Here is a 71705-nt window from a genome sequence, read left to right on the forward strand (position 1 = left end):
GACAACGATAGAGGCCCGACGAGGACGGCAGAACGACAGTACTGCAGAGGGGTGGCAGTGCTCACTGAGTGAGCGAGGGCTGGGAGAGAGAGAATGAGAGGCAGGGGCGATCAGCTGGGGGCACGGGGTCTTCATCTAGGCGCTCGGGCGACGTGGGCGGGTCATGGGGGGTGTGGGAACAGTTTGATCGTGTGTGGGGCACACGCCATGGGTGCAGCGGTTGCGAGGGAAGGGGACGGGTCTGACAGGCAGGGCCCACGAGCCTTCGAGAGCGGGTGCGCGTGAGTGCACAATGGCACTGACAGGACGGTCCCACTGGGCAGGTAGAGAGAGAGGAGGCAAGAGAGCGAGCGGGATGCGGTGCCGACATGTGGGGTCCACCTGTCAGCGGACGCGCGCGCGCGTGGGGGGGTTAGTTGGGTTGGATGGGGTGCTTGGGCCGAAATGGCTTTTCCATTTTCCTGAATTTCTAAATGCCTTTTCTTTTTTATTTTCTCTATGGAATTCAAATCAAATTCAACCATAATTCAAATTCAAATAATTCAAACATGTGTATCAAACAAAAAGGATAATCCAGCCTCAGGATGATGCAACATTTCATGACTCCCATAGGTTTTGATATAGTGAAGAAATAATTAATCTCCCACCAAATAGAAATAATTCTAATAAAAAGGAAGAGAGAAGAAAACTAGAGAGAAAGAAACAAGAGGTAACACCTGAATTTGGTAGGCATTAGAGAAGAATATACCCCAAATTCAGGGTGTTACAGGTTCTCCCCCTGCTCTCTCTAATTCGTCTATGCCTACCCTTTTCTCGCTATTCTTGACTCTTGCACTTGTCCAGTTGGCAATATCCAGGTCCTCTTAATCAATTGAGATCATAATCGACAATGTCTTCATCAAGTGCATATCAATGCTCCTATTAAGGGGGTTAGCCGCTAACCCCAATGAAGACAACGCGATCAACGTCAACCAACAAGATTGAGGTGGCGCAGCGGAAGCATGTGTGGGTCCTAACCCATAGGTCCAAGGGATCCTCAAGCCTCAAGAATTATATCACTTAGTCTCGAGCATCTGAAGGTTAAAGCAACCAATCCATAAGTTAAGCTGGCAGAGTTAAAGCTGAGTTCGAAGAAGCTATGAAAGACAAGTGAATCAATCTCATTTTCTTGCTAGACTCTTCTTGAATCTCTAGGGCGAGATTATGTTAAGGGAGTTAGATTTGTAACACCCTAAACTTGGGGGTATCAAATTTCTTTTCTAATATCCACCAAATTTAGGTGTTACTCTCTCATTTCTTTGCTTTCCTTCTCTTTTCCTAAAAATGGAGAATTATTTTGTTTTATATTGGCGTAAACCTAGTGGAATGAGCCCTAGAGGCACCTTGGTTGTTGCATTCATGTCGTTGCACGTTGTTTCTAAGTGCAAAATGTATTTGGAACATGTTAGTATATCCTATAAAAGCTCTCGGTAGATTTTTATATTTTTTGGAGTACTTTTCTATTTTCCGGAAACCAAAATCTATTTATTTAAGGTACTTAAGTATGTTTTTAGAAACTCTAAGTATGTTTTTGAGTTCATTAGGTGCCAAAACATTTCTAGGAATTTTCCTAGAATTTTTAGAAGCATCTATAATATTTTGAGCACAAAATATGGATTTCTAGCCCTTTCTGAATTTTATAAATGGTAAAATCTGAATTTGAACCGAATTTCCATCTTGTCCGAACTCTAGATATATATACAAGCCCGGCTTCTCCTTGTCGAGCACGTTTCAGAGCATGAAACTATTTTCTTAGATTCAATTCCTAGCTCCCGGAATTGTTTGCTAAAGTTCGGAAGCGGTTCCAACTCCGGTGACCAATCACTCCCAATCCGTGCGTCGTCTACGGAATCCGCAGGTACCGCTGCGTTCGTCTCGTCGGGCTTCGTCGCATTGCGTCCAATTCGTCGATCGGGCCTCCGAATCTCCATCAATCGACGGTTTCCTCCTCGGCTCCAGCGAGGGTTCCTTTTCCGATGAGCCCTCTCCTGGTTTTCAATAGCTGTTCTCCGTTTTTCTTCGATCCGGTGAGCCCTCCACCCTGCACCCCTGCCCCCGCGGCACGGCGCCCTGCCCTCAGCCCGATTGCGCACGACCCCACGCCCAGCCTCCTGTCGGCCGGCCCTGCAGCAAGTGGCGCGTTCCCTGTGCGGGTCCGAACCAGGCAGCCCCCAGGCGCGGCCCTCCCGCCCGTGGGCGCGTGTGCCTCGGCGCGGTGTAGTCGGCCTCTTGGCGGTGGCGGCCAGCTGACACCTCTGGCCGAGCCCCACTCCCTTCCTCCATAGAGGTTCCTGCGTGAGAGAGAGGTGAGGAAGAAGATGCCTAATTTGCCAAAATGCCCTGTCAGATTTCGAAACCGTACGCAAGAATTTAGTCTAGTTTAAAACAGCGATAACTTTTGCGTTTTAAACCCGATTCAATCTGTTCAAGTTGCGTTATATTCATATTAAAATTATATACATGTTAGAAGTATTTTTTCCTACTGTTGCATATTTTATTTAATTTATTTCAACATTTGTTTGACTGATGGCTACTAGAACGACGTTTCAATTTTAAAATCTAATTTAGGAATTCGATTGCGCATTTATAATTAGTCGCCAACATAATTAACATTAACTGAAATGTTTCTTATTAATAATTGTTTAGTTTAATCATGTTGTCTATTTATTATTTTCCACGTATCGTGTCGGCCCGCGCGTCGTACGCATGTCGTAGTGCTGTTTCGAGCGCGTCGTCACGTGTCGTTCGCGAGTGTCGCGTATGCTGTTCGCACGCATTGTCGCACGCCGTTCGTGTGTGTCGCGCGCCGTTCGTGCGTATCGTGTGTTATCCGCGCGCGAGATTAAATCGTTCGCTTATAATCACTTGTGACAGTTAATTAGTTATTTATTTAATCATCCACAATTAAAACTGTAAAAAGTTAGTCAAAACTAAGTAGTTTTAATTTACATTTCATAAATGTCAATTAATATAATTACGTCGAATCAAATGTTTTAACAAGTACTTGTTTAGCGTAAGCGCGATAACTTCTCGACCGTAGCTCCGACTATCGCGTTTCTTTTCGTCGTGTGACCATAGTAGCGAGCTCTATTTTTGCATGTTTTATTATGTTTTTCTTTGAATGGTGTAATATTCTTATGCATATATATATATATATGTGTGTGTGTGTGTGTTTGTTTGCTTGTGTCTGTTCGTCTTCGCTTCGCGTTGCGATTAGATCGCGATTCGTTTTTGAGCTTTGAGGAATCGACGGTCAAGCTTCGGCGACCAAGTGATCAGGCTCTGAGTCTACAAAGTTGAAGACCTTGACCATCTGTTTGGTAAAGACAAGTGTCCTCTGACCCACGCCCTTAGCTGATTAATTAAAGGAACTTGAGGTATAGTCGGCTTCGCCGTCGTGCCATCAATGGGGTCCAACACAGTACTTGTTCTACCGAGGATGGGTGCCAAGGTTCTTTCGTGTTACTTTTGTTATTCACCCTTCCTGTGGAGAGAAGTACCGTGTTTATTAAACTGGATAAACCTAACAGGTGGCTATGACCTCTGGGAAATCTTTGTAAAGGCTACATAGTGACACCCTGCCAGATCACCTAGGTAGTGATCAATGGGGAGTAGCGCTCCTCGGGCAGAAAGGGAATCACAGCTCATGGGTAAAATGTGCAACCTCTGCAGAGTGTAATGAAACTGATATATCAGTCGTGCTCACGGTTAAGAGCGGCCTTGGGATCCTCTTTGATTAGAGATACAGATGGTTTAAGATGCTATGATTCAATTTATGGTTTTGGTTCGATGATGATAATGATGCTATGATTGGTTATTGCTAAAACTTGGCTTCTACTAATAATAAATACCTGATGATCTAAAAGCAACTGCTTTGATCCTAACACCACATAAAGCTAGTCCGCCTCAGCCAAACGGGACAATTGCTGAGTACGTTAGTGTGTACTCACCCTTGCTTTCATAAAACACCAGATTGTCATTGATGCAATCTATGATCAGGTAAAGAAGAAGAAGAAAGTGTCGAGGCGGATCTCTAGGATTTCGACGAGTTCGAGAATTAGGCTAGCGACCTCCCCCAGTCAGCTGTCTATGGTGGGTTTGCTTCCGTTGCTACGTTTCTATTATGTGCACTTTGATCTATATATTATGTAAATGACTCTAGTCTGTAGTATTATTACTTACTCTTTATTAATATTCGAAGCATTGTGCCATGATGAGTCATTTATGTAATCGCTGTGTATGTGAATTTCTGATCCTATCACGTACATGGTTCGCATTCGGTTTACCTTCAAAACCGGGTGTGACACCACGTCCACGAGGCTGCGAGGAGACGACGACCACCGTGGATCAAGCAGGAACGTTCACGTGCTATCGAGTTTTTTCAGCGACTCGGGCAACATTGTCCAAAGTCAACTGCCCGTGAGTTTTGGTTTTTCTACTCGGGAAGGGATACACACGTTCAGAAAACACAAGTCAAATCCATGCACATGTAGCACATGCCACTAGAAGGGAATGCCACTGGCGGTAGGTCGGTAGCCTTGTTTCAACCTTGCTACAAGTGCATGGATTTGACTTGTGTTTTCTAAACGTGTGTATCCCTTCCCGAGTAGAAAAACCAAAACTCACGGGCAGTTGACTTTGGACAGTGTTGCCCGAGTCGCTGAAAAAAAAACTCGATAGCACATGAACGTTCCTGCCTCATCCACGGTGGTTGTTGTCTCCTCGTAGCCTCGTGGACGCGGTGTCACACCCGGTTTTGGAAGGCAAACCGAATGCGAACCATGTACGTGCCAGGATCAGAAACTCACGTACACAACGATTACATAATTGGACATCATCACACATTAATCAAAAAAGATCCCAAGGCCGCTCTTAACCGTGAGCACGACTGATATACCAGTTTCTAACACTCTGCAGAAGTCGCACACTTTACCCACAAGTCATTATTCCCATTCTGCCCCGAAAGAGCCAATCTTCGTTGACCACTACCTAGGTGGCCTGACAAGGTATCACTACGTAGCCTTTACAAAGATTTCCTAGAGGTCATAGTCGCCTGTTAGGTTTCTCCAGTTTGATAACACACAGTACCTCTCCCCAAAGGAAGGGTGACTAACAAAACCAAATCAAGAACCTCTGCAACCAGCCTCGGCAGAGCAAGTACTGTGCCCGAACCCCATTGACGGCTCTAGGGCGAAGCCAACTACTCCTTTGGTTCCTCTAATTAATCAGCTAAGGGCGTCCCATTCCACCCTCATGGCTGCACTGTTATCAGGGTTGTCACTCCCAAACAGGTCCTTATGGAGAGCACTCAGAAAAATGGCCTAAGTCCCCTAAAGTATCATAGGATCATCATCGTATCATAAATATTCACGTCATGTTCATTGATTAAAGTAAAGCAATAGCATAAAGCTAACTATGATAACCCAAAAGATAAACAAGGATAAGTAAATACAAACTAGTCAATTCTTAGGTTTCAATAATGTAATGCAGGACAGTGAATTATTAAATATGTAGGACATAATAGGTTAGAGAATACTTGCCTTCACCAGGTTGTTGCTCAGGGAGATCTTCGGAAACACACTCAGGAATCACGGGTTGCTCGTTGTCTTAATAAAGCGATCATACATTCAATACATTTGGAAAATAACAAATGAACAACACACCAAACATGTACAATCAAGTGAACACAAGTTTGACAGGATATTATGAACACAAGTGATAGACTTAAATGCTAGGGACTAATTTATTTAGAGATTAGTGATTCCCTAGACATTATAGATTACATAGTTTAGTTCTACTAATTTTAGTGAGACATAAAGTTATAGCATGGATAACTTCATACATGACATAATATTAATCTCACAAAATTAAACACCTAAGTATCATTAGGGTTTTCCCTTTTTATTTATTTTCTTAAATAAATAAATTAACACCTAAGTAATTACTTTATCTATAGTCATTTTAACTTAATTTAACTGATAACATTTAACTTAATTTATCATTTTAACTTTATTTAAATAATAAGTTGGAATATTTTAAATTTAACTTAATTTATATAATAAACTGGTAACAATTACCATATTAAATAAATTTCATTAGACTGTTATTCACTATGCTTTTATAGCATATCTATTTATTGTGGTAAATCTTTCTAATTTTTCTATAATTATAATAAAACCTGAAATCCTTTTATTCTCGAAGAAAACTGGCATGCTTTGACTTAAAAAAGAGTTACAGTGGTTTTAATTTAAATTATTTTTAGTCCAGTTAAAATTAGGTATGTGTGTCATGGCACTATAGAAAGAATGCCACTGGCGGTAGACCGGTAGACTTGTTTTAACCTCGCTGCAAGTGCATGGATTTGACTTGTGATTTCTGACTCTAAAAGAGTTACAATGGTTTCAATTTAAATTATTTTTAGTCCAGCTAAAAATAGCTATGTGTGTCACGGCAGGGGCGTATCCAGGGGTGGGGCAATGGGGGCCATGGCCCCACCTCATTTTTTATAATCTTTTATACCTATGTTTAGATATACAATAAAATAATTAAACTTTTATATAGTAAGTTGCCAAATTTAATGAAAACTAGGCTTTGATCTAATTTTTTTCGACGCTCCACTACTCAACCCACTCTCTACCTGAGCCATTCGATTCCTTCCCCTAGCGCTAGATCACTCATGGTTCGCTCGTTCCTTCGGTCATCGAATGATCAGTTGGGTGACCTAACTCGCCCGCTACCAGTGCCACCTTACCTTCTTGTCACTTGTCAACTTGTCGCCTCATGCTTTGTCTGGGTACTCTAATATTCATCCCAATCCACATGTATTGAGGAGGATTGTGGTGTATGTTAAACTAATTTACACCCCAATCCACCTCAACACATGTGGATCGGGATGAATACTAGAGTACCCAAATAAAGCCTCATCAGGATTTTGCACGCAGTGCCGCTACCTTGCCTCGTAGTCCACACCAATAGATGGGTAGCTATTAATGGAATCTTGCCTTGGCACCATGTACCACCGTATCATCGCCTACCCTTTCTAACCCTTGCCTGTTGTCACCTCACTGTCACCGTTTTGCGTTGCTCACTGACATGTGACACGCCACACTGACGCGCCGAAGCGGCCGCTTTGCCCTAGCACACCGCCACTGCTGGTCTGCCTCTTTGCCCTCTCCAACTCTCATTTAGGATGACCAAAAAGATTTTTTGATATTCATACCATTTTAGAATACTTATAGTATTATCATTTAACCACCGTAAATATTATTATTATGAAACTATTTTTATCTAATATTCTAATCTAGTGATTTGTATATTACTGTATGGCTCCACCTACAATTTTGTCCTGCGTCCGCCACTGTGTCACGACACTATAGAAAGAATGCCACTGGCGGTAGGCCGGTAGCCTTGTTTCAACCCTCGCTGCAGTTGCATGGATTTGACTTGTGATTTCTGACTTAAAAAAGAGTTACAGTAGTTTTAATTTAAACTATTTTTAGTATAGCTAAAATTAGGTATGTGTGTCACGTCACACGACACTATAGAAAGAATGCCACTCGCGGTAGGCCGGTAAGCTTGTTTCAACCTTGCTGCAAGTGCATGGATTTGACTTGTTATTTCTAAACGTGTGTATGGCGAGTAGAAAAAACCAAAACTCACGTGTAGTTGACTTTGGACGGTGTCGCCCGACGGCCCGAGTCGCTCAAAAAAAGTCGATAGCACATGAACGTACCTGCCTGATCCACGGTGGTCGTCATCTCCTCGCAGCCTCGGGGACGCGGCGAAACCATCCAGGGCACACCGAGCTGTCGTTTCGCGGACCAATCGCCCCGCTAGGGTTTCTCTCCCGGGCTCCCGAGCTCTCCCTCCCCGTCTCCTCTCGCCCTCGAGCTCTCTGTCCCCTGTCTCCTCTCGCCCTCGAGCTCTCCCACCCCGTCTCCTATCGCCCTCGAGCTCTCACTCCCCCGTCTCTTGTCGCCCTCGAGCTCTCGCACCCTCCACTCCCGTCGCTGGTGAGGATCTGGATCCTTCGGGGTGCGTCAAAAGGTATGAGGTTTGATATTCTCTTGCACTATTCCCCTTGCTACAAGATCTTGGTCTGATTTGGTTGTCCGTCTTGTGAATGTTTTCTCAGATCTGAGAATGTTGAGTAATATTTTGATAGTTGTGGTTGTGTATTTCATGGTATTGTGCCACATTTTCTCGGACTGGTGTAGCTTGATGTTGATTTTCTCAGATCTAGACTGTCCCAAGTGTTAGGTTTTCTCAAATCTAGACAGTCCCCAAGTGCCCGTCTTGTGAATGTTTGAGGATACGTGCAGTGAGTGGCTAAAGGTAGACCATGTAGCATTCAGTAGTGTACTCACCGCTTACTCACATCACACGTAGGGGAAGTTGAGCTCCAGATCAGTTGGATTAGGGCACCTTCGATTATTAAGCAGCCACAACTATAAGTATCTATACGTTGAGGTTAGCTAGCTTAGTAATGGAAAAAGATTTGGAGGAGCACCTTCTTTGTGATCTCCAAATCAGTTTTTTTCATAATCTAATGAACTATAAAAGATAACACTGCGCTTTAAGCACTATGACACAATATCAATTGGAGCACAACATAATGTCTGTTCATCTCATTTATTTTGTGCTACTTCTTTGTGGGAAGTCTCTATGCTAATACTGTACTGATTTGTGATCAGTTAAAGTAGGGCACCTCTGATTATTAAGCGGCCACAATTATAAATATCTGTATGGCGAGGTTAGCTTGCTTAGTAATAGAAGAAGATTTGGAGGAGCACCTTCTTTGTGACCTCCAAATCAGAAAGTTATAGCACTGATAACAGCTAACTGATTTGGAGATAAGTGTTCACTTCTAACTGATTTGGAGATAAGTGCTAACTTCGAACTGATTTGGAGATCACAAATTTGGTTTCTTTAAGCACTGATAACTGCTATTTTTACCATAATCTACTGAGCTATAAAAATATATCTATACTTGTTCACTTCTATGGTTACTTTTGAATATATCTATACTTGTTTATTAGTCTCTGTGCTGTCGATCAATGGTATATGATGCTTTAATGCCTCTGGGTGGCGCATCTCTTGGATGTCGCAGCCATGGCTCGTGTAAGAATCTGTTTTATATATTTGCAACTGGCACATTACTATTTACCATGCTTGATCATATATTTTCTGAGCTATAGATCAACGTTCTATGATGCTAATGTGCCTCTGAGCTACAGATCAATGTTCTATGATGCTAGTGTGCCTCTGAGCTATAGATCAATGTTCTATGAAATTCCTTTTTAGCAACTAGCACAATACATCTAAGCCAAACTTAGACCTCTAATCTCCTTTTCTATTTTATTACTCTAGCAATGGATCCTGCTATTGCACGTCGGCTGCTAATTGCAAAGGCCGTGGTCCTTGTAGCAGTTATGTCAGCCTGGCTGGATGCATGGTTGAGGCACCGACTGCATGCTAGGAGGTCTATCACTTATGGCCCAATGCACCAAAGAGACCAAGAGAGACAAAACAACCTGAGATTCATTTATGAATCCACTGATGTTGAGTGTGTTGACTTACTTAGGATGAGAAGGGCCCCTTTTATGCAGTTGTGTGACCTTCTTCGCACTAGACATCTATTGAGAGATAGTATTCATAGCTCAGTAGAGGAGCAGGTTGCCATGTTTTTACATGTGGTAGGTCATAATCAAAGGTTTAGAGTTGTACACATGACCTTTCGAAGGTCTATTGAGACCATCAACAGATACTTCAGGGAAGTATTATATGCTGTTGGTGAACTGAGAAATGAAATGATCTTGCCACCTTCAACTGCTACACCAACCAAAATTAGAGATAGCCACAGATGGTACCCCTATTTCAAGGTCAGCCATCCAAACACACCACTACTAATCCCTTTCTTTTCATGTGGATAATTATGCAGCTCAAGCTCAGGCAATAAAATATTAATCCCAATCCCTTTTTAAGACCTAATATGCACACTTACTCAAAAAAGTTAAATATCAGGAGAAGTGAAAGATAGACCAAAATAACTGTCATCAAGGCAAGTCCTTGCCCCTGTTAACTGATGATTTTTTGACATATAACATAGCTGCAGATTTAAAGGTCAACTAGATGTAAACACAAAAGTCTCTCTCCGCATGCAACTTCCAAACCGAAAATACTGTAGAAGAAGCCTGCTGCAGCTACAGAAATTGCGGCTTGAAGGTTCAAGAAAGCACTAAGCGCTGAGCGAGCGGTATGGTGGTGAAAAAGCTTAAGCGTGATTAATCGTGCTTAAGCGTTTTTGTTAAAAACAGAAAAAAGACATGATATTGGGCCACCCTGCAGCAGCTCTTAACCCCCCCTCCTCTCTTCATGAGTCTGCAGCCCACTAGGCCCACCTGCCAGGAGGCTCAACGCAAAACCCTCTCCCGTGATGACCTAGTACTCTTCTGCCTCCTTCCACGCCCGCGCCGCCGCCCTGTGCTCTCCGCCTCCCTCTCCCGAAGCCTGTCCTTCCTGGTGCCGTACGCTCTCCGGCTCCCTCTCCCGAAGCCTCTCCTCCCTCGTGCGATCTTCACCTCTACCACAAAGCCGCTCCGCCTCTCTCTCACCAATCTGCTGCCTGCAGCCATCGCAGGTCCGTCCGCTCTCTCTCTCTCTCTACATGTCTCTTGAAGTCTCTCCTCTTCTCTCTCGTCGATCCGTCGATTTGCTGCCTGCTGGATTGACGCCGGAGGTGTTCCTCCTCTTCCTCTCCCTCCTCTTCTCCCTTAAACATGTCGGATGGGCACGATTAAGCAGGGCCAGCGCTTAATTGCCCGCTTAGTAGGTAAGCGATGCGTTGACCCTCTGCTCAGCACTTAACCGCGCCTAATCGCGCTTTCTTGAACCCCGGCTTCTAACTGCAGTGAACGGTTCTTTAGTTTTCTCCCCTGCAATTGCATATAGTAAACCAAATAACACTGCAGAGAGAGATGGAGAGAGCTGTTGGCTTGCCGCACAAGGGGTAGGTTATTCCTTTTGGTGTAGGCCTTGAATTATCCGTCCGACAAAATATTATTTGATTTTAACCTAAGCTGCACACCATTTTATATTATTATTAATACCTGATGGAAACAAAACAAATAACCCAAATCGCAGCTAAACCTACCACCAAGGAAAGCAAAATCTGTTAGCAGACTAGTATATTTGTGCATATATTCAATAATATGATAAAATATGTCACCAAATCACACGAAACCAGATGCTACCAGCCTAAGGGAGTAAATCCTAGCAAATATAAGCTTGTATAGTGATTCTAAAAGCTGATTCAATTGACTAAAAGAGGAACTAAAACTCCATACGCCAGGCTCACCCATTAGGGGAGATGAGCGCACACATATACGACCGGTGGTTTTTGCAAGAAAAGCGAAGTTACAGGGCATAATACTACATGTATACGCCTGAAATTAGATCAGATCTGAACGCAAATAGACAAAACAACTTAAGTTAGGGTTCGGGTGCTCGGCCTCCTGCAACGGTAAGGAAAGAGAACGGGTGCCCATACCTGTTCGGCGCTCTTCGCCGAAGGACTCGACGAAGACCTGGGCACCTGGCGTAAGGCGGTGGCGGCGGCAGTCGCCCTATCGTCGTCGCCAGGAGAGAGCACACGCCGGGTGAATGACACAAGCAAAGGCAGGGGTGAACAGGCTGTTTGAGTAATGGACGCCTAGAAATTGCCCCGCCTGTGGATCGGAGGGTTAATATATATGTGTGTGTCGGTTGGGCTGGCAATTTGTAACTGGGCCGCAAGTTTATTTTTGGTCCAATACGAACCAGGAGAGCGTGTTGCCACTGACCGACAGCACACACACACCAAATCTAATCCTCCATGGCCTCTAGTCTGTGCGTAGTATTCAGGACGAGCGAGCGAAAGGGAAGAAACGAGCGAGCGGTGCCATTGCGTCTGATTGGTTGTCCGGTTGGGTAGAGCCTGGTTCAGACCCAGATGCAGGTTGAGAAATGATACAACATTGTGCATGATACAACAAAGTTTAAGCTCATCATGATACAACATTTCATGTCTCCCCTACGTTTTAATATTCTAAAGAAATAATACACCTCTCAACCAAAAGCAAGGATGTGGTTGTAGTACCTCTTTAGTTGGATTTAAACTTCCATGGGCCAGAGTTTATATCCCAAAGTCCAACCTAACAGAGCCATAGCACACTGCTATACCAGATTACCACATGCAGTTGAAAATTGCAGTGACGGGCAGAGGTTTTTGCCAGCAAATCAGTCTCTGATGCTGCCGCCAAGAAAATAGCAGCGCGCGTATGAGTTGTCACAGGGCAAAACTTGCATGAAACGAACACCTGACGCCTGGGCCGCATACCGGCCGGACCTGCTTGGGCATGCTGTAAGATGATCCTATATCTGAGATGCATATACTAGTAGCTGTCGCGCGCTCTACGCGCGCCACCGCTGGGTACGATATGATATATGCTATTATGTAGCTTAAATAGAAAAAATACCTTGTATCTTACCCAGAATATTTTTTTTCTTAGAAGAATTTATTAACAAACAGCATCAGCTCAAAAAATGCATATTGAAATAGAATATCCCCTTAGTATAAGAAAGTAGGATCACGACAATTTAAGAATTGAAGGAAGAGATCCTTCTTACTTGAGATTGCTACCTAAAATAGTATCTTATTTTACCCTTCTATACATACTTACTATAATATAGAAGATTAAAAAAATACATAGAAAAGATTAAAATATTTGTGATAGTAAATTAAAATAAGGGACTCGATAAAATCGAAGTGGCATACAAAAAAAATCCCTATTAAAAGTAGTCTGAAAGGGCACCAGCGTGGCTGTGGTTTTGATCCTAACGGTGAAGACATAATTCTCATGTTTTTCTTCATCTCTGAACCACTGCCTGATTCAGTTTTGGTCACTATTTCTAACGCTTCAGAATGAACACGTTTGCACAAACTGATTTGTTGTTGCTGTAGCCAAATCCCTGTTCACGGATGATGTCGTAGTCTCCTTTCTGTTTTCAGTCACTGAAGTTGCACTGATGTTTATGCCAGACTCACGCGTTGCTGCTGTGTCGCTCCCTCCATTGCCAGCGTCTACAGCTATACCAGCTGGTTGTTTCCCATATGAGGTCTAGTCCAGACTATTACTCTTCTTTACACGATATATTTTCCTAGGCACTTTTGTTTCATCTCTAGCATTAGACTGATTACTAAACGGTCGTCCCTTTTATATGCAATCTATGAAACACCAGCCTTCTAGGAGTTGTCCATCCTAAATGAAACTGCCCATAACGTATCACTGGCAAAGGCGATATTCTCTGTCCAAACCAGCCCCATGGTGCGTTTTCTCTCTTCTAACAATCTTGTTCTTTCCCTCGTTAACTCTCCAATGACCAACTTTACGATTTTTTTTGGTTTGATTGACGTTAACTCTCCAATGACCAACTTTGCGGTTTTTTGTTTTTTTTGGTTTGATTGACTGGTACCTTGTGGAGCTTCAGAAGATCTTTCTCGTTGAAAATACGCTAAGCATCAGTATTTCGCAGACATAGACACGTGGAACTCCAATTCAGTCATTAAACCATGGAGGATTTGATTTGGTGTGTGTGCTGTCGGCCAGTGGCAACACGCTCTCCTGGTTCGTATTGGCCCAAAAATAAACTTGCGGCCCAGTTACAAATTGCCAGCCCAACTGATTAACCCTCCGATCCACGGGCGAGCAATTTCTAGGGGTCCATTACCCATACAGCCCGTACACCCCTGCCTTTGCTTAATTGCTTGTGTCGTTCACCTGTCGTGTGCTCTCTCCTGGCGGCGACGATAGGGCGACTACCGCCGCCACCGCCTTACGCCAGGTGCCCAGGTCGTCTGGCCCTTCGGCGAAGAGCGCCGAACAGGTATGGGCACCCGTTCTCTTTCCTTCCCGCTGTGGGAAGCCGAGCACCCGAACCCTAACTTAAGCTGTTTTGTCTATTTGCTTTCGGATCTGATATAATTTCAGGCGTATACATGTACTATTATGCCCTGTAACTTCGCTTTTCTTGCAAAAACCATCAGTTGTATATGTGTGCGCTCATCTCCCCTAATGGGTGAGCCTGGCATATGAAGGAGTTTTAGTTCCTCTTTTAGTCGGTTGAATCAGCTTTTAGAATCACTATACAACCTTATATTCGCTGGGATTTACTCCCTTAGGCTGGTAGCATCTGGTTTCGTGTGATTTGGTGACATATTTTATCAGATATTCATATTACTGAATATATGCACAAATATACTAGTCTGCTAACGGATTTTGCTTTCCTTGGTGGTAGGTTTAGCTGCGATTTGGGTTATTTGTTTTGTTTCCATCAGGTATTAATAATAATCTAAAATGGTGTGCAGCTTAGGTTAAAATCAAATAATATTTTGTCGGACGGATAATTCAAGGCCTACACCAGAAGGAATAACCTACCCCTTGTGCGGCAGGCCAACAGCTCTCTCCATCTCTCTCTGCAGTGTTATTTGGTTTACTATATGCAATTGCAGGGGAGAAAACTAAAGAACCGTTCACTGCAGTTAGAAGCAGCAACTGCTGTAGCCGCAGCAGGCTTCTTCTACAGTATTTTCGGTTTGGAAGTTGCATGCGGAGAGAGACTTTTGTGTTTACATCTAGTTGACCTTTAAATCTGCAGCTATGTTATAGGTCAAAAAATCATCAGTTAACAGGGGCAAGGACTTGCCTTGATGACACAATTATTTTGGTCTATCTTTCACTTCTCCTGATATTTAACTTTTTTGAGTAAGTGTGCAGATTAGGTCTTAAAAAGGGATTGGGATTAATATTTTATTGCCAGAGCTTGAGCTGTATAATTATCCATTTACACAGTGGGCTGTACAGGGGGTAAATTGACAGGAATATTACTTGGTGATCCTATAAGATAATGTGCTGTGAACCCTGATTTGTTTTAGCTGCTTGTGTTCGTTTTGTCTACTTAGTCTTGCACACTGAGGACCTTTATCGAGGTATTCCTTGATCCCCATGGTTCTTGATAACAGGCCATGAGTTTATACCCCCTCCATTTCACCTTATATTGAAGATGATACTATTCTTGCTTATGCTTGAAGGTTGTCAGTCTGCAAGTTGAATCATGGCGGAGCACTTGGCTTCGATCTTTGGTACCGAGAAGGACAGGGTCAACTGCCCTTTTTACTTCAAGATTGGGGCTTGTCGTCATGGGGATCGCTGTTCTCGTCTGCACAACAGGCCAACTATATCGCCAACTCTTGTGCTTGCTAACATGTATCAGCGCCCTGATATGATAACTCCTGGAGTTGATGCTCAAGGCCAACCTATTGATCCTGAGAAGATGCAGGAGCATTTTGAGGACTTCTATGAGGACATCTATGAGGAGTTGGGCAAGTTTGGTGAGATTGAGAATCTGAATGTTTGTGATAACCTTGCTGACCACATGATTGGGAATGTCTATGTTCAGTTCAGAGAGGAAGAACAGGCAGCTGCAGCATACAATGCTCTTCAGGGGCGCTTTTACTCTGGGCGCCCTATAATTGTTGAGTATTCTCCTGTGACCGACTTCCGTGAAGCAACCTGTAGGCAGTTTGAGGAGAACAGCTGCAACCGTGGTGGCTACTGTAATTTCATGCATGTGAAGCAAATTGGCAGGGATCTCAGGAGGAAGCTGTATGGGCGTTCTGCTTCCAGGAGGTACCATGCGAGAAGCCGAAGCCCTCCACCGCAAAGGAGGGGCTATCGTGAGGACTATCACCACCGTGATCGTGACGAGTACCGTGGCGGCGGCGGCGGCGGTGGACGGGGAAGAGGTAGCAGGCATGACAGGTATGATGATGGAGCAGGTAGAGGCGGCAGGCATGACAGGTACGATGATGGAGCGGGTAGAGGCGGCAGGTATGAGAGGTATGATGATGGAGGAAGGCGTAGGCATGGTAGCCCCCCGAGGCGTGGAAGGAGCCCGGTCAGGGAAAGCAGCGAGGAGCGAAGGGCCAAGATTGAGCAGTGGAACCGTGAGCGGGAGTCAAAACAGTGAGCTCTCTGTGGCAACTGTTCTGAGACGTGTTATTCGGTGGACTTGTTGCTTAGCTCGTCTTTCACTGCTATATTCTAAGTATGCTTGTGTGGCTGATATGCTTGAGTGCAGGACTCAGTTCAATTTTGTGGTTAAATCGGACATGTAAACTCTATTTATTTCCTTGTGGATTGTGTTGAATCATTTGCCATTATGTTATGCTGACAATTGGTATCAAATCTTTTGTGATGAGCTATTAAGTTATGATGATGATGTCAGTTGCAGTTGGTCATTAGATTTGCCATTTGGCTTTCAGTTGTGTTGTGCTGTGGATTTCAGATCTTCTCTTTTCTGATTTGTGATGCAGCAAGTTTGTTTCAGTTTGAGCTGCCCTCTTTTCATTGGCTCATGGCAGCCCAGGTTTCGAGTTGTCCCCCTCCTTCAGTAGTTCTATTGTGAACCATGATTTGGACTTGCCCCCCTCCTTCAGTAGCAGTGCTGTGAACCTGTTAGTGCTGTAGCATAGCACTGCGATTCCTGCCATGTCACATAAAGGCCATGTTTGGAGCTTTGGATTGGATGCTCTTGTTAGCTCCAGGGCGTTCAAACATGGAGCTAATAAGTGAGCTATTTTTGTCAAATGTTTAACTAACAGTAATTACTTTATCTATAATCATTTTAACTTAATTTAACTGATAACATTTAACTTAATTTATCATTTTAACTTTATTTAAATAATAAGTTGGAATATTTTAAATTTAACTTAATTTATATAATAAACTGGTAGCATTTACCATATTAAATAAATTTCATTAGACTGTTATTAACTATGCTTTTATAGCATATCTATTTATTGTCGTAAATCTTTCTAATTTTTCTATAATTATAATAAAACCTGAAATCCTTTTATTCTCGAAGAAAACTGGCATGCTTTGACTCTAAAAAAGAGTTACAGTGGTTTTAATTTAAATTATTTTTAGTCCAGCTAAAATTAGGTATGTGTGTCACGTCACACAGCACTATAAAGGAATGCCACTGGCGGTAGGCGGTAGCCTTGTTTCAACCTCGCTGCAAGTGCATGGATTTGACCTGTGATTTCTGAACGTGTGTATCCCGAGTAGAAAAATCAAAACTCACGTGCAGTTGACTTTGGACGGTGTCGCCCGAGTCGTTGAAAAAAAAAAGTCGATAGCACGTGAACGTTCCTGCCTGATCCACGGTGGTCGTCGTCTCCTCGCAGCCTCGGGGACGCGGCGAAACCAACCAGGGCACACCGAGCTGCCGTTTCGCGGACCGATCGCCCACCGGCCGTTCGGCGTTGGCTCGGGGCGGCGGCGACGAGAGCATGCCGTTGCGCTGCGTGTTCACGGCGCCGGACTCTGCCGGTCACGGTTGGTGCGCGTACGTACGGTAACGAGACCCCGGCCCAACACAGGATGGACGCGCTGGAGCGGCACGCTGAGGTCTAAAGTGACATGACGTAGACGACGATACGTGTGGCCCGGCGTGCTGGCCGTACCCGTACGCAATGGTGCGACGAACCCATGTTCATCTTCCCCCGGCCCCCGGATTCTGACGTCGTCCAAGCTAAAGCGCAAGCGTTGTGCATGGGACTGATTGCTATATAGGGACCGGGGGACACGACAGATCGGGCGGTCGGCGTATTTGCGCATGAGCCACTTGCAGTTGCAGAGGACAGACAGGCAAGACAGAGAGCCAAGTGCCCAAGTAGAAGAGCGAGTGGAAGAGTGGCGTGCATACCCAGACTCTAGAGCTCGTCGTCATCAGGGCAGGGGAATACCTCGTACGTATACGATACATCAAAATGCAGCCAGTAACAACTCCGCATATCTATACCGGCCTATGCTAGGTGTTCGCAGTTTAGTCATTTCCACGTTTAATTTAATTTAGAAATAATATGACAAATTTATAAAAGCATGTACGTGTACGTATACCAGGTCATACTGGTGCTCGTGACAGTAGCATAATACATGTTTACAAACTATACTGGTCATAATTAAAGTTGTATTTCATGTCACCCGCGGATTTTTACTCAGTGTATACATTTCAACAATAACTCGGCTATAAGCGATTAAATACATAGAATAATTGAGTTATATTTAAGCCTTCTCACGTTGAGCATCTCTTTATTAACACTTAATTATTTTTAGTCTTTGAAAGATAAATAGGGTTAACCTTTTCCCAATATTAATTTTGGTGGTTGAATGCCCAACACAAATATTGGACTAACTAATTTGCTCTAGATTATATATTTTACAGGTGCATAAAGGTTCAACACAAAACAATAAAAGATCAAAGTTAGCGTCAAATACAAAGGAGCAAAGGAACCGAGAGTGCCCTGGTCTGGCGCACCGGACAGTGTCCGGTGCACCAGGACCGTACAGTCCCAAACTCGCCACACTCGGGTTACTCAGGGCGCGCTCCGCTATAATTCACCAGACTGTCCGGTGTGCCACCGGACTGTCCGGTGCACCAGCGGAGCAACGACTAATTCGCGCAACGGTCGCCTGCAAAAGCTGAAGACTCAGATGAACAGTGCGCAACAGTGCGCGGTAGAGCAGAGCCGCCCGTCAGAGGCGCACCGAACACTGCACAGTGTCTGTCCGATGCGGCACCGGACTGTCCGGTGCCACTAGAAGACAAAGCCTCCAACGGTCAGAAGCTCTCGAACCCTAACGGTTGGGTGACATGGCTGACGCACCGGACAGTGTCCGGTGGCGCACCGGACTGTCCGGTGCGCCCATCGACAGCAGCCAACCCCAACGGTCCTTCCGGTGCGCCCATCGACAGCAGCCAACCCCAACGGTCCTTTGGTGGTTGAGGGCTATAAATACCCCCAACCACCTCCACTCCAAGCATCCAAGTTTCCAGCACTTCACATTCAATACAAGAGCTAGTGCATTCACTCCAAGACACATTTTTAATAGAATAAAAGCCTCTCCAAGTCCCAAATACATTCCACTAATCTAGTGACTTGAGAGAGAGTTTGTTCGTGTTCTTTGCGCTCTTGTTTCTTAGATCTCTTTCTTCCTTCCTCATTCTTGTTCTCAAGTGACTTGTAATCAAAACAAGAGACACCAAGTGTGTGGTGGTCCTTGTGGGGTCTAAGTGACCCGTTTGATTAAGGAGAAAGCTCATTCGGTCTAGGTGACCGTTTGAGAGAGGGAAAGGGTTGAAAGAGACCCGGTCTTTGTGACCACCTCAACGGGGACTAGGTTCTTTAGAACCGAACCTTGGTAAAACAAATCACCATGTTCATCCGCATTATTTCTTGGTTGATTTGTTTTCTCCTCTTCTTTCGGACTCGGAATTAATTCTAACGCTAACCCCGACTTGTAGTGTGTGCTTAAGTTTATAATTTTCAGATTCCGCCTATCCACCCCCCTCTAGGCGACTTTCAATTGGTATCAGAGCCCGATACTTCATTAGAGTCTAACCACTCGAAGTGATGTCGGGAGGATCCGCAAAGAGGGAGATGGAAACCGGCGAGAAGACCACAAGCCACGGGAAGGCTCCATCAAGGGAGTCCGGCACCAAAGCCAAAGAGGGATCCCCTCTCCGTGTCAAGTCGCATCGGAGTGGCAACAAGAAGAAGAAGATAAAGAAAGTGGTCTACTACGAGACTGACTCTTCGTCGCCCTCTACATCCGGCTCCGACGCGGCGTCCGTCACTTCTAAGCGCCATGAGCGCAAGAAGTATAGTAAGATGCCACTTCGTTATCCCCGTCTTTCTAAGCGCACTCCATTACTTTCCGTTCCATTAGGCAAGCCACCATGTTTTGATGGTGAAGATTATTGTATGTGGAGTGATAAAATGAGGCATCACCTAACCTGACTCCACGCAAGTATTTGAGACATTGTTGAGTTTGGAGCGCAGGTACCTAATGTGGGGGACGAAGACTACGATTCGGATGAGGTCGCCCAAATACGACACTTTAACTCCCAAGCAACTACTATACTCCTCGGGTCCTTACCTCTCTATGTCGAGAGGAGTATAATAAAGTGCAAGGGTTAAAGAGTGCCAAAGAAATTTGGGACGTCCTAAAGACCGCGCACAAAGGAGATGAGGTGACCAAGATTACCAAGCGGGAGACGATCAAGGGGGAGCTCGGTCGATTCGTCCTCAACCAAGGAGAGGAGCCACAAGAAATGTACAACCGGCTCAAGACCTTGGTCAATCAAGTGCGCAACCTGGGGAGCACCAAATGGGATGACCATGAAATGGTCAAGGTTGAAAGTCGCCTAGAGGGGGGGTGGATAGGCGAAACCTGAAAATTATAACTTTACACCCCAACTAGATCCCTTGATTAGTAGTTAGAACAAGATGCCCAATTATCGATGTTGGGACCATGCTTCGTCGCCGAAGGTCCTGCAGGAAGAAACACCTTCGGCAAAGCCTATTTATACGTGATACCAAAGTTACCACTCATGAAGCTTCGGTATTATGGCGTATCCGAAGATGAAGGATCGAACCGACTTAAAGGTGGAATGACTTTTTAGTCCATAAGGGTCTGAGTCATGATTGTAATCTTTTGTAAGTGGTATGATTGTAAATTCTTACAGGCTGCGTCCTGTGCCTATAAATCGTGAACAATACTCCTTTACTGTTCACGCAATCCTGTAATTGCTAACACATTACTCTGGAATTATTGTTTTCTGTCAAGGCGAAGGTATAAATGTAACTAAACATCATGTTTTAATATTTCAATTTATATTATAAAATGAATGAATGATGTTATTTATTCTTGGTATTCTTTAATGTCTTATATTTTATATTTCATTTCGCATTATTTTACTTCTGATCACGAAGGTAAGACCTTCATGATTTATCATCCATAACTTTCGTCCGAAACTCATTAAATCCTCAGGGAAATAATGCTTCAGCGGACGAAGGGCTTTAACATTTAATATTCTATGTTGCCTTGTTCTTAATTCATAGCATTTGAGAACAAGTCCCCAACATTGGTGCCCACCTCCGGTGAACTCACTTCCACTTTCTTGAGACAATGGCTTCGTTCAAGAACCAAGCTAGAGCTGCTTCGGCTCCGAAGCTGATTCTCCCGATAACAGGCGGTTCGGAGTTCTGAAGGCTATTACTGTGGATAATGGAACACAGTTTGATTCCGAAACTTTCAGAGAATTTTGTGAACAAATTGGCACAAAGATCCATTTTGCATCAGTTCGGCATCCGGAGTCAAATGGACTTGTTGAAAGGGCTAATGGCATCATAATGACAGGAATAATGAAGTTAATCTTCAATCAGCCCAGGGGAAAGTGGCCAGACGAATTAATCAAAGTGGTGTGGAGCCACAACACAACAATATCAAGATCAACAGGTTTTACACCATTCAAATTATTGTTTTGTGACGAAGCAATAACTCCGGAAGAAGCCAAAGCATGAGCAATAAGAATAGTAGCTTCGGCAGAAGACGAAGCTGAAGCTAATTACTCTGTGGAAAAAGATGCTATAGATGGGATCAGGCTTCAAGCTGTGGAAAACATCAATAAATACCAAGCTGAAACAATAAAATGGCGTGATAAAAAGGTTCGGCTAAAGAACATTGAACCAGGACATTTGATGCTTCGAAGAGTAGCCAACCCAGAGACAGTAGGCAAGTTACAGCTGAAGTGGGAAGGACCTTTTCTGGTAGTATCTTCGTCAAGACCCGGTTCCTACAGATTGAAGGATATGGACGGCAACGACATTCCCAGATCATGAAATGCGGATGAGCTTCGGCGATATTATGTTTAGCTTGATGTAATTTTTTCTATTCTTTCTTGTGGCACCCTTTTCCTTTCCAAAGGGGGAGAAAGGTTTTTAATGGGGCCACAACATGTAATTTTTCTTTTTCTTATTTCAATTCTATAAGAGTGATGTCCCCCAAAGATGTAAATGTAAAAGCTGAGAACGCACCATCGAGTGCAAAGGAAAAAGAAAAGAAAACAGGGAGAAGCTCAAAAGTCGTTCCTAAGGGAATGCAGAGCTTACAGCGAAAAATAAACGCTGATTCCGCCGAAGTAAAAGGTGAAGAAGCTCATAAGGGAGGCTTGCAGCGAAAAATAAACGTTGATTCCGCCGAAGTAAAAGGCAAAGAAGCTCCTAAGGGAGGCTTACAGCGAAAAGTCAGCGCTGATACACCGAAAAAATAAACGGTGAAGCCGAAAAATAAGCGGCAAAAAGATTTGAGTCATTCCCAAGGGAATGAAGGCTATGATTATGGCTTCGAATATATATTCGGATATTCATTTGCACGATACATTACATCATGACATTTGCATTCATAAACATTCATTTAGACATACATAGGATCATTATCATCATATCATACAGAAAAGGCAGATGCTTCGGCTATGAGGAAAAAACTTCGGAGAAAGAAGAAATTTTCATGCTTCGTTGTGTACGAAAAGAAGGGAAGGTGTTTTTCGCCTTCGGCTCAAAAATAAAATTTCGTCCACAGCAAAGCAGATCGTACACGGATAAAGGGGAAAAGATATATTACAAGGTATGCACAAATTTACATAAGTTTCTTTACAATTATATTACAAAAATTTCTCTAGAATCTTTTGCAGAAAAGTCTTTCGCAGCATCTGTTAAGCTTCAGCTCCTCATTCTTCAGCTTCATCATCCTGTACATATTAGAATAGAATGAGAAAGGTGCAGAATTCAAGGAGAAGGTAAAAGTAACAAGTATAAGTTTCTCACTGGCTTAAGGTGGCTCCGAGCTTCGTCACCAGCCATTTTTCGCTCGCCGTTTATCCAAATCTGGGTCATAAACCTGTTTCCTATGCTTCGGGCTAGGCTGGGAATGTCAACCAAATCTGCCGGTGACAAACTGAAGTTTGGCCTATTTACAATTTTCCCGTGCGTGCAGCCAGCCTTCAGGAAAGTGGTAGCCGTGCCTTGAGAAGCTAGCAGGGCGCAGAAATCGGCATGCCCAGCGATAACTTCGTCAAATGCATCAACTTCGCCCTCAATGTATTCAAAGGTGCTTGACAGGTTTTCAGCTGAAGGTGTAAACTTATCAGAGCTGGCTCCAATTGAGTAAAACACATCCTTCAGCCGCTGCACGCAGCGGTTGCCAAAATGTAAGCATTTTTCCTGAAGCTCCTTCAATGATTTCTGCAAATTTGAATTCTTCTCAATTTCGGTCCTGAGACTTGTTTCGAGATTCTTCTTTTCTTGCTCAGATTTTTCTGATTTTATAAGTAATTCGCTGTTCAATTTGTCAATTTCGGCTTGAGCTTCAGCCAGTGAACCTTCCACACAGTGGATGACGAAGTCTTTCTTTTCCAAGACAGCTTTGTGATCTTTAACTTTGTTTTCAAGGTCTTGAATGACGAAGTCCTTTTTCTTCAAAGCAGCTTCGTAACTTTTGACTTTGTTTTCTAGATCTTTGATGGTAGCTTCGTTTTTCTCGTCCTCAAGATCTTGTTGCATCCTCAGCACTTTACTTAGCAATATACTCTGCCAAAACAACCTTCGTCAGAAAACATCTTAATATAAATAAAAAAAGATCTTGTTTTCAAGTTGAGATTGTACCTTGAAATTAGCATAGAGCAGGCTACCGGCGATATGCTGTCGCTGGTACCTGCAGAGGTCCACTTCAATCTTCGGCAGACCAACGCTCTTTGAGAAGGTCCTAACAACCTTGGCCTCGGTTCGATTCCGAAGGCATCTTAGTTTCCCTTCGTTGACTCCGCCAAACAGCAGAGACCCTGGTTTGTATCCACAGGATATAGCATATTTCTTTAGCTCTTCTTTCTCAGTTTCTGATAATTCTTGTCCAAGTATATCTTGAAAATTAAAGTTTTCTTCTTCCAAAGTGTCTTCAATTTGCTCTTTTCCTTTCTCAATTGTCATGTCCACCGCGGCCGCAGCAGCTTCTTCTTCAGCCATTCTCAGAAGCATATTATCAATATCACCAAGTGTGGTTTCTAAATTAGGATCTTCGACGGTCTCGATTTCGGCTCCTGTGGCTTCGGCTTCGGTGGCCGCTCTGGTGGCTTCGGCTCCGGTGGCTGTGGTTTCGGCAGTAACAGTGCTTTCAATAAATGGTATTTTTGACGCCGATGTCGGTGGCAGTGTCTGATGAATGACATCGACCACTTGGATAATTCTTCGTTTTTTCGGCTTAGCGGGACTTTCTATTGCCGAAGGTTCTTTTTCCTTCTGAAAAAACTTCGTCAGTTCTGGCGCCAACGGACTTAGCTTGACAGGCAAAGGTTCGGTCATTACCTTTAGAATCTCTTCCACTTCGGCAGCAGAAGGTGTTGCAGGAGCTTCCTCCTCTTGGGCCGATGTCGTTGGTTTTGGGGATGCAACTTTTCTTTTCTTTAGAGCAGCTATCTTCGGCTCAGGGCTCAGTTTTCTTTTCTCAGAAATTTCTTTGTCTTTTAGCCAATTTGGTGCCTTTTTTGTCAAGGACGCTGACAATCCTTTTTCTCTTCTGGCCTTCGGCATCTCCGCCCAGTTGCTCATAATCAGGGTAATCAAAATTCAAGGCATCTAGCACCCGATTCAATCTTCGTTCCGGACGAGTGCCGAAGGCCGCAGTCATTAACTGATCTTCTTTCTTAGAGTACCGAGGATATCGTTGCACATAACCTCGATTGTGCCCAACCACTCCTGGCAGGGTTTTTTAAAGTGTTTCTTAAACTTGTAGTGATAAGGCAATCGAACAAGTTCTCCCTTCTTCTTTTCTCCCTCTAGCTTCGGCATCTCCCACTCCCTCAGTGTTGGGAACACTTTAAAAGCCAAAAATTCCTGCACTAAGTCTCTAGTGCCAATATGATCTCAAATCACTCGAAATTCAGCCAAAGCAATCTGGCTCGGGCTCCCCATTATCATGTTGCATTGGGGCCTTGTCTCTCCGAAGGTTAGTTCTAGCGGACTCTGGACCAATTTATCTTCATCTTCATCAACTTTAACATAAAACCATTCAGACTTCCATCCGGCTGGCCATTTGCTTCGGTAGCTTATCACTGGAAACTTCGTAGTCTTGCGATAAGCAAAGTTGTATCAGCCAAAATTCTCGTGCAGACCATCTCCTCTGGCTTTAGTCTGGTAGTGTAATTCATGAACTCGGCAGAAACCCTCACCGAACGGTTCCACTCCCTGGCTACCAAGGGCCCAAATATAAACGCTTAATCTAACGATAGCATTAGGGGTCAGCTGATGAAGGTAAACCCCAAACTTCTTCAGTACAATAGCAATCATCTTGTTTAGGGGGAATCTTAAACCAGCTTTAAGAAAAATTTTGAAGACTACTACCTCATCTTTTCCTGGCTTTGGGACAGTTTCTTCTCCACCAAAACGAAGTAATTCCTTCTTGGCCTCACTGAAATAGCCCAGCTTCACCATTTTAGGAAGATCAGTTTCAGAGATGGTGGACTTTCCAAAGTCCAAATGACTAGGTTTACTTGGCACCCCGCAACTGTACTCATCCTCGGAACCAACTTCTTCAACATTAGCTTGTGTTGCTTCGGCAGCAGGTGTGTCCTCTGATGAAACCAGCCCAGGACGCCTCATTGCTTCGGAAATCGGAACAGTTTCAGTGGCTTCGGTCTCATCCCCATCACGCTCAACCCTAGCAGTGGAGCGTACTCTGGCCATTTGATTATAAATTTCTTGGAAGTTTCTTGGAAATTAATAACCTTTTTTCCGAAGCCCTTCTTGTGACGAAGCAGAATCCAAAGTGGTGCTTCGTTCGAATGCAAAAGTCAAGCTTCGGCTATGGTTAAATTTTTGGCAGCAAAACAGTGCAATAGCAATGAATGCTGTGGTAACTTCACACCTACCCGTCTGTTTATATAGTGTTGCAGGTAAGAAGGTGAATCGTCAAAGTCTTTTACACCGGACAAACAGTCGCTCACACCCACTGAGCGGTGGGCCACAAAACCCGAGAAGGAGAACCTGCATGGTGGGACCGCTTCGCGCTCGGAAGTTGTATCGTTTCCCGGCAACGAGCTCAGGGAAGGTGTTTTTCGGACCTTCGACTTCCCGAAGCCTACCAGACTTTTTTCACGGATCAAGCTCGTTACGAAAAACGATCTAGCACCGCGAATGGGCTACTGTTGGGACCATGCTTCGTCGCCGAAGGTCCTGCAGGAAGAAACACCTTGGGCAAAGCCTGTTTATACGTGATACCAAAGTTACCACTCATGAAGCTTCGGTATTATGGCGTATCCAAAGATGAAGGATCGAACCGACTTAAAGGTGGAATGACTTTTTAGTCCATAAGGGTCTGAGTCATGATTGTAATCTTTTGTAAGGGGTATGATTGTAATTTCTTACAGGCTACGTCCTGTGCCTATAAATAGTGAACAATACTCCTTTACTGTTCACGCAATCCTGTAATTGCTAACGCATTACTCTGGAATTATTGTTTTCTGTCAAGGCGAAGGTATGAATGTAACTAAACATCATGTTTTAATATTTCAATTTATACTATAAAATGATTGAATGATGTTATTTATTCTTGGTATTCTTTAATGTCTTATATTTTATATTTCATTTCACATTATTTTACTTCTGATCACGAAGGTAAGACCTTCGTGATTTATCATCTGTAACCTTCGTCCGAAACTCATTAAATCCTCAGGGAAATAATGCTTCAGCGGACGAAGGGCTTTAACATTTAACATTCTATGTTGCCTTGTTCTTAATTCATAGCATTTGAGAACAAGTCCCCAACAATCGGAGTATAAAAACTAAGTCCTTTGCTTGTAAAGAGTATTGCTTTCAAATAATGCGGAATTGATAAATCAATACAACTAATAGATCAATGGAGAATAAAGCAAGAGGGCTTAGATAAGAAGAGCAATAACTCAAGTTCTTTCTTGCAAGGCGTTGCTTCACTAGATGAGAATTTAACTTGAAGCAATACCAAATAATATTAGCAAAGAGTAGTACAAGAGAACTTAGAATGAGAGAAGACAAACAAATCACAAGCAATAAACGCAAGAGACACGGATGATTTGTTTTACCGAGGTTCGGCCCTCGAAGGCCTAGTCCCCGTTGAGGAGTCCACTAAGGACGTGTCTCTTTCAACCATTTCCCTCTCTCTATCTATCCCCAAGACCGGAGAGCTCTTCTTCTTCTCAAGGATCACTTAAGATCCCGCAAGGATCACCACACACTTAGGTGTCTCTTGCTAGCTTTACAAGCCTCCAAAACTTTGGAGAAAATTCAATGAGAGTCAAAACTCCACGCACAAATGAACGCAAGATGTAGCACACACAGAGAGCCAAGTAGAAGAGCGAGTGGAAGAGTGGCGTGCATGCCCAGACTCTAGAGCTCGTCGTCATCAGGGCAGGGGAATACCTCGTACGTATTCGATACATCAAAATGCAGCCAGTAACAACTCCGCATATCTATACCGGCCTATGCTAGGTGTTCGCAGTTTAGTCATTTCCACGTTTAATTTAATTTAGAAATAATGTGACAAATTTATAAAAGCATGTACGTGTACGTATACCAGGCCATACTGGTGCTCGTGACAGTAGCATAATACATGTTTACAAACTATACTGGTCATAATTAAAGTTGTATTTCATGTCACCCGCAGATTTTTACTTAGTGTATACATTTCAACAATAACTCGGCTATAAGCGATTAAATACATAGAATAATTGAGTTATATTTAAGCCTTCTCACGTTGAGCATCTCTTTATTAACACTTAATTATTTTTAGTCTTTAAAAGGGAAATAGGGTTAACCTTTTCCCAGTATTAATTTTGGTGGTTGAATATCCAACACAAATATTGGACTAACTAGTTTGCTCTAAATTATATATTTTACAGGTGCATAAAGGTTCAACACAAAACAATAAAAGATCAAAGTTAGCGTCAAATACAAAGGAGCAAAGGAACCGAGAGTGCCCTGGTCTGGCGCACCGGACTGTCCGGTGTGCCACCGGACAGTGTCCGGTGCACCAGGACCGTACAGTCCCAAACTCGCCACACTCGGGTTACTCAGGGCGCGCTCCGCTATAATTCACCAGACTGTCCGGTGTGCCACCGGACTGTCCGGCGCACCAGCGGAGCAACGACTAATTCGCGCAACGGTCGCCTGCAAAAGCTGAAGACTCAGATGAACAGTGCGCAACAGTGCGCGGTAGAGCAGAGCCGCCCGTCAGATGCGCACCGAACACTGCACAGTGTCTGTCCGGTGCGGCACCGGACTGTCCGGTGCCACTAGAAGACAAAGCCTCCAACGGTCAGAAGCTCCCGAACCCTAACGGTTGGGTGACATGGCTGACGCACCGGACAGTATCCGGTGGCGCACCGGACTGTCCGGTGCGCCCATCGACAGCAGCCAACCCCAACGGTCCTTTGGTGGTTGAGGGCTATAAATACCCCCAACCACCTCCACTCCAAGCATCCAAGTTTCCAGCACTTCACATTCAATACAAGAGCTAGTGCATTCACTCCAAGACACATTTTTAATAGAATCAAAGCCTCTCCAAGTCCCAAATACATTCCACTAATCTAGTGACTTGAGAGAGAGTTTGTTCATGTTCTTTGCGCTCTTGTTTCTTGGATCTCTTTCTTCCTTCCTCATTCTTGTTCTCAAGTGACTTGTAATCAAAACAAGAGACACCAAGTGTGTGGTGGTCCTTGTGGGGTCTAAGTGACCCGTTTGATTAAGGAGAAAGCCCATTCGGTCTAGGTGACCGTTTGAGAGAGGGAAAGGGTTGAAAGAGACCCGGTCTTTGTGACCACCTCAACGGGGACTAGGTTCTTTAGAACCGAACCTTGGTAAAACAAATCACCATGTTCATCCGCATTATTTCTTGGTTGATTTGTTTTCCCCTCTTCTTTCGGACTCGGAATTAATTCTAACGCTAACCCCGACTTGTAGTGTGTGCTTAAGTTTATAATTTCCAGATTCCGCCTATCCACCCCCCTCTAGGCGACTTTCAATTGGTATCAGAGCCGGGTACTTCATTAGAGTCTAACCACTCGAAGTGATGTCGGGAGGATCCGCAAAGAGGGAGATGGAAACCGGCGAGAAGACCAAAAGCCACGGGAAGGCTCCATCAAGGGAGTCCGGCACCAAAGCCAAAGAGGGATCCCCTCTCCGTGTCAAGTCGCATCGGAGTGGCAACAAGAAGAAGAAGATAAAGAAAGTGGTCTACTATGAGACTGACTCTTCGTCGCCCTCTACATCCGGCTCCGACGCGGCGTCCGTCACTTCTAAGCGCCATGAGCGCAAGAAGTATAGTAAGATGCCACTTCGTTATCCCCGTCTTTCTAAGCGCACTCCATTACTTTCCGTTCCATTAGGCAAGCCACCATGTTTTGATGGTGAAGATTATTGTATGTGGAGTGATAAAATGAGGCATCACCTAACCTGACTCCACGCAAGTATTTGAGACATTGTTGAGTTTGGAGCGCAGGTACCTAATGTGGGGGACGAAGACTACGATTCGGATGAGGTCGCCCAAATACGACACTTTAACTCCCAAGCAACTACTATACTCCTCGGGTCCTCGCCTCTCTATGTCGAGAGGAGTATAATAAAGTGCAAGGGTTAAAGAGTGCCAAAGAAATTTGGGACGTCCTAAAGACCACACACAAAGGAGATGAGGTGACCAAGATTACCAAGCGGGAGACGATCAAGGGGGAGCTCGGTCGATTCGTCCTCAACCAAGGAGAGGAGCCACAAGAAATGTACAACCGGCTCAAGACCTTGGTCAATCAAGTGCGCAACCTCGGGAGCACCAAATGGGATGACCATGAAATGGTCAAGGTTGAAAGTCGCCTAGAGGGGGGGGGGGTGGATAGGCGAAACCTGAAAATTATAACTTTACACCCCAACTAGATCCCTTGATTAGTAGTTAGAACAAGATACCCAATTATCGGTGTTGGGACCATGCTTCGTCGCCGAAGGTCCTGCAGGAAGAAACACCTTCGACAAAGCCTGTTTATACGTGATACCAAAGTTACCACTCATGAAGCTTCGGTATTATGGCGTATCCGAAGATGAAGGATCGAACCGACTTAAAGGTGGAATGACTTTTTAGTCCATAAGGGTCTGAGTCATGATTGTAATCTTTTGTAAGGGGTATGATTGTAAATTCTTACAGGCTGCGTCCTGTGCCTATAAATAGTGAACAATACTCCTTTACTGTTCACGCAATCCTGTAATTGCTAACGCATTACTCTGGAATTATTGTTTTCTGTCAAGGCGAAGGTATAAATGTAACTAAACATCATGTTTTAATATTTCAATTTATATTATAAAATGAATGAATGATGTTATTTATTCTTGGTATTCTTTAATGTCTTATATTTTATATTTCATTTCGCATTATTTTACTTCTGATCACGAAGGTAAGACCTTCATGATTTATCATCCATAACCTTCGTCCGAAACTCATTAAATCCTCAGGGAAATAATGCTTCAGCGGACAAAGGGCTTTAACATTTAATATTCTATGTTGCCTTGTTCTTAATTCATAGCATTTGAGAACAAGTCCCCAACATTGGTGCCCACCTCCGGTGAACTCACTTCCACTTTCTTGAGACAATGGCTTCGTTCAAGAACCAAGCTAGAGCTGCTTCGGCTCCGAAGCTGATTCTCCCGATAACAGGCGGTTCATGCTCAGAGCCGGCTAACAAGAAACAGAAAAAGGAGGCACAGAGAAGAGTACAACATGTAGGGGTACAAGGACCCTTCATCAAGTCAAGATGGTCTCACATTCCAATTACCTTCTCTCAAGAGGATCTTCAGCTCAAGGATTACCCACACAATGATGCTATGGTTATCTCCTGTGTGATCAAAGGATTTCTGGTCCATAATGTTTTGGTTGACACAGGCAATGCAGCGGATATTATATTTGCTAAGGCCTTCAGACAAATGCAAGAGCCCGAAGACAAGATTCATGATGCTACGCACCCTCTTTGTGGCTTCGGAGGAAGACATATTGTAGCGCTCAGTAAGATTACCATGCCAGTGACCTTCGGATTCATCAACAATACAAGGACTGAGCAAGTTGTGTTTGACATTGTCGACATGGAGTATCCTTACAATGCTATCATCGGTCGCGGAACACTCAATGCTTTCGAAGCAATTCTTCATCCAGCATATCTTTGCATGAAGATACCTTCGGATCAGGGACCTATTGCTATTCATGGGAGTCAGGAAGCTGCCAGAAAGGCCGATGGGGAATTGGACTGATTCAAAAGCAATCCACAATATAGATGAAGCCGAAGCTTGTGAGCAGTACAAGTACAGAAGGGAGAAGGCTGCTTCGGCCGATCAGCCGAAACCCATGCTTTTATGCGAAGATTTCGCATAGCAGAAGGTGCTGCTGGGATCTCAATTGTCTGAGCAACAAGAGAAAACCTTGATAAGGTTTCTCTTCAACAACAAAGATGTTTTCGCATGGTCAGCTAATGATCTTTGCGGAGTCAACAGGGATGTTATTGAACACTCGCTCAATGTTGATCCATCCTTCAGACCCAGAAAGCAGAGGCTTCGGAAGATGTCTGATGACAAGGCCGAAGGTGCTCGGAATGAAGTGAAAAGACTCCTCAGCGCCGGAGTTATTAGAGAAGTAAAATACCCAGAATGGCTGGCTAACACTGTTATGGTAAAAAAGGCCAATGACAAATGGAGGATGTGTATTGATTTTACTGATCTTAACAAGGCATGTCCGAAGGATGAGTTTCCATTGCCAAGGATAGATTCCCTAGTTGATGCAGCAGCTTCATCAGAGCTTATGAGTCTGCTGGATTGTTATTCAGGCTATCATCAAATTTGGATGAAGAAGGAGGATGAGCCAAAAACCAGCTTCATAACCCCTAGTGGAACATATTGTTACCTTCGGATGCCTGAGGGGCTCAAGAATGCTGGAGGAAGCTTCAGCAGAATGACATCGAAGGTTCTTCATTCTCAGATAGGCAGAAATGTGCTAACTTATGTTGATGATATCATTGTAAAAAGCACGAAGCAAGAAAATCACATTGCTGATCTACAGGAGACCTTCGCTAATTTTAGACAGGCCGGTCTAAAGCTGAATCCAGAAAAATGTGTCTTCGGAGTAAAGAAGGGGAAATTCCTTGGTTGCCTAGTTTCAACAAAAGGGATCGAGGCTAATCCAAATAAAATCGAAGCTATCCTTCGAATGGAACCACCAAGCACAGAGAAGGGGGCTCAACGATTGACAGGAAGACTAGCATCTCTCAACAGATTCATATCTAGATCAGCAGAGAGAAATTTACCATTCTTCGAAGTGCTAAAGTCAGCCAAAGTTTTTCAATGGGGACCAGTTCAGCAGAGAGCCTTCGAAGAGCTGAAGCAATATTTGATAGACCTAACGACGTTAACTCCACCAACGCCAGGGGCTCCTCTGTTGTTATATGTGGCAGCTTCGCACTCAGCGGTAAGTGCGGCACTTGTCCAAGAGAAGCTTGAAGGGCAAGTCAAAAAGCAAGCCCCAATATACTTTGTATCCGAAGTTCTTAGTTTATCAAAGAAAAATTATACAGAATTGGAGAAGGTGCTGTATGCTGTTTTGATGGCTTCCAGGAAGCTTCAGCACTATTTTCAAGCATACAATATAATTGTCCCTTCTTCACAACCATTGAAGGATATTATGAGAAATAGAGAAGCTACTGGAAGGATTGGAAAATGGGCTGCGGAACTCAATGAGTTCTGCATTGATTATGTGCATAGATCTTCGATTGAGTCCCAAGCGTTAGCAGACTTCATTGCTGATTGGACGCCAGGGGCTCAGGAAGAAGAAGCGAGTAAAGATGCCGAAGTTTGGACAGTATTCTGCGATGGTTCTTGGGGAACCTTCGGGGCAGGAGCAGCCGCTGTGTTGGTCGCACCCTCCAAAGTTAAAACTTGCTACGCAGCAAGACTTGATTTTAGTTGCACAAATAACATTGCTGAGTATGAAGCTTTGCTCTTGGGTCTTCGGAAGTTAAAGGCAATGGGAATTAGAAGGGCAGTTCTTAAAACTGATTCCCAGGTTATTTCTGGTCATATTGACAAGAGTTGCAAAGCAAGAGACCCGAAGCTTGAGAAATATTTAGACACGGTCCGAAGGATTGAGGCTTCCTTCGAAGGATTTTCTGTCAAAAATATTCCTCGAGGAGAAAATGAACATGCTGATTTGCTAGCCAAGTCAGCAGCACAGGGGTTGCCCTTACCTTCGGAAGTATTTTTCGAAACAATAAAAGCACCTTCTGTTGAACTTCTTGAAAGAGCAGTCCTCAATATATCCCCTGTTTATAGTGAAGACTGAAGAACTGAGATCATCTCTTTCCTTCAGGGTAACTTTCTTTCAGATGACGAAGCTTATAACAGGAGGATAGAGGCAAGAGCTCGACCATATGTTATAATAGAAGGGGAGCTGTACAAGCATGGAGTCTGTTCTCCATTACTCAAGTGTTTATCCAGAGCCGAAGGTATAGAATTGATGAAGGAAATACACACAGGCCTATGTGGATCTCACATTGGATCTAGGCCTTTGCTTGGAAAAGTTTTTCGTCAAGGATTTTATTGGCCAAAGGCAGCTTCGGATGCAGCGGAGTTAGTCCAAAAGTGCGAAGGCTGTCAGAAATGTGCAAAAGATCAAAAACAACCTTCGTCTCTAACCCAGTTAATACAACCCACTTGGCCGTTGCAAAGGTGGGGCCTTGATTTGTTAGGTCCGTTACCACCAGCACAAGGGAACTTAAGATATGTTGTAGTGGTAGTGGAATATTTTTCTAAGTGGATTGAGGCAAAGCTTTTAGCCACAATAACTTCGGTTACTATTCAAAAGTTTTTCTAGCAAAATATTGTCTGTCGTTTCGGAGTTCCGAAGGCTATTACTATGGATAATGGAACGCAGTTTGATTCCGAAACTTTCAGAGAATTTTGTGAACAAATTGGCACGAAGATCCATTTTGCATCAGTTCGGCATCCGGAGTCAAATGGACTTGTTGAAAGGGCTAATGGCATCATAATGACAGGAATAATGAAGTTAATCTTCAATCAGCCCAGGGGAAAGTGGCCAGACGAATTAATCAAAGTGGTGTGGAGCCACAACACAACAATATCAAGATCAACAGGTTTTACACCATTCAAATTATTGTTTGGTGACGAAGCAATAACTCCGGAAGAAGCCAAAGCATGATCAATAAGAATAGTAGCTTCGGCAGAAGACGAAGCTGAAGCTAATTACTCTGTGGAAAAAGATGCTATAGAGGGGATCAGGCTTCAAGCTGTGGAAAACATCAATAAATACCAAGCTGAAACAATAAAATGGCGTGATAAAAAGGTTCGGCTAAAGAACATTGAACCAGGACATTTGGTGCTTCGAAGAGTAGCCAACCCAGAGACAGTAGGCAAGTTACAGCTGAAGTGGGAAGGACCTTTTGTGGTAGTATCTTTGTCAAGACCCGGTTCCTACAGATTGAAGGATATGGACGGCAACGACATTCCCAGATCATGGAATGCGGATGAGCTTCGGGGATATTATGTTTAGCTTGATGTAATTTTTTCTATTCTTTCTTGTGGCACCCTTTTCCTTTCCAAAGGGGGAGAAAGGTTTTTAATGGGGCCACAACATGTAATTTTTCTTTTTCTTATTTCAATTCTATAAGAGCGATATCCCCCAAAAGCCACGGGAAGGCTCCAACAAGGGAGTCCGGCACCAAAGCCAAAGAGGGATCCCCTCTCCGTGTCAAGTCGCATCGGAGTGGCAACAAGAAGAAGAAGATAAAGAAAGTGGTCTACTATGAGACTGACTCTTCGTCGCCCTCTACATCCGGCTCCGACGCGGCGTCCGTCACTTCTAAGCGCCATGAGCGCAAGAAGTATAGTAAGATGCCACTTCGTTATCCCCGTCTTTCTAAGCGCACTCCATTACTTTCCGTTCCATTAGGCAAGCCACCATGTTTTGATGGTGAAGATTATTGTATGTGGAGTGATAAAATGAGGCATCACCTAACCTGACTCCACGCAAGTATTTGAGACATTGTTGAGTTTGGAGCGCAGGTACCTAATGTGGGGGACGAAGACTACGATTCGGATGAGGTCGCCCAAATACGACACTTTAACTCCCAAGCAACTACTATACTCCTCGGGTCCTCGCCTCTCTATGTCGAGAGGAGTATAATAAAGTGCAAGGGTTAAAGAGTGCCAAAGAAATTTGGGACGTCCTAAAGACCACACACAAAGGAGATGAGGTGACCAAGATTACCAAGCGGGAGACGATCAAGGGGGAGCTCGGTCGATTCGTCCTCAACCAAGGAGAGGAGCCACAAGAAATGTACAACCGGCTCAAGACCTTGGTCAATCAAGTGCGCAACCTCGGGAGCACCAAATGGGATGACCATGAAATGGTCAAGGTTGAAAGTCGCCTAGAGGGGGGGGGTGGATAGGCGAAACCTGAAAATTATAACTTTACACCCCAACTAGATCCCTTGATTAGTAGTTAGAACAAGATACCCAATTATCGGTGTTGGGACCATGCTTCGTCGCCGAAGGTCCTGCAGGAAGAAACACCTTCGACAAAACCTGTTTATACGTGATACCAAAGTTACCACTCATGAAGCTTCGGTATTATGGCGTATCCGAAGATGAAGGATCGAACCGACTTAAAGGTGGAATGACTTTTTAGTCCATAAGGGTCTGAGTCATGATTGTAATCTTTTGTAAGGGGTATGATTGTAAATTCTTACAGGCTGCGTCCTGTGCCTATAAATAGTGAACAATACTCCTTTACTGTTCACGCAATCCTGTAATTGCTAACGCATTACTCTGGAATTATTGTTTTCTGTCAAGGCGAAGGTATAAATGTAACTAAACATCATGTTTTAATATTTCAATTTATATTATAAAATGAATGAATGATGTTATTTATTCTTGGTATTCTTTAATGTCTTATATTTTATATTTCATTTCGCATTATTTTACTTCTAATCACGAAGGTAAGACCTTCATGATTTATCATCCATAACCTTCGTCCGAAACTCATTAAATCCTCAGGGAAATAATGCTTCAGCGGACAAAGGGCTTTAACATTTAATATTCTATGTTGCCTTGTTCTTAATTCATAGCATTTGAGAACAAGTCCCCAACATTGGTGCCCACCTCCGGTGAACTCACTTCCACTTTCTTGAGACAATGGCTTCGTTCAAGAACCAAGCTAGAGCTGCTTCGGCTCCGAAGCTGATTCTCCCGATAACAGGCGGTTCATGCTCAGAGCCGGCTAACAAGAAACAGAAAAAGGAGGCACAGAGAAGAGTACAACATGTAGGGGTACAAGGACCCTTCATCAAGTCAAGATGGTCTCACATTCCAATTACCTTCTCTCAAGAGGATCTTCAGCTCAAGGATTACCCACACAATGATGCTATGGTTATCTCCTGTGTGATCAAAGGATTTCTGGTCCATAATGTTTTGGTTGACACAGGCAATGCAGCGGATATTATATTTGCTAAGGCCTTCAGACAAATGCAAGAGCCCGAAGACAAGATTCATGATGCTACGCACCCTCTTTGTGGCTTCGGAGGAAGACATATTGTAGCGCTCGGTAAGATTACCATGCCAGTGACCTTCGGATTCATCAACAATACAAGGACTGAGCAAGTTGTGTTTGACATTGTCGACATGGAGTATCCTTACAATGCTATCATCGGTCGCGGAACACTCAATGCTTTCGAAGCAATTCTTCATCCAGCATATCTTTGCATGAAGATACCTTCGGATCAGGGACCTATTGCTATTCATGGGAGTCAGGAAGCTGCCAGAAAGGCCGATGGGGAATTGGACTGATTCAAAAGCAATCCACAATATAGATGAAGCCGAAGCTTGTGAGCAGTACAAGTACAGAAGGGAGAAGGCTGCTTCGGCCGATCAGCCGAAACCCATGCTTTTATGCGAAGATATCGCATAGCAGAAGGTGCTGCTGGGATCTCAATTGTCTGAGCAACAAGAGAAAACCTTGATAAGGTTTCTCTTCAACAACAAAGATGTTTTCGCATGGTCAGCTAATGATCTTTGCGGAGTCAACAGGGATGTTATTGAACACTCGCTCAATGTTGATCCATCCTTCAGACCCAGAAAGCAGAGGCTTCGGAAGATGTCTGATGACAAGGCCGAAGGTGCTCGGAATGAAGTGAAAAGACTCCTCAGCGCCGGAGTTATTAGAGAAGTAAAATACCCAGAATGGCTGGCTAACACTGTTATGGTAAAAAAAGGCCAATGACAAATGGAGGATGTGTATTGATTTTACTGATCTCAACAAGGCATGTCCGAAGGATGAGTTTCCATTGCCAAGGATAGATTCCCTAGTTGATGCAGCAGCTTCATCAGAGCTTATGAGTCTGCTGGATTGTTATTCAGGCTATCATCAAATTTGGATGAAGAAGGAGGATGAGCCAAAAACCAGCTTCATAACCCCTAGTGGAACATATTGTTACCTTCGGATGCCTGAGGGGCTCAAGAATGCTGGAGGAAGCTTCAGCAGAATGACATCGAAGGTTCTTCATTCTCAGATAGGCAGAAATGTGCTAACTTATGTTGATGATATCATTGTAAAAAGCACGAAGCAAGAAAATCACATTGCTGATCTACAGGAGACCTTCGCTAATTTTAGACAGGCCGGTCTAAAGCTGAATCCAGAAAAATGTGTCTTCGGAGTAAAGAAGGGGAAATTCCTTGGTTGCCTAGTTTCAACAAAAGGGATCGAGGCTAATCCAAATAAAATCGAAGCTATCCTTCGAATGGAACCACCAAGCACAGAGAAGGGGGCTCAACGATTGACAGGAAGACTAGCATCTCTCAATAGATTCATATCTAGATCAGCAGAGAGAAATTTACCATTCTTCGAAGTGCTAAAGTCAGCCGAAGTTTTTCAATGGGGACCAGTTCAGCAGAGAGCCTTCGAAGAGCTGAAGCAATATTTGATAGACCTAACGACGTTAACTCCACCAACGCCAGGGGCTCCTCTGTTGTTATATGTGGCAGCTTCGCACTCAGCGGTAAGTGCGGCACTTGTCCAAGAGAAGCTTGAAGGGCAAGTCAAAAAGCAAGCCCCAATATACTTTGTATCCGAAGTTCTTAGTTTATCAAAGAAAAATTATACAGAATTGGAGAAGGTGCTGTATGCTGTTTTGATGGCTTCCAGGAAGCTTCGGCACTATTTTCAAGCATACAATATAATTGTCCCTTCTTCACAACCATTGAAGGATATTATGAGAAATAGAGAAGCTACTGGAAGGATTGGAAAATGGGCTGCGGAACTCAATGAGTTCTGCATTGATTATGTGCATAGATCTTCGATTGAGTCCCAAGCGTTAGCAGACTTCATTGCTGATTGGACGCCAGGGGCTCAGGAAGAAGAAGCGAGTAAAGATGCCGAAGTTTGGACAGTATTCTGCGATGGTTCTTGGGGAACCTTCGGGGCAGGAGCAGCCGCTGTGTTGGTCGCACCCTCCAAAGTTAAAACTTGCTACGCAGCAAGACTTGATTTCAGTTGCACAAATAACATTGCTGAGTATGAAGCTTTGCTCTTGGGTCTTCGGAAGTTAAAGGCAATGGGAATTAGAAGGGCAGTTCTTAAAACTGATTCCCAGGTTATTTCTGGTCATATTGACAAGAGTTGCAAAGCAAGAGACCCGAAGCTTGAGAAATATTTAGACACGGTCCGAAGGATTGAGGCTTCCTTCGAAGGATTTTCTGTCAAAAATATTCCTCGAGGAGAAAATGAACATGCTGATTTGCTAGCCAAGTCAGCAGCACAGGGGTTGCCCTTACCTTCGGAAGTATTTTTCGAAACAATAAAAGCACCTTCTGTTGAACTTCTTGAAAGAGCAGTCCTCAATATATCCCCTGTTTATAGTGAAGACTGAAGAACTGAGATCATCTCTTTCCTTCAGGGTAACTTTCTTTCAGATGACGAAGCTTATAACAGGAGGATAGAGGCAAGAGCTCGACCATATGTTATAATAGAAGGGGAGCTGTACAAGCATGGAGTCTGTTCTCCATTACTCAAGTGTTTATCCAGAGCCGAAGGTATAGAATTGATGAAGGAAATACACACAGGCCTATGTGGATCTCACATTGGATCTAGGCCTTTGCTTGGAAAAGTTTTTCGTCAAGGATTTTATTGGCCAAAGGCAGCTTCGGATGCAGCGGAGTTAGTCCAAAAGTGCGAAGGCTGTCAGAAATGTGCAAAAGATCAAAAACAACCTTCGTCTCTAACCCAGTTAATACAACCCACTTGGCCGTTGCAAAGGTGGGGCCTTGATTTGTTAGGTCCGTTACCACCAGCACAAGGGAACTTAAGATATGTTGTAGTGGTAGTGGAATATTTTTCTAAGTGGATTGAGGCAAAGCTTTTAGCCACAATAACTTCGGTTACTATTCAAAAGTTTTTCTAGCAAAATATTGTCTGTCGTTTCGGAGTTCCGAAGGCTATTACTATGGATAATGGAACGCAGTTTGATTCCGAAACTTTCAGAGAATTTTGTGAACAAATTGGCACGAAGATCCATTTTGCATCAGTTCGGCATCCGGAGTCAAATGGACTTGTTGAAAGGGCTAATGGCATCATAATGACAAGAATAATGAAGTTAATCTTCAATCAGCCCAGGGGAAAGTGGCCAGACGAATTAATCAAAGTGGTGTGGAGCCACAACACAACAATATCAAGATCAACAGGTTTTACACCATTCAAATTATTGTTTGGTGACGAAGCAATAACTCCGGAAGAAGCCAAAGCATGATCAATAAGAATAGTAGCTTCGGCAGAAGACGAAGCTGAAGCTAATTACTCTGTGGAAAAAGATGCTATAGAGGGGATCAGGCTTCAAGCTGTGGAAAACATCAATAAATACCAAGCTGAAACAATAAAATGGCGTGATAAAAAGGTTCGGCTAAAGAACATTGAACCAGGACATTTGGTGCTTCGAAGAGTAGCCAACCCAGAGACAGTAGGCAAGTTACAGCTGAAGTGGGAAGGACCTTTTGTGGTAGTATCTTTGTCAAGACCCGGTTCCTACAGATTGAAGGATATGGACGGCAACGACATTCCCAGATCATGGAATGCGGATGAGCTTCGGGGATATTATGTTTAGCTTGATGTAATTTTTTCTATTCTTTCTTGTGGCACCCTTTTCCTTTCCAAAGGGGGAGAAAGGTTTTTAATGGGGCCACAACATGTAATTTTTCTTTTTCTTATTTCAATTCTATAAGAGCGATATCCCCCAAAGATGTAAATGTAAAAGCTGAGAACGCACCATCGAGTGCAAAGGAAAAAGAAAAGAAAACAGGGAGAAGCTCAAAAGTCGTTCCTAAGGGAATGCAGAGCTTACAGCGAAAAATAAACGCTGATTCCGCCGAAGTAAAAGGTGAAGAAGCTCATAAGGGAGGCTTGCAGCGAAAAATAAACGTTGATTCCGCCGAAGTAAAAGGCAAAGAAGCTCCTAAGGGAGGCTTACAGCGAAAAGTCAGCGCTGATACACCGAAAAAATAAACGGTGAAGCCGAAAAATAAGCGGCAAAAAGATTTGAGTCATTCCCAAGGGAATGAAGGCTATGATTATGGCTTCGAATATATATTCGGATATTCATTTGCACGATACATTACATCATGACATTTGCATTCATAAACATTCATTTAGACATACATAGGATCATTATCATCATATCATACAGAAAAGGCAGATGCTTCGGCTATGAGGAAAAAACTTCGGAGAAAGAAGAAATTTTCATGCTTCGTTGTGTACGAAAAGAAGGGAAGGTGTTTTTCGCCTTCGGCTCAAAAATAAAATTTCGTCCACAGCAAAGCAGATCGTACACGGATAAAGGGGAAAAGATATATTACAAGGTATGCACAAATTTACATAAGTTTCTTTACAATTATATTACAAAAATTTCTCTAGAATCTGGGTCATAAACCTGTTTCCTATGCTTCGGGCTAGGCTGGGAATGTCAACCAAATCTGCCGGTGAAAAACTGAAGTTTGGCCTATTTACAATTTTCCCGTGCGTGCAGCTAGCCTTCAAGAAAGCGGTAGCCGTGCCTCGAGAAGCTAGCAGGGCGCAGAAATCGGCATGCCCAGCGATAACTTCGTCAAGTGCATCAACTTCGCCCTCAATGTATTCAAAGGTGCTTGACAGGTTTTCAGCTGAAGGTGTAAACTTATCAGAGCTGGCTCCAATTGAGTAAAACACATCCTTCAGCCGCTGCACGCAGCGGTTGCCAAAATGTAAGCATTTTTCCTGAAGCTCCTTCAATGATTTCTGCAAATTTGAATTCTTCTCAATTTCGGTCCTCAGACTTGTTTCGAGATTCTCCTTTTCTTGCTCAAATTTTTTTGATTTTATAAGTAATTCGCTGTTCAATTTGTCAATTTCGGCTTGAGCTTCAGCCAGTGAACCTTCCACACAGTGGATGACGAAGTCTTTCTTTTCCAAGGCAGCTTTGTGATCTTTAACTTTGTTTTCAAGGTCTTGAATGACGAAGTCCTTTTTCTTCAAAGCAGCTTCGTAACTTTCGACTTTGTTTTCTAGATCTTTGATGGTAGCTTCGTTTTTCTCGTCCTCAAGATCTTGTTGCATCCTCAGCACTTTACTTAGCAATATACTCTGCCAAAACAACCTTCGTCAGAAAACATCTTAATATAAATAAAAAAAGATCTTGTTTTCAAGTTGAGATTGTACCTTGAAATTAGCATAGAGCAGGCTACCGGCGATATGCTGTCGCTGGTACCTGCAGAGGTCCGCTTCAATCTTCGGCAGACCAACGCTCTTTGAGAAGGTCCTAACAACCTTGGCCTCGGTTCGATTCCGAAGGCATCTTAGTTTCCCTTCGTTGACTCCGCCAAACAGCAGAGACCCTGGTTTGTATCCACAGGATATAGCATATTTCTTTAGCTCTTCTTTCTCAGTTTCTGATAATTCTTGTCCAAGTATATCTTGAAAATTAAAGTTTTCTTCTTCCAAAGTGTCTTCAATTTGCTCTTTTCCTTTCTCAATTGTCATGTCCACCGCGGCCGCAGCAGCTTCTTCTTCAGCCATTCTCAGAAGCATATTATCAATATCACCAAGTGTGGTTTCTAAATTAGGATCTTCGGCGGTCTCGGTTTCGGCTCTGGTGGCTTCGGCTTCGGTGGCCGCTCTGGTGGCTTTGGCTCCGGTGGCTATGGTTTCGGCAGTAACAGTGCTTTCAATAAATGGTATTTTTGACGCCGATGTCGGTGGCGGTGTCTGATGAATGACATCGGCCACTTGGATAATTCTTCGTTTTTTCGGCTTAGCGGGACTTTCTATTGCCGAAGGTTCTTTTTCCTTCTGAAAAAACTTCGTCAGTTCTGGCGCCAGCGGACTTAGCTTGATAGGCAAAGGTTCGGTCATTACCTTTAGAATCTCTTCCACTTCGGCAGCAGAAGGTGTTGCAGGAGCTTCCTCCTCTTGGGCCGACGTCGTTGGTTTTGGGGATGCAACTTTTCTTTTCTTTAGAGCAGCTATCTTCGGCTCAGGGCTCAGTTTTCTTTTCTCAGAAATTTCTTTGTCCTTTTTAGCCAATTTGGTGCCTTCTTTGTCAAGGACACTGGCAATCCTTTTTCTCTTCTGGCCTTCGGCATCTCCGCCCAGTTGCTCATAATCAGGGTAATCAAAATTCAAGGCATCTAGCACCCGATTCAATCTTCGTTCCGGACGAGTGCCGAAGGCCGCAGTCATTAACTGATCTTCTTTCTTAGAGTAATTACCGAGGATATCGTTGCACATAACCTCGATTGTGCCCAACCACTCCTGGCAGGGTTTTTTAAAGTGTTTCTTAAACTTGTAGTGATAAGGCAATCGAACAAGTTCTCCCTTCTTCTTTTCTCCCTCTAGCTTCGGCATCTCCCACTCCCTAAGTGTTGGGAACACTTTAAAAGCCAAAAATTCCTGCACTAAGTCTCTAGTGCCAATATGATCTCAAATCACTCGAAATTCAGCCAAAGCAATCTGGCTCGGGCTCCCCATTATCATGTTGCATTGGGGCCTTGTCTCTCCGAAGGTTAGTTCTAGCGGACTCTGGACCAATTTATCTTCATCTTCATCAACTTTAACATAAAACCATTCAGACTTCCATCTGGCTGGCCATTTGCTTCGGTAGCTTATCACTGGAAACTTCGTAGTCTTGCGATAAGCAAAGTTGTAGCAGCCAAAATTCTCGTGCAGACCATCTTTTCTGGCTTTAGTCTGGTAGTGTAATTCATGAACTCGGCAGAAACCCTCACCAAACGGTTCCACTCCCTGGCTACGAAGGGCCCAAATATAAACGCTTAATCTAACGATAGCATTAGGGGTCAGCTGATGAATGTAAACCCCAAACTTCTTCAGTACAATAGCAATCATCTTGTTTAGGGGGAATCTTAAACCAGCTTTAAGAAAAATTTTGAAGACTACTACCTCATCTTTTCCTGGCTTTGGGACAATTTCTTCTCCACCAAAACGAATTAATTCCTTCTTGGCCTCACTGAAATAGCCCAGCTTCACCATTTTAGGAAGATCAGCTTCAGAGATGGTGGACTTTCCAAAGTCCAAATGACTAGGTTTACTTGGCACCCCGCAACTGTACTCATCCTCGGAACCAACTTCTTCAACATTAGCTTGTGTTGCTTCGGCAGCAGGTGTGTCCTCTGATGAAACCAGCCCAGGACGCCTCATTGCTTCGGAAATCGGAACAGTTTCAGTGGCTTCGGTCTCATCCCCATCACGCTCAACCCTAGTAGTGGAGCGTACTCTGGCCATTTGATTATAAATTTCTTGGAAGTTTTTTGGAAATTAATAACCTTTTTTCCGAAGCTCTTCTTGTGACGAAGCAGAATCCAAAGTGGTGCTTCGTTCGAATGCAAAAGTCAAGCTTCAGCTATGGTTAAATTTTTGGCAGCAAAACAGTGCAATAGCAATGAATGCTGTGGTAACTTCACACCTACCCGTCTGTTTATATAGTGCTGCAGGTAAGAAGGTGAATCGTCAAAGTCTTTTACACCGGACAAACAGTCGCTCGCACCCACTGAGCGGTGGGCCACAAAACCCGAGAAGGAGAACCTGCATGGTGGGACCGCTTCGCGCTCGGAAGTTGTATCGTTTCCCGGCAACGAGCTCAGGGAAGGTGTTTTTCGGACCTTCGGCTTCCCGAAGCCTAAGAGACTTTTTTCACGGATCAAGCTCGTTACGAAAAACGATCTAGCACCGCGAAGGGGCTACTGTTGGGACCATGCTTCGTCGCCGAAGGTCCTGCAGGAAGAAACACCTTGGGCAAAGCCTGTTTATACGTGATACCAAAGTTACCACTCATGAAGCTTCGGTATTATGGCGTATCCAAAGATGAAGGATCGAACCGACTTAAAGGTGGAATGACTTTTTAGTCCATAAGGGTCTGAGTCATGATTGTAATCTTTTGTAAGGGGTATGATTGTAATTTCTTACAGGCTACGTCCTGTGCCTATAAATAGTGAACAATACTCCTTTACTGTTCACGCAATCCTGTAATTGCTAACGCATTACTCTGGAATTATTGTTTTCTGTCAAGGCGAAGGTATGAATGTAACTAAACATCATGTTTTAATATTTCAATTTATACTATAAAATGATTGAATGATGTTATTTATTCTTGGTATTCTTTAATGTCTTATATTTTATATTTCATTTCACATTATTTTACTTCTGATCACGAAGGTAAGACCTTCGTGATTTATCATCTGTAACCTTCGTCCGAAACTCATTAAATCCTCAGGGAAATAATGCTTCAGCGGACGAAGGGCTTTAACATTTAACATTCTATGTTGCCTTGTTCTTAATTCATAGCATTTGAGAACAAGTCCCCAACAATCGGAGTATAAAAACTAAGTCCTTTGCTTGTAAAGAGTATTGCTTTCAAATAATGCGGAGTTGATAAATCAATACAACTAATAGATCAATGGAGAATAAAGCAAGAGGGCTTAGATAAGAAGAGCAATAACTCAAGTTCTTTCTTGCAAGGCGTTGCTTCACTAGATGAGAATTTAACTTGAAGCAATACCAAATAATATTAGCAAAGAGTAGTACAAGAGAACTTAGAATGAGAGAAGACAAACAAATCACAAGCAATAAACACAAGAGACACGGATGATTTGTTTTACCGAGGTTCGGCCCTCGAAGGCCTAGTCCCTGTTGAGGAGTCCACTAAGGACGTGTCTCTTTCAACCCTTTCCCTCTCTCTACCGATCCCCAAGACCGGAGAGCTCTTCTTCTTCTCAAGGATCACTTAACACCCCGCAAGGATCACCACACACTTAGGTGTCTCTTGCTAGCTTTACAAGCCTCCAAAACTTTGGAGGAAGTTCAATGGGAGTCAAAACTCCACGCACAAATCAACGCAAGATGTAGCACACACTTTCTCTCAATGAATCTCATAACGCACTAGAGCTAAACTCTCACAAGAGGATTTCTTTTGCTTGCTCTCTCTTTTGTGGCACTTGTGTGTTTTGTAGTGGTCTAAATCTTGTGTATAGCATGTTTGAGGTCGATGTTGGACTCTAAACCATTAAGTCAACTTGACTTGATCTAGATTGACATATCTGAGCTCCAACTCCCTTGTTCACTTCTCGAGCTTGATCTTGAGCCTTGTGACTAACACCACATAACTGTAGATGTTACCTCATTGGTTGTAAGTCATGTCCTTATGTAGTGATCCTTGATGCACCATAACTCTTCTTAACTAGATCAACCTTGACTTTGCAAGTCTTCTTCTTCACCCCTGGCTTTGGGTTCTTGGTCTCCTTGACCATCTCCCGTGCACTCGGTACCTCGAAGCTCTTCTTGCCTCCATCCTTGGCTTGATCTGTTGTCTCTGAGTTACACACACCGAGTCTCACTTAAGCAGTGTTCATTATCTATAGATAATTCAATCTTTGGACCATCACACTTGTTCACTTGTGTTGAACCCTGTTAGCTTTGCATTAAGCACCCGTTCAACACTTAGCACACTTGTTAGTCCTTTAATTGGGTTGTCATCCAAACACCAAAACCCACAAGAGACCTTTCATCCTTGTGGGGTCTAAGTGACCCGTTTGATTAAGGAGAAAACTCACTCGGTCTAGGTGGTCGTTTGAGAGAGGGGAAGGGTTGAAAGAGACCCGGTCTTTGTGACCACCTCAACGGGGACTAGGTTCTTTAGAACCGAACCTCGGTAAAACAAATCACCATGTTCATCCGCATTATTTCTTGGTTCATTTGTTTTTCCCTCTCTTTTCGGACTCGGAATTAATTCTAACGCTAACCCCGGCTTGTAGTGTGTGCTTAAGTTTATAATTTTCAGATTCCGCCTATCCACCCCCTCTAGGCGACTTTCAGTCTTGTTTTAGTTTCTATTTGCCACATCTCTTTATTAACATAACAAACATAGATACGTAGTAAAAGTAAAGTCCACACTGCTTTCAAATTTATACTACATAAAAGCTACGTTTTCAAAGTAGGTGTAGAAAAACTGAGCATCTTTATTTCAACTTCTGTTTAAGAGAAGAAGGTTCAAAAGACTAAACCAAACATACCCTTAGATTTAGTTATTTACTTGTTTTTAGAAGGTTATATATGTTCCTAGAGTTAGTTGACTAGTTTTGTCGGCGTTTCGGACCCGGGGGGTCCCTGGACCGACCAGTAAATTTGTCGCTGCGTGCCCCTGCCCAGATGGGTTGGCGCAAGATGGAACACAAGGGAGAATGCGGCTTGTATTATCTCGCACCAGGGGTGTGCTCGTAGTAGGGGTTACAAGCGTCGCGAGAGAGAGGGAGAGAGTGAGCCTGTTCGTTAGCTCGTTCCCCCGCGTGACCCTCCCGCATGAAGGCCCTGGACCTCCCTTTTATAGATGCAAGGATAGGGTCCAGGTGTACAATAGGGGGTGTAGCTATGCGCTAACGTGTCTAGCAAAGAGGTGCCTGAGCCCTGTGTACATGCCAACGTGGCCGTCGGAGAGGTGCTAGATCCCTGTGTACGCGATAACGTTGCCGTCGGAGAAGTGCATGAGCCCTGTAGAAGCACAGCTGTCGATGCTGCTGGGATCCTGCTGATGTCTCCTTGCTTCCGTAGGGGGCTGAGAACCACCGACGTCATGGACGCATGTGGGGAACCATCATTACCTGTTACCAGGGCGAGCCAGATGGGACGCCGGTCTTGTTTCCTCGTAGCCTGAGCTAGCTAGGGGTAGGGTAATGATGTATCCCCTGTGGCGCGGTCGGTCCTAGCCCAAGGTCGGGTGAGGCGGAGACTTCTCTTGAGGCCAAGGTCGGGGTCGGGCGAGGACACGATTCCTCCCGAGGCCGAGGCTGAGGCCGAGCCCCGGGGTTGGGCGAGGCGGAGACTTCCTCCCGAGGCCGAGGCCTAAGGTCGGGCGAGGCGGAGCTTCCTGTTGCACCCGAGGCTGAACTTGGCTGTTGTCAGTCTCACCCTGGTGGGTGGCACAACAGTTGGAGCGGGGCGAGCAGCGCTGTTTTCCTGTCAGGTCGGTTAGTGAAAGGGCGAAGTGACTGCGGTCACTTCGACCTTGCCGACTGAGGCACGCGTGTCAGGATAAGGTGTCAAGCGATCTTCGCATTGAATGCGCCTGCGATACGGTCGGTTGGCGAGGTGATTTGGCCAAGGTTTCTTTACAACGAAGCCTGCCCGAGCTGGGCTTCGGGCGAGTCGAGGGTGCGCCCACCGCCTGAGGAGGCCCTCGGGCGAGGCATGAGTTCGTCCGGGACTACTGTTCCCGCCCAAGGCCAGGCTCGGATGAGGCGAGATTGCGTCCCTTGGTAGACGAGGTCTTGACCTAAACCGCGCCCATCAGTCTTTGCGGTTTGTGCTGATGGTGGTTACCAGCCGTGTTTAGGAGTGTTGGGGGTACCCCTAATTACGGTACCCGACAGTAGCCCTTGAGCCTCGAAGGGAGTGTTGGTATTCGCTTGTAGGCTTTGCATCATTTTTTGGTGAGGGGACCGGCCTTTCTCGATTATATTTTGTTCCAGTGGGTGCGCGCGAGCGCACCCGCCGGGTGTAGCCCCCGAGGCCTCGGAGGAGTGGTTTGACTCCTCTGAGGTCTTAATGCCTTTTGTGATGCTTCGGCTGGCCTAGTTGTTCCCTCATGCGGCCTGGCCGTAGCCCGGGTGCATGGTCAGGTTCCAAGTTTTTAGGCTGGTTTGTTGACGCTGTCAACGGTTTTGGCCGTAACCGGGTTGCGAGAGCAGCCCCCGAGCCTCTGCACGGAGCGAAAGGACGATCAAGGACTGTCTCGACTTTTATTATATGCCCCTTCGTCGCCTTTCCGCAAGGAGGAAGGGGGGGAAGCGCCATGTTGCCCTCGGAGGGCGCCGAACATGGTGTCTCCAGTGAGTTGCTAACGGGTGATCCGAGTGGACGCCCGTGCCCTATTCGATAAGGGTCAGCTAGTGGCCTAGAGGCGCGCTCCAAAAGTACCTACAGGTGATTTGCTGGACCCGGACCCGTTCGATAGGGTTCGAGGGCTCGATGCCTCCCTCTGGTGGGATTCCGTTACAAAATCACTCTTGCTGGTCTCGGAAATGTCCTAGGATACCTCGGGAGCGTAGCCCGAGCCTCGGCCATGTAACGAACGTACCCAGAGTCATCCCTCGCTCTGCGTGCTCTGGGGCGGCTGTCGAACCCTTCCGAGGGACCAGCCTTTGAACCCCTAATTAGTAGGGGCGCGGAGCCCGAGTGCTCTGGGGCGGCTGTCGAACCCTTCTGAGGGGCCAGCCTTTGAACCCCTGATCAGTAATGGGCTTGGAGCCCAAGTGCTCTGGGGCGGCCGTCGAACCCTTCCGAGGGGCCAGCCTTCGAACCCCTGATCAGTAGGAGGGCTCGGGGCCCGCTTCCTTCGCGGAGAAGGATCACTTTCGAAATATCCCCTTTCCCGGTCCCTGTTAGCAAGAGAGAGAAAGGGGAAGAGAAAAAGGATATGAATTTAAATGGTGTGGCACACCTTTTTTGACGCGGTCATCATGGCGGAGGTGAAACGACGCTCGCTTCGCCTGCCAAAGGTGTCGCTTGCCCTGCCGAGGAGTTAATGCGACGGGATGGACGGTTCGCGGGGCGGCCGCGTGCGCGAGTTGTTTGAGGAACGGAACATGGGCGCGTCGTCTTCATGTCGCGGGAGAGGGCTCTCCTGCCGCTTCAGGAGGGGACGCGAGCCTGCGGGCGATTTGACCGCTGCTTCCGCTCGTCTGCTGGCGCCATTACTGCCGGCCCACTTTTGGCCATATCAACCGTCGTGCCTCCTCCTGCGGCTGACTGACCCGTGATCGTTGCACTTAATTGGCACTGTTGGGTCGTGCACAGGGTTGCCTCGAGTCATGGTACTGGTTCCACAGTCGAGAAGACGCGACATTGGCGCAAGTGGCGGTGCGGTTTCTTGCACGTGGTAACCGGCACGCCGGTTACATGACGTGTGGGCCTGGGCCTCCATGCCGGATGCGACGAAGCCAAAGGGGTGCGCCACCGTAGTGCGGTTGCACGTCACCTGCATGGCGGTCTGCCCTTTCGACCGCTGGTTTCGGCGAGGGTGGAGGAGTGCTTATAATCGCAGGGCGGTTACATGCTCCGCGTGCGGCGGTTTGGCTTCTTCCGTTTCGGGTCAACTTGCATGACGTGTGGGACCCAGCTCCCATGTCGTAGGGGGAGGACCCTGGAGCACGTCGGTGAAGACTTTGCCCGTGACGCTTGAGGATGCGAGTGGGGAGAGCTGCCTTTAAAAAGGGATCGATCCCCGGGCGGTAGCCATGCCTTCGCACTCCCCTCATGCATCGCGGCCTTCCACCTTGCGAGCCCTGGATGGGGAGCACTCGCGTTGCCTTCGTCTTGCTGCTGTTGGAGGAGCACGACCTCGCGGGGGTTGGCGCCCTTCAGCAATCGCTCGGCTTCAAGGATTTTCATCATGCAGCCCCGCTGCATTCCCTCACCAATGGTCATCCGGAGGGATGATCATCAGCCTTGTGGTGGGGAGAAGCAAGCTGGGCTGCGGCCTCTGCCCCGCCCTCAGCTTCAAGGATCTTCATCATCCGGGCTGGGGAGGAGGGCGTGGCGAGTTGGGGCCTACCTCCACGTGGGCCGGCGACCCGCTTCTTCCTCCAACATTCGGGGGAGAAGGGCATCCTACAGCTGTGCGGAGGAGGCGTCGTCCAGCCATGCGGGGGAAGGCGAACTGCCGCTGCCGGGACAGGGTGCAGCTGTCCGTCCTCCACCCGGGCGACGGTCGTGCCGCACGCGGGCCGGCCACGTCCAGGTTTCCCTGCGCCGTCGGCTGCACCGGGGGGTCGCACAACACGCCGTACACCGCGAGGGCGGTACTCGTGTTCTGGGACGGTCCCATTCTCGTTCTTGTGGCGAGAACGGGAGTGAGGACCTGCCGGTGCGCTTTGAGGTGGCCGCCGCTCGCTGGTGCGGTGTTGGTGGGCAGGTGGCTCATGTCGTCGGTGCTAAGGCGGTGGTCGCCATGGGTGAGGTTGCCTTCTGCTGAAGCGGTTTCCTCCGCCGACGAGACTGTCAGTGCCACCTACGCTCCGGGCCTCCGGCTCTTTGGCTTTAATGGCTGGTTCTCATCCCCCGTGAGGGGACGTGAACAAGGGCCTTCCAGCGGTAGCGATTGCCCTGAGGCCATCGCTGCTGCTGTCTAGCCACCTGAGACGGAGGTCGTTGTCGCGCTGCTGGCGCAGTGGTCACCGGCGAGCCACCTAGAGTTTGTTGTCCCGCAGGCCCTCTGGTGTGGAAGTTGTTCATACCCGCGGGAGTGGAACCGGAGTTCCGTTTGTAATGACACCCTGAGTATGGGTGTTTGTTCATTGTGGCTGTCAAGGCCTGAACATCTGGGTATTTGGGCGTGAAGCCGTGTTTCTTCCTCATTTTGAGCACTAGGACTTGCCTGTTGGCTAGCGGAACCGCTTAACCGAGCGTGAGTTGCCTTGCGTGGAAGGTGATGAGTGAGGTATCCGTATCCTGGAGGCGTAGGAGTCCCTCAACTCGGTCGGCCTTGCCACTCAAGGCCTCTCCTGCTCAGTTTTAGAACCTTCGGCCGTTCTGCGATGAGCTGGAGCTGGAGGCAGCGGTGTCAGCGTGGACAGAGGCGGAGTCGGTTCAAAAAGAGGCTTCGTCGGCCCAGGAGCAGGTGGCTTCCCAGGCCGAGGAGGTGCAGCAGCGGTGGCTGGAGCTTGGCTAGGTCATCCGTGAGCGGGACCAACCCCGGAGTCACGCTGCCGAGGCCGTGAGCCGGGCTGAGGTCCTCGGGGGACAGTTGGCTGAGGCTACGGAGCGGCCAGTCGAGGTGTCCGCTCGAGCCGGGACCCTGGCGGAGGCCCTGGCTGCGATGGCCCAAGCGCAGTGCTGGCGTCCTCCTTCGAGGTGGAGATCCTTCCGCCCGTGTCGCCGTGCGAGGCTGGGCCAGGTTCCGCCGAGGGTGGAAACGACACCGAGGGTGCTGCTGCTCCCTCTGCCGATGTCTGAACCTGCAGGAACAGTTTGTCTGTAGTATGCGTATGTTTTTCACGGCCGCTGAGGCCTAAACACTTTTATCGTCGTATTATAAAGTTGTGTTTCCTTTCCTCTTGTTTCGAGTATCAGGACTTGTTCGTCGGTAGCAGAATCACTTATCCGAGCGAGAGCTACTTTTCGCGGAAGGTGATGAGTGAGGTATCCGTATCCCGGAGGCGTGGGAGTCCCTCGGCTCGGTCGGCCTTGCCGCTTACGTGCACTCTTACTTGTTTGCAGGATTCTGTTATTGATATAGTCGAGAAGGCACGAAAGTCATTCTGGCAGAAAAGTTTTCGAGTGTTAGGACTTGTTCGGTAGCAGGATCGCTTATCCGAGCGTGAGTTACTTATCGCGGAAGGTGATGAGTGAGATATCTGTATCCCGGAGGCGTAGGAGTCCCTCGGCTCGGTCGACCTTGCCGCTTACGTGTACTCTCGTCGTTTTTAGGACCCCGCTATCGAAGCAGTCGAAAAGCGCGAAAGTCGTTCTGGCAAAAGACTTTTCCGAGGAAAATTTTGACGCAGAGGGGGTTCCCCCCTTCTAGCCCCCGAGGGAGGGTCGGGCTTTGCCGAGGCAAGGCTGATCCTTCCTTGACGGTTAGACTTTATTTATGTATGTAAAGAAAACGAGGTATATGAACAACTTGAAACATCTTAAGGGTAGAAGCGACGTAGCTGTTGGGTGTTCCAAGCGTTGTTGTGGACCTCGCCTTGATCGTTGGCCAGCTTGTATGTTCCGGGCTTCAAAATCTTGGCGATGATGAACGGCCATTCCTAGGGAGGAGTAAGCTTGTGGCGCCCTCGGGCGTCTTGCCACAGCCGAAGTACCAAGTCTCCCACCTGGAAGCCTCGGTGCCGAACCCTTCGGGCGTGGTAGCATCGCAGGGACTGCTGATATCGCGCCGAGTATAGTAGGGCCACGTCCCGAGCCTCTTCGAGCTGGTCCAGTGAATCTTCTCGGCTGGTCTGGTTGCTTCGGTCGTCGTACGCCTTTGTCCTCGGGGAACCGTATTCTAAGTCTGTGGGTAAGACAGCCTCGGCCCCATAGACTAGAAAGAACGGCGAGAACCCCGTGGCTCGGCTTGGCGTCGTCCTCAGACTCCAGACCACCGAGGGTAGCTCTTTCATCCACCACTTGCCAAACTTGTTGAGGTCGTTGTAGATCCTCGATTTAAGTCCCTGCAAAATCATACCATTGGCACGCTCCACCTGCCCATTCGTCATGGGGTGAGCTACGGCGGCCCAGTCCACATAGATGTGGTGGTCCTCACAGAAGTCCAGGAACTTCTTCCTAGTGAACTGCGTGCCATTGTCGGTGATGATGGAGTTCGGGACCCCAAAGCAATGGATGATGTTTGTGAAGAACGCCACCGCCTGCTCGGACCTGATGCTGGTTAGGGGTCGGACCTCGATCCACTTGGAGAATTTGTCGATGGCGACCAGCAGGTGCGAGAAGCCCCCGGGTGCCTTCTGCAAGGGACCGACGAGGTCCAGACCCCACACGGCAAACGACCAGGTGATGGGTATTGTCTGCAGGGCCTGAGCGGGCAGGTGCGTCTGTCTCGCGTAGAATTGACACCCTTGGCAGGAGCGTACAATCCTAGTGGTGTCGGCCACCGCGGTCGGCCAGTAGAAACCTTGTCAGAAGGCGTTTCCCACGAGGGCTCGAGGTGCTGCATGGTGACCGCAAGCCCCCGAGTGTATTTCTTGCAATAGCTCCTGCCCTTCGGCGACGGATATGCATCGTCGAAGAATGCCTGAGGGGCTGCGGTGGTAGAGCTCCTTTTCATCACCCAGTAAGATGAACGACTTGGCGCGCCGCGCCAGTCGCCGAGCTTCGGCCTTGTCGAGGGGTAGCTCTCCTCGGAGGAGATATTCCAGGTACGGGGTCTGCAAGTTCGGGTTAGGCATGACCCCATTCCGCTCTCCCTCGACGCGCAGGGCCTCACCCTCGGCGGCAGAGGATACCTCGGGCTAGGCCGAGGCCTCCTCGGGCTCGGGCGTGTCATCGATCTTGACGGAGGTTTGATGTATGTCTCTGGAGAAGACGTCCGGGGGAACTGTTGTCCGCACCGAGGCTATTTTCGCCAGCTCATCCGCAGTCTCGTTGTACCGCCGAGCGATATGGTTGAGCTCCAGCCCGTAGAACATGTCTTCCAGGCGCCGAACTTCGTCGCAGTAGGCCTCCATCTTCCGGTCGCGGCAGTGGGAGTTCTTCATGACTTGGTCGATGACAAGCTGCGAGTCGCCACGAGCGTCGAGGCACCGAATCCCTAGCTCGATGGCGATACGCAGCCCGTTAACCAAAGCCTCGTACTCGGCCACGTTGTTTGATGCCGGAAAATGGAGGCGCAACACATAGCGCACATGTTTCCCGAGGGGTGAGATGAAGAGCAGGCCAGCACCTGCTCCTGTTTTCATCAGCGACCCATCGAAGTACATGGTCCAATGTTCGGGCTGGATTGGAGCTGTCGGCAATTGGGTGTCGACCCATTCCGCCAGGAAATCCGCCAAGACTTGGGATTTTATGGCCTTTCGAGGGACGAATGAGAGTGTTTCGCCCATGAGCTCCACTGCCCACTTTGCTATCCTACCCGAGGCCTCTCGGCGCTGGATGATCTCCCCCAGGGGAAAGGATGACACCACAGTCACCGGATGAGACTCGAAGTAGTGTCGCAACTTTCGCCGCGTCAGAATTACTGTGTACAGTAGCTTCTAAATTTGCGGGTAGCGGATCTTGGTCTCGGATAGCACCTCGCTGATGAAGTAGACCGGCCTCTGGACGAGCAGTGCATGCCCTTCTTCCCGTCTCTCGACTACGATCGCAGCGCTAACCACCTGAGTGGTTGCGGCTACGTAGATCAAGAGGGCTTCTCCCACAGCGGGGGGCACCAAGATGGGTGCGTTGGTAAGGAGTGCCTTTAAGTTTCCAAGGGCTTCCTCGGCCTCGGGGGTCCAAGTGAAGCGCTCGGCCTTCCTTAAGAGGCGGTACCAGGGCAATCCTCTCTCGCCGAGGCGCGAGATGAAGCGGCTCAGAGCCACGAGGCATCCCATGACCCTCTGTACTCCTTTCAAATCTTTGATAGGCCCCATGTTGGTGATGGCCGTGATTTTCTCTGGGTTGGCCTAGATGCCCCGCTCGGAGACGATGAACCCCAGGAGCATGCCTCGGGGGACTCCAAAGACACACTTCTTGGGATTGAGTTTCACGCCTTTCGCTCTCAGACACTTGAATGTCCTTTCAAGGTCAGAGAGGAGGTCAGAGGCTTTCCTTGTCTTGACAACGATGTCATCGATGTAAGCCTCGACCGTTCGACTGATGTGCTCTCCGAACACGTGGTTCATGCACCTTTGGTATGTCACACCTGCATTCCTCAAGCCAAATGGCATAGTAGTATAACAATACATGCCAAAAGGTGTGATGAAAGAAGTCGCAAGCTGGTCGGACTCTTTCATCTTGATTTGGTGATAACCTGAATAGGCGTCGAGGAATGACAGGGTTTCGCACCCAGCAGTGGAGTCCACAATTTGGTCGATGCGAGGCAGAGGGTAGGGAACCTTCGGACATGCTTTATTCAACCCGGTGTAGTCGACGCACATCCTCCATTTCCCACCTTTCTTTTTTCACAAGCACAGGGTTAGCTAACCATTCAGGATGGAATACCTCTTTGATGAACCCTGCGGCCATCAGCTTGTGGACCTCCTCGCCTATGGCCCTGCGCTTCTCTTCGTCAAAGCGGCGCAGGTGCTGCTTCACGGGTCAGGCTCCAACTCAGATATCCAGCGAGTGCTCGGCGACATCCCTCAGTATGCCCGGCATGTCCGAGGGACTCCACGCAAAAATTTCGGCATTTGCGCGGAGAAAGTCGACGAGCACTGCTTCCTATTTGGGGTCGAGCTCGGAGCCGATCCAGACCTTCTTGTCAGCGTCGCTGCTGGGGTCGAGAGGGACGGACTTAACCGCCTCAGCTGGTTCAAAGTTGCTGGCGTGGCGCTTCGCATCAGGCACCTCCTTGGAGAGGCACTCTAGGTCGGCGATGAGGGCCTCGAACCCGGCGAGGGCCTCAGCGTATTCCACGTCGCATTCGTACGCGTGGCGGTACGTGGATCTGACGGTGATGACCCCGTTGGGGCCTGGCATCTTGAGCTTTTGGTACGTGTAGTTGGGGACGACCATGAACTTGGTGTAGCACGGTCTCCCCAGCACCGCGTGGTAGGTTCCCGGAACCCAACCACCTCGAACGTGAGGGTTTCCCTGTGGAAGTTAGAGGGAGTCCTGAAACAGACGGGTAAATCGAGTTGCCCAAGGGGCAGGACGCGCTTTCCGGGGACGATCCCGTGAAAGGGCGCCACACTGGCCCAGATCGTGGACAGATCGATCTCCAAGAGCCTGAGGGTCTCGGCGTAGATGATGTTGAGGCTGCTGCCCCCGTCCATGAGGACCTTGGTGAGCCTAGCGTTGCCAATGACAGGATCGACAACGAGCGGGTACCTTCTTGGGCTCGGCACGCAGTCGGGGTGGTCGCCTTGGTCGAAGGTGATGGGCTTGTCGGACCAGTCTAGATAGACTGGCGCCGCCACCTTCACCGAGCAGACCTCCCGGCGTTCCTACTTGCGGTGCCGAGCCGAGGCGTTCGCCACTTGCCCACCGTAGATCATGAAGTAGCCGTGGACCTCAGGGAACTCCTCTTCCTTGTCGCCCTCCTTCTTGTTGTTGTCTTGGCCTTTGCCATCTCCCGCCGGGGACCCGACTTTATGGAAGTAGCGCCGAAGCATGACGTATTCCTCAAGGGTGTGCTTGACGGGACCCTGGTGATAGGGGCTGAAAGTCGCCTAGAGGGGGGTGAATAGGGCGAATCTGAAATTTATAAACTTAAGCACAACTACAAGCCGGGTTAGCGTTAGAAATATGAACGAGTCCGAGAGAGAGGGCGAAAAACAAATCGCAAGCAATTATGAAGAGTGAGACACAAGGATTTGTTTTACCGAGGTTCGGTTTTTGCAAACCTACTCCCCATTGAGGTGGTCACAAAGACCGGGTCTCTTTCAACCCTTTCCCTCTCTCAAACGGTCAATTACACCGAGTGAGCTTCTCTTCTCAATCAAACGGGACACCAAGTCCCCGCAAGGACCACCACACAATTGGTGTCTCTTGCCTCAATTACAATTGAGTTGATCACAAGAAAGAATGAGAAAAAGAAGCAATCCAAGCGCAAGAGCTCAAATGAACACAAGTCACTCTCTCACTAGTCACTATTTGATTGGAAATGATCTATGGACTTGGTAGAGGATTTGATCTCTTTGGTGTGTCTTGTATTGAATGCTATAACTCTTGTAAGGTGTGGGAAGTCATAAAACTTGGATGCGATGAATGGTGGGTGGTTGGGGGTATTTATAGCCCCAACCACCAAACTAGTCGTTTGGTGAAGGCTGCTGTCGCATGGCGCACCGGATAGTCCGGTGCGCCTGCCACGTCACCTGGTCGTTGGATTCTGACCGTTGGAGCTTCTGTCTTCTGGGCCACCGGACAGTCCGGTGGTGCACCGGACAGACACTGTTCAGTGTCCGGTGCGCCATCTGGCTCTGCTCTGACTCTGGTGCGCACTGTAGCCGTTGGCGCGAAGTAGCCGTTGCTCCGCTGGCACACCGGACAGTTCGGTGCCCCATCGGACACTGTTCGATGCTACACCGGACAGTCCGGTGAATTATAGCGGAGCGGCCTCCAGAATTCCCAAAGGTGAGCAGTTCGGAGTTGGAGTCCCTGGTGCATCGGACACTGTCTGGTGGCACACCGAACAGTCCGATGCGCTAGACCAGGGCACACTTCAGCTGACTTTAGCTCTCTATATTTGAATCCTTTTTCGGTCTTTTTATTGGTTTGTTGTGAACCTTGGCACCTGTAGAACTCATAATCTAGAGCAAACTAGTTAGTCCAATTATTTGTGTTGGGCAATTCAACCACCAAAATCAATTAGGAAAAGGTGTAGGCCTATTTCCCTTTCAATCTCCCCCTTTTTGGTGATTGATGCCAACACAAACCAAAGCAAATATAGAAGTGCATAATTGAACTAGTTTGCAAAATGTAAGTGCAAAGGATACTAAGTATTGAATCAATAAATTCTCATAAGATGCGCATGGATTGATTTCTTTATTTTTAACATTTTGGACCACACTTGCACCACATGTTTTGTTTTTGCAAATTATTTTGTAAATTCTTTTCAAAGTCCTTTTGCAAATAGTCAAAGGTAAATGAATAGGATTTAGAGAAGCATTTTCGAGATTTGAAATTTTCTCCCCCTGTTTCAAATGCTTTTCCTTTGATTAAACAAAACTCCCCCTCAATAAAATCCTCCTCTTAGTGTTCAAGAGGGTTTTAGATATTAGTTTTGAAAGGGTTATACCAATTTGAAGTTCTATCAAAAATAAGATACCGATTGAAAAATCACAAATTGAAAAATCCTTTCTTAACTCAAATTTTTGAAAATTGGTGGTGGTGCGGTCCTTTTGCTTTGGGCTAATACTTTCTCCCCCTTTGGCATGAATCGCCAAAAACGGATACTTGAGTAAAATACAAGCCCTTATAACTACTTTCTCCCCCTTTGGCGAACAAAATATGAGTGAAGATTATACCAAAGTTGGAGAGCGACGCGGAGTGACGGCGAAGGATGAGTAATTTCGATGGAGTGGAGTGGAAGCCTTTGTCTTCGCCGAAGACTCCTTTTCCCTTTCAATCTATGACTTAGTTTGAAATATACTTGAAAACACATTAGTCATAGCACATGAAAGAGATATGATCAAAGGTATATCAATGAGCTATGTGTGCAAAACATCAAAAGAAATTCCTAGAATCAAGAATATTTAGCTCATGCCTAAGTTTGTTAAATGTTTGTTCATCTAGTGGCTTGGTAAAGATATCGGCTAATTGTTCTTTGGTATTAATACATGCAATCTCGATATCCCCCTTTTGTTGGTGATCCCGTAAGAAATGATACCGAATGGCTATGTGTTTAGTGCGGCTATGTTCAACGGGATTATCCGCCATGCGGATTGCACTCTCATTATCACATAGAAGAGGAACTTTAGTTAATTTGTAACCATAGTCCCTAAGGGTTTGCCTCATCCAAAGCAATTGCGCGCAACAATGGCCTGCGGCAATGTACTCGGCTTCGGCGGTAGAAAGAGCTACGGAATTTTGCTTCTTTGAAGCCCAAGACACCAGAGACCTTCCCAAGAACTGGCAAGTCCCCGATGTGCTCTTTCTATTAATTTTACACCCCGCCCAATCGGCATCCGAATAACCAATTAAATCAAATGTGGATCCCCTAGGATACCAAAGCCCAAACTTAGGAGTATAAACTAAATATCTCAAGATTCGTTTTACGGCCCTAAGGTGAGCTTCCTTAGGATCGGCTTGGAATCTTGCACACATGCATACGGAAAGCATAATGTCCGGTCGAGATGCACATAAATACAGTAAAGAACCTATCATCGACCGGTATACCTTTTGATCTACGGATTTACCTCCCGTGTCGAGGTCGAGATGCCCATTGGTTCCCATGGGTGTCTTGATGGGCTTGGCATCCTTCATCCCAAACTTGTTTAGAATGTCTTGAATATACTTTGTTTGGCTAATGAAGGTGCCCTCTTGGAGTTTCTTCACTTGAAATCCCAAGAAGTACTTCAACTCCCCCATCATAGACATCTTGAATTTTTGTGTCATGATCCTACTAAATTCCTCACATGTAGATTCGTTAGTAGACCCAAATATAATATCATCAACATAAATTTGGCATACAAACAAATCATTTTCAAGAGTTTTAGTAAATAAAGTGGGATCCGCCTTTCCGACTTTGAAGCCATTAGTGATAAGAAAATCTCTTAGGCATTCATACCATGCTCTTGGGGCTTGCTTGAGCCCATAAAGCGCCTTAGAGAGTTTATATACGTGATTAGGATACTCACTATATTCAAAGTCGGGAGGTTGCTCAACATAGACCTCTTCCTTGATTGGTCCATTGAGGAAGGCACTCTTCACGTCCATTTGGTAAAGCTTGAAGCCATGGTAAGTAGCATAGGCAAGTAAAATGCGAATTGATTCTAGCCTAGCTACGGGTGCATAGGTTTCACCAAAATCCAAACCTTCAACTTGTGAATATCCCTTGGCCACAAGTCGGTCTTTGTTCCTTGTCACCACACCATGCTCATCTTGCTTGTTGCGGAAAACCCACTTGGTTCCTACAACATTTTGGTTAGGACGTGGAACTAAATGCCATACCTCATTCCTTGTGAAATTGTTGAGCTCCTCTTGCATTGCCACCACCCAATCTGAATCTTGTAGTGCTTCCTCTACCCTGTGTGGCTCAATAGAGGAAACAAAAGAGTAATGTTCACAAAAATGAGCAACACGAGATCGAGTAGTTACCCCCTTTTGAATATCGCCGAGGATGGTGTTCACAGGGTGATCTCGTTGTATTGCTTGGTGGACTCTTGGGTGTGGCGGTCTTGGAACTTGTTCATCTTCCTTGTCTTGATCATGGGCATCTCCCCCTTGATCATTGCTCTCATCTTGAGGTGGCTCATCTTCTTGATCTTCTTCTTCATCATCTTGAGCCTCATCCTTATCTTGAGTTGGTAGAGATGCTTGCATTAAGGAAGATGATTGATCTTGTGCTTGTGGAGGCTCTTCGGATTCCTTAGGACACACGTCCCCAATGGACATGTTCCTTAGCACGACGCACTGAGCCTCTTCATCATCTAGCTCATCAAGATCAACTTGCTCTACTTGAGAGCCGTTAGTCTCATCAAACACAATGTCACAAGAAACTTCAACTAGTCCAGAGGACTTGTTAAAGACTCTATATGCCCTTGTGTTTGAATCATATCCTAGTAAAAAGCCTTCTACAGCCTTAGGAGCAAATTTAGATTTTCTACCTCTTTTAACAATAATAAAGCATTTGCTACCAAAGACTCTAAAATATGAAACATTGGGCTTTTTACCGGTTAGGAGTTCATAAGATGTCTTCTTAAGGATTCGGTGTAGATACAATCGGTTGATGGCGTAGCATGCGGTGTTGACCACCTCGGCCCAAAACTGATCCGAAGTCTTGTACTCATCAAGCATGGTCCTTGCCATATCCAATAGAGTTCGATTCTTCCTCTCCACTACACCATTTTGTTATGGCGTGTAGGGAGAAGAGAACTCATGCTTGATGCCCTCCTCCTCAAGGAAGCCTTCAATTTGAGAGTTCTTGAACTCCGTTCCGTTGTCGCTTCTAATCTTTTTTATCCTCAAGCCGAACTCATTTTGAGCCCGTCTCAAGAATCCCTTTAAGGTCTCTTGGGTATGAGATTTTTCCTGCAAAAAGAATACCCAAGTGAAGCGAGAATAATCATCCACAATAACTAGACAGTACTTACTCCCGCCGATGCTTATGTAAGCTATCGAGCCGAATAGATCCATGTGTAGAAGCTCGAGTGGTCTGTCAGTCGTCATGATGTTCTTGTGTGGATGATGAACACCAACTTGCTTCCCTGCCTGACATGCGCTACAAATCCTATCTTTCTCAAAATGAACATTTGTTAGTCCCAAAATGTGTTCTCCCTTTAGAAGCTTGTGAAGATTCTTCATTCCAACATGTGCTAGTCAGCGATGCCAGAGCCAGCCCATGTTAGTCTTAGCAATTAAGCAAGTGTCGAGTTCAGCTCTATCAAAATCTACTAAGTATAGCTGACCCTCTAACACTCCCTTAAATGCTACTAAATCATCACTTCTTCTAAAGACAGTAACACCTATATCCGTAAAAAGACAGTTGTAACCCATTTTACATAATTGCGAAACAGAAAGCAAATTGTAATCTAAAGAATCTACAAGAAAAACATTGGAAATGGAATGGTCAGGTGAAATAGCAATTTTACCCAATCCTTTGACCAAACCTTGATTTCCATCCCCGAATGTGATAGCTCGTTGGGGATCTTGGTTTTTCTCATAGGAGGAGAACATCTTCTTCTCCCCTGTCATATGGTTTGTGCACCCGCTATCGATGATCCAACTTGAGCCCCCGGATGCATAAACCTACAAAACAAATTTAGTTCTTGATTTTCGGTACCCAAACGGTTTTGGGTCCTCTGACATTAGATACAAGAACTTTGGGTACCCAAACATAAGTCTTTGACCCCTTGTGTTTGCCCCCAACATACTTGGCAACTACTTTTCTGGATTTGTTAGTCAAAACATAAGATGCATCAAAAGTTTTAAATGAAATGTTAGAATCATTTGATGCAATAGGAGTTTTCTTTTTAGGCAATTTAGCACGGGTTGATTGCCTAGAGCTAGATGTCTCACCCTTATACATAAAAGCATGATTAGGGCCAGAGTGAGACTTCCTAGAGTGAATTCTCCTAATTTTGTGCTCTGGATAACCGGCAGGGTATAAAATGTAACCCTCGTTATCCTGAGGCATGGGAGCCTTGCCCTTAACAAAGTTAGACAACCTTTTAGAAGGGGCATTAAGTTTGACATTGTCTCCCTTTTGGAAGCCAATGCCATCCTTGATGCCAGGGCGTCTCCCACTATAGAGCATGCTTCTAGCAAATTTAAAATTTTCATTTTCTAAGTCATGCTCATTAATTTTGGCATTAAGTTGAGCTATGTGATCATTTTGTTTCTTAATTAAAGCTAGGTGATCATGAATAGCATCAACATTAATGTCTCTACATCTAGTGCAAATGGAAACATGCTCAACGGTAGATGTAGAGGGTTTGCAAGATTTTAGTTCAACAATCTTAGCATGTAAAATGTCCTTTTCACTTCTAAGACTGGAAATGGTAATATTGCAAGCATCTAAGTCCCTAGCCTTAGCAATCAATTTTTCATTTTCAATCTTAAGGCTAGCAAGAGAGACATTCAATTCTTCAATCTTAGCAAGTAAACTAACATTATCATCTCTAAGATTGGGAATTGAATTATCACAAACATTTGAATCAACCTTAGCAGTTAATCTAGCATTCTCATTTCTAAGGTTGGTAATAATATCATGGCACATGCTTAGCTCACTAGATAATTTTTCACATTTTTCTACCTCTAGAGCATAAGCATTCTTAACCTTAACATGCTTCTTATTTTCCTTAATTAGGAAGTCCTTATGGGTGTCCAAGAGTTCATCCTTCTCATGAATAGCACTAATCAATTCATTTAATTTTTTCTTTTGTTGCATGTTTAGGTTGGCAAAAAGGGTGCGCAAATTATCCTCCTCATCACTAGAATTATCTTCATCACTAGAGGATGCATATTTAGTGGAGGATCTTGATTTTACCTTCTTCCTTTTGCCGTCCTTTGCCATGAGGCACTTGTGGCCGACGTTGGAGAAGAGGAGTCCTTTGGTGACGGCGATGTTGGCGGCGTCCTCATCGGAGGAGGAGTTGGAGGAGCTCTCATCGGAGTTCCACTCGTGGCACACATGGGCATCGCCGCCCTTCTTCTTGTAGTATCTCTTCTTTTCTCTCCTCTTTCCCTTCTTGTCGTCGCCCCTGTCACTTTCACTTGATATTGGACATTTTGCAATAAAGTGACCGGGCTTACCACACTTGTAGCACACTTTCTTCGAGCGGGACTTGTAGTCCTTCCCTCTCCTTTGCTTGAGGATTTGGCGGAAGCTCTTGATGATGAGCGCCATTTCCTCGTTGTCGAGCTTGGAGGCGTCGATGGGGAGTCTACTTGATGTAGACTCTTCCTTCTTCTCCTCTGTCGCCTTGAATGCGACCGGTTGTGCTTCGGGCGTGGAGGGGCCATCTTGCTCGATGATTTTCTTTGAGCCTTTGATCATCAATTCAAAGCTCACAAATTTTCCTATTACTTCCTCGAGAGACATTAGTGTGTATCTAGGATCACCATGTATTAATTGTACTTGCGTGGGGTTAAGAAAAACGAGTGATCTAAGAATAACCTTAACCATTTCATGGTCATCCCATTTTTTGCTCCCGAGGTTGCGCACTTGGTTCACCAAGGTCTTGAGCCGGTTGTACATCTCTTGTGGCTCCTCCCCTTGGCGAAGCCGGAAGCGACCGAGCTCCCCCTCGATCATCTCCTGCTTGGTGATCTTGGTCACCTCGTCTCCTTCGTGCGTGGTCTTGAGTACGTCCCAAATCTCCTTGGCACTCTTCAATCCTTGCACTTTGTTATACTCCTCTCGACTTAGAGAGGTGAGGAGTATAGTGGTGGCTTGGGAGTTGAAGTGCATGATTTGGGCCACCTCGTCCTCATCATAATCTTCATACCCTACGGATGGTACTTGTACACCAAACTCAACAACATCCCATATGCTTTTGTGGAGTGAGGTTAGGTGATATCTCATCATATCACTCCACCTAGAATAATCTTCACCGTCAAATGTCGGTGGTTTGCCTAATGGGATGGAAAGTAATGGAGTATGCTTAGGAATGCGAGGATAGCGTAGGGGGATCTTACTATACTTCTTGCGCTCTTGACACTTAGAAGTGACGGACGCGGCGTCGGATCCGGATGTAGAGGGCGAGGAAGAATCGGTCTCGTAGTAGACCACTTTCTTCATTTTCTTCTTCTTCTCACCACTCTTGTGCGATCGAATGCGTGAAGGGGATCCATCCTTCTTCTTGTTGGCAGACTCCCTTGATGGAGCCTTCCCGTGGCTTGTAGCGGACTTCTCACCGCCGATCACCATCTTCTTGGCGTGATCTCCCGACATCACTTCGAGCGGTTAAGCTCTAATGAAGCACCAGGCTCTGATACCAATTGAAAGTCGCCTAGAGGGGGGTGAATAGGGCGAATCTAAAATTTATAAACTTAAGCACAACTACAAGCCGGGTTAGCGTTAGAAATATGAACGAGTCCGAGAGAGAGGGCGAAAAACAAATCGCAAGCAATTATGAAGAGTGAGACACAAGGATTTGTTTTACCGAGGTTCAGTTTTTGCAAACCTACTCCCCGTTGAGGTGGTCACAAAGACCGGGTCTCTTTCAACCCTTTCCCTCTCTCAAACGGTCACTTAGACCGAGTGAGCTTCTCTTCTCAATCAAACGGGACACCAAGTCCCCGCAAGGACCACCACACAATTGGTGTCTCTTGCCTCAGTTACAATTGAGTTGATCACAAGAAAGAATGAGAAAAAGAAGCAATACAAGCGCAAGAGCTCAAATGAACACAAGTCACTATTTGATTGGAAATGATCTATGGACTTGGGAGAGGATTTGATCTCTTTGGTGTGTCTTGTATTGAAAGCTATAGCTCTTGTAAGGTGTGGGAAGTCAGAAAACTTGGATGCGATGAATGGTGGGTGGTTGGGGGTATTTATAGCCCCAACCACCAAACTAGCCGTTTGGTGAAGGCTGCTGTCGCATGGCGCACTGGAAAGTCCGGTGCGCCACCGGACACTGTCCGGTGCGCCTGCCACATCACCGGGCCGTAGGATTCCGACCGTTGGAGCTTCTGTCTTCTGGGCCACCGGACAGTCCGGTGGTGCACTGGACAGGCACTGTTCAGTGTCCGGTGCGCCATCTGGCTCTGCTCTGACTCTGACGCGCACTGTAGCGCATTTAATGCCTTCTGCAGACGACCGTTGGCGCGAAGTAGCCGTTGCTCCGCTGGCACACCGGACAGTCCGGTGCCCCACCGGACAGTCCGGTGAATTATAGCGGAGCGGCCTCCAGAATTCCCGAAGGTGAGCAGTTCGGAGTTTGAGTCCCTGGTGTACCGGACAGTCCGGTGCGCCAGACCAGAGCACACTTCGGCTGACTTTAGCTCTCTATATTTGAATCCTTTTTCGGTCTTTTTATTGGTTTGTTGTGAACCTTGGCACCTGTAGAACTCATAATCTAGAGCAAACTAGTTAGTCCAATTATTTGTGTTGGGCAATTCAACCACCAAAATCAATTAGGAAAAGGTGTAAGCTTATTTCCCTTTCAGGGGCACGACTCCTTGAGCATCTTGTCGAACAGGTTGGCCCCTCCGGGAGGCTTCCGAGGGTTCCTGTGCTCGGCAGCAGCGACAAGATCTGCGTCGGCGGCGTCGCGCTTCGCTTGCGACTTCTTCTTGGCCTTCTTCTTCGTGCCACGCTGGGCGGACGCCTCGGGGACGTCTTCCTGCTGGCGTCCCTGAGGCTGCTTGTCCTTCCGGAAGATGGCTTCGACCGCCTCCTGACCAGAGGCGAACTTGGTGGCGATGTCCATCAACTCGCTCGCCTTGGTGGGAGTCTTGCGCCCCAGTTGCTCACCAGGTCGTGGCAAGTGGTGCCGGCGAGGAACGCCCCGATGACATCCGAGTCAGTGATGTTGGGCAGCTCGGTGCGCTGCTTCGAAAACCGCCGGATGTACTCTTGCAGGGATTCCCCTGGCTGCTGGCGGCAGCTTCGGAGGTCCCAGGAGTTCCCAGGGCGCACGTGCGTGCCCTGAAAGTTTCCAGCGAAGGCCTTGACCAGGTCGTCCCAGTTGGAGATCTGCGCAGGAGGCAGATGCTCCAACCAGGCCTAGGCGGCGTCGGAGAGGAACAGGGGGAGTTTGCAGATGATGAGGTTGTCGTTGTCCGTTCCTCCCAGCTGGTAGGCCAGCCGGTAGTCCACAAGCCACAACTCCGGCCTTGTTTCCCCCGAATACTTGGTGATGGTAGTCGGGGCCTGGAACCGAGCCGAGAACGGCGCCCGTCGTATGGCCCGGCTGAAGACTTGCGGACCTGGTGGTTCGGGCGAGGGACTCCGATCCTCCTCACTGTCATAGCGTCCTCCGCGCCTGGGGTGGTAACCTCGATGCACCTTCTCGTCGATGCGGGCTCGACGGTCGCGGCAGTGGTGCTCGTTGCCGAGGCAATCCGGGGCTGTAGGCATCGCGTCCGGCGTGCGCCCGGTGTGGACCGAGGCCTCCCGCATGTGTCGGGAAGTCGTTGCGCGATGCTCCGGGGGGGGGGCACCCTTGCCTTCGGGAGGCAGAGCTCTCGGCCCGTCGGACCGCGGCATCCTCTAGGAGATTCTTGAGTTCTCCCTGGATACACTGCCCCTCGGTGGTGGATGGCTCCGGCATTGCTCGGAGTAGTATTGCCGCTGCAGCCAGATTCTGGCCGACCCCGCTGGAGGTCAGGGGGCAGCCTTGCCCTGGCATCGTCAACGATACGACGTTGGACGTCCCGAGCCCGTTGACGCGCTTCTCCGGCGAGCGCTCGGCCTGCCCACTCCTGCTCGATGTTTTGCCGGAGCTGCACAAGTTGCCCTGCTTCCTCGTCGAGCTTGGCCTGCATCTCGCGGATTTGCTCGAGCTGTGTGTCCTGACCCCCCGCAGGGACTGGGACCACAGCTAGCTCCCGCAGGATGTCAATGCGAGAAGCAGGCACAGGGGGATCGTCATCCTCCGGCATACCGAGGTGGTTGCCTTCGTCGTGACCCTCTAGATCGACGTGGAAACATTCGCGACTTGGGCCACAACCCTCGTCGTCAAGGCTGTGGCCATCATCATAGCAACCGGAGAGGCAGTAGTCACATGTGGTCATGAAGTCTCGCATGGCACTGGGATCATGGAGCCCGGAGAAATCCCAACCAGAGTCGGGGTCGTCATCTTCCTCGGAACCCGAGGGCCCGTAGGTTGAGACGGTCGTCAGTCGGTCCCAAGATGACCACATATGGTACCCCGGAAGGTTAGGGTATGCCTTTACGAAAGCGCTCACCGAAGCGGGGTCGCTCGGTGGATCGAAGCTGAATCTAAAAGGCACAGGGTGGAAAACGGACGGTACCTCTTGGTCGACGGACGGTGGGGAAGTCGCGTCGGGGACAGACTGCACCGTTATCTCAGGTACGAGGCTAACGCCCAGCAAGCCCTTCGCGAGAGTGCTGGCGTCATCTGTACGCTTGGGGTTGGCACATTGCGGGGAAACGACATTCGTCGTTGTCTCAGGTGCGAGGACAATGCCCGACATGTCCCCCGCTGGGGTGCCGGCGTCGTCGACTTGCTCCGGACCGACAGCCGACGAGGTGCCGCCTCCCGCCTGGCCACGGTTGCCCCGTCTCCTCCTCCTGCGGCGAGGAGGGTGGCCGGACAAACCCGGATGCTGCTCTTCCGCCACGGGGGGAAGACGTCGTCGAGTTCGACGCCGCCGGGCGAGCTGACGACCGTCGTTGTTGTTGTCGCGCTGCGGGGGAGGAGTACCACGTCGTAGCTGCCGTCGAGGGACATGAACTCGAGACTCCCGAAGCGGAGCACCGTCCCGGGCTGAAGAGTTTGCTGGAGACTACCCATCTGGAACTCAACGGAAAGTTGTTCGTTAACACGCAGCAGGCCCCTACCTGGCGCGCCAACTGTCGGCGTTTCGGACCCGGGGGGTCCCTGGACCGACCAGTAAATTTGTCGCTGCGTGCCCCTGCCCAGATGGGTTGGCGCAAGATGGAACACAAGGGAGAATGCGGCTTGTATTATCTCGCACTAGGGGTGTGCTCGTAGTAGGGGTTACAAGCGTCGCGAGAGAGAGGGAGAGAGTGAGCCTGTTCGTTAGCTCGTTCCCCCGCGCGACCCTCCCGCATCAAGGCCCTGGACCTCCCTTTTATAGATGCAAGGAGAGGGTCCAGGTGTACAATGGGGATGTAGCTATGCGCTAACGTGTCTGGCAGAGAGGTGCCTGAGCCCTGTGTACATGCCAACGTGGCCGCCGGAGAGGTGCTAGAGCCCTGTGTACGCGATAACGTGGCCGTCAGAGAAGTGCCTGAACCCTGTAGAAGCACAGTTGTCGATGATGCTGGGATCCTGCTGACGTCTCCTTGCTTCCGTAGGGGGCTGAGAACCACCGACGTCATGGACGCATGCGGGGAACCATCATTACCTGTTACCGGGGCGAGCCAGATGGGACACCGGTCTTGTTTCCTCGTAGCCTGAGCTAGCTAGGGGTAGGGTAATGATGTATCCCCTGTGGCGCGGTCAGTCCTAGCCCAAGGTCGGGCGAGACGGAGACTTCTCCTGAGGTCAAGGTCGGGGTCGGGCGAGGACACAATTCCTCCCGAGGCCGAGGCTGAGGCCGAGCCCCGGGGTCGGGCGAGGCGGAGACCTTCTCCCGAGGCCGAGGCCTAAGGTCGGGCGAGGCGGAGCTTCCTGTTGCACCCGAGGCTGAACTTGACTGTTGTCAGTCTCACCCTAGTGGGTGGCACAGCAGTCGGAGCGGGGCGAGCGGCGCTGTTTTCCTGTCAGGTCGGTCAGTGAAAGGGCGAAGTGACTGCGGTCACTTTGACCTTGCCGACTGAGGCACGCGTGTCAGGATAAGGTGTCAGGCGATCTTCGTATTGAATGCGCCTGCGATACGGTCGGTTGGCGAGGCGATTTGGTCAAGGTTGCTTCACAACGAAGCCTGCCCGAGCTAGGCTTCGGGCGAGTCGAGGGTGCGCCCACCGCCTGAGGAGGCCCTCGGGCGAGGCGTGAGTTCGTCCGGGACTACTGTTCCCACCCGAGGCCGGGATCGGGCGAGGCGAGATTGTGTCCCTTGGTAGACGAGGCCTTGACCTGAACCACGCCCATCAGTCTTTACGGTTTGTGCTGATGGTGGTTACCAGCCGTAATTAGGAGTGTTAGGGGTACCCCTAATTACGATACCCGACAAATTTATAACATGTCCTATGCTTATAATGTGTCTAAATTTAATTATATTAATTTATTTAAGTGTTTTGGATCATATACGTTATATATAATATCTGTTTTCTATCTGTCCAAATACTACTTGAACTCGTTGTGTAGCTGACCCGTTTCTTTTTTGCTGTCTATAATTAATCCTAAATTTGACTAAAAATAATTAATTTAGGGCTAGTTTAGAAATCCCAATTTTTCAAGAATTTTCTATTTTCTCAAGAAAAAATAGTTTATTTTCACATAGAAAAATAGGAATCACTCCAGAAATTGAGGTTCTCGAACTAGCACTTAATATACGTTCGTATCCATACTATTTTCACCCTGCTCGTCTGAATGGGGTTAGGAACCAACGTGGCACTGGCCCGATGAGCACACACCACACAGAGATTAGCTGGAGGATATCTTTCGAGTTCTGACGCAGGAATAGAGACGAACAGATAAGCACAGCCCGAGACGCGCTGTTCGAGCCCGGTTCAGAAGCCGGAAAAAACGTGAGAATCACCGCACCCGAATCCACATCCGGCATCCTTTTTGTCTGAAAAAACATTATAAAAAAAGCGAGAGACACCCTCCTCTTGGTCTTTCTCCCCCACCCTGTCCGTCCCCGAAAAGCTCATCGTGCTTATAAATACAGGACCCACCCGTATCGTCGTCCGCTTCCGAATTTCCGATCGAGCTCCAGCCCCCACCGGATACCACCGCCTCCACCAACCGATTCCGTTCCGTCCCCCCGGCCCCGACCTCGTCACCACCGGTCACGCTCGAGCGGGAGGCTTCTCTCGCCACCCACCAGCGGATTCCTACAGCTCCCGCGCCGATCGCGTCGCGGACCCGTCCGGAGGTGATGCTTCCTGAATCCTCTCGCAGCTCGTCCCCCTCCCCCTTCCTCGTCGAATTGTATGGGCGGCGGGTGAGCTCGCTGTGCTCCCGCCCGTGGCCCGTGTGACCGTGTCTGCGCTCACGCGGCGGGCCGGGAAGGAATCGGGTCCCCGAGAGCCGCGATTGGACGTTCGGCCGGCTGTGAGGGGCTGGGGCTGGGTATTATTATACTATGCGTTTGAGCGCGTTTGGTTGGGGCTGGGGAGCATTCCTGCCGCAAGCCGCGCCGGTCGCCGGAGCCCGGAAGCTACTAGAAGACGGGGGCGGTTTTTTTTTCTCTTTTTTTTTTCGCCCGACGAAGGATTCTGTACTGCAGCGGAGTGCTTCCGTCGGTTGATGCAGCTAACCTAATTTCAGAACTCGGAATGTGGGCCGTGAGCTTGGAGTCAACATTTTCGGTGATGGAGCGGCGGAATTGGACTTGCGGTGGGTCGTGGACGTAAATGGTTTGAAATTCGTGCGGCGTAGTATGTTATTCCTTTTCATTTGGGATGGCTGTACAGATTGAGACCCTATAAGCTTCTACGTAGGTGCGGAAAATTTTGCTTGGTAACGAGAGACACTTGGTTGATTGTGGTGAGGAGATAGATGTGACAGTCTGTTGCCATGCTCATTTCTGATTAGCAAACAGACTTGTTTCTATCGACCAGGGAATAGGTTGGACTTTAAATTGTTAAGTCTGAACTTTGGTTTTGGTCTGAAGAGTTTAGTTACAGTACGTTCTTTGTTTTGGTTTTTAAATTCTCTCTTTTTTTTCCCGTTATTCACTAATTCAACTGCTAGCATTGTGGATGTTGGTAGTTTCTGGTTGGGCTTTTTTAGGGTCAAGACTCAAGAGAGGGGAAATGGTTTTTCTACAAAGCATCTAATCTTTTTAAATAAGGAAAGCAACAGCAAATATTTTAGATAAGACAAATTATTACTAAAATGGGTACTAATCTATTTATTTATTCCCAACCATGGGATCTCAATTGTCATAATTTTTAAACATGTACTTTTTTAAAATTTGAATTCTAGATGCACCGAGTGTACTTTAAATTTAAAGTATATGTTTCAAACCGAGTGATCCAGACCATGGGTGCTTCTAGAGTTTCAGATTTGCGGCTTGCTGGTCGGGTTTGGATTATATTCTTATATCTTGCCTCATTCTACCGTAGTAGAACTCGATTTGGAATCCTGCATTTATATTAAATCAATGTTGCCATTTAAATGCAAACCACACCGATGCCACATAGTAGGATCGAAAGGTATTTTTAAAGAGGAAAATGTGTGTAATTGCACAGATGGATGGAACACGAGAGCTCAACAACCACTGTGAGGCTCTCTAGGGTTATGATGAATAAGAGAAGTGGACAAACTGGTGTGCCACTATTCTAATTTCTATGGCTCAATCTGAACCACATGGTTGTCACTTGCGCACACATGGTCATTAGGCCGAACATGGTCCAAACTCCAATTAGGTTTAGACTATGGTGCCTCTTTGCCCAGCATAAGGGGGTGTTTGGTTCCCACCTCCTAAACTTTAGTGAGTCACTTTTAGTCCCTAAAATACCAAACAGTGTGACTAAAATAAGTCTTCCAAATAGAATTTCTAGGGGCTAAAGTT

At 46.7% G+C, this 71705-nt stretch overlaps 2 protein-coding genes across 7 annotated transcripts in view; both read left to right on the top strand.

The window, feature by feature from the left end:
- The first annotated feature begins 7782 nt into the window (after positions 1 to 7782).
- LOC100282114 (splicing factor U2af 38 kDa subunit) lies at positions 7783 to 16361 on the top strand. Of its 4 annotated transcripts, XM_008656730.4 has the most exons (3): positions 13818 to 13962; positions 14444 to 15064; positions 15167 to 16361. In XM_008656730.4, the coding sequence occupies exon 3, from the start codon at positions 15190 to 15192 to the stop codon at positions 16102 to 16104; it is 915 nt and encodes a 304-aa protein (XP_008654952.1). In that variant the 5' UTR covers positions 13818 to 13962; positions 14444 to 15064; positions 15167 to 15189; the 3' UTR covers positions 16105 to 16361. The 4 variants fall into 4 exon arrangements, with proteins under 4 accessions (NP_001358770.1, XP_035817347.1, XP_020397718.1 ...); NM_001371841.1 differs by lacking the exons at positions 13818 to 13962; positions 14444 to 15064 and adding an exon at positions 7783 to 8085 and having other exon boundaries at positions 15167 to 16353; XM_035961454.1 differs by having other exon boundaries at positions 13156 to 15064.
- Positions 16362 to 69656: 53295 nt separating this feature from the next.
- Positions 69657 to 71705, top strand: part of LOC100281720 (uncharacterized) — a 6303-nt gene continuing 4254 nt past the window's right edge. The window contains exon 1 of one of the 3 annotated variants that reach the window (XM_020542111.3): positions 69657 to 70061. Coding sequence is in view for 1 of the 3 variants with exons in the window: in XM_008656707.4 (XP_008654929.1) it covers positions 70465 to 70525 (61 nt within the window). In the remaining 2 variants the exon portion in view is untranslated. Of the gene's footprint in view, positions 70062 to 70371; positions 70526 to 71705 lie in introns of those variants that run through there. The other 2 variants (NM_001154640.2, XM_008656707.4) reach the window with 2 other exon arrangements.

This window comes from Zea mays, chromosome 8 (assembly GCF_902167145.1).
Source record: "Zea mays cultivar B73 chromosome 8, Zm-B73-REFERENCE-NAM-5.0, whole genome shotgun sequence".
Taxonomy (NCBI): domain Eukaryota; kingdom Viridiplantae; phylum Streptophyta; class Magnoliopsida; order Poales; family Poaceae; genus Zea; species Zea mays.

Excerpts from the sequence above, each read along its gene's own strand:
- LOC100282114 (NM_001371841.1), top strand. The coding sequence starts at position 15,190 with ATGGCGGAGCACTTGGCTTCGATCTTTGGTACCGAGAAGGACAGGGTC.